Below are 72,089 nucleotides of genomic sequence, written 5' to 3' on the forward strand. Positions count from 1 at the left end.
CCTTATATAATGAGGGCTACCAGCATAGGTACATAAAAAATAAAACAAAATAAAAGACAAACAAAATCAAAACAAAAAATTAGTCAATGACATTAACTTGTCATATCTTATGTTCCATTTAAAAATCAGATCTCTCAAGGAGGAAAAGCTAGCATGGTGCCTATAAAGGGATCTTTCAAGGCAGCAGACTGCTGTTCCTGCCAACTTCTTCATATAAAATTAATGGTCCATATTGGCCTCCTGTATAAGTGAGCCCAGCCTGATTCTGTAGGAGTCCCAGGCTCTTTGAACCACACCCCAAACCAATCAAGCTCTTCTTGGTGTGTGTGTGTGTGTGTGTGTGTGTGTGTGTATACCTATGAATGTCACAGCACGTTTGGCACCCAGAAGACAATTCACAGGAGTGGGTTCTCAACTTCTATCATGTGGGTTCCAGGGACTGAAGTCAGGTTGTCAGGCTTAAAAGAACCTTTCTTCTGGCCCAAGTTATTTTTTTTTCTCAAAGAATAAAAAAATGGAGAAAAGGACAGCCAAGTTTAATTCTAGGACCTAAAAGCATGTTCTTTTAACATTGGTGATAACTGGATTCAGAGCCCTATGCATGCTAGGTCTACCACTGAGCCATGTCCCATGCCCTTCTAAAAGTGTATGAAAGAAACAACTTAAGTTACAGACTAGTAATTCTTGGCGTGAGAAGCAGCTTAGAAAACACCAAACATGTCAAACATTAAACATTAACTTATTTACCAAGTCAGGGGTTCGGGGACTGTAGATTGAATTTTATAAATATTAAAATTTTGGTGGTTTTTAAAATTAAATTTACTCTTAGAAAAATTCACACAGGTATACAGTGTATATTGACCACTCTCATATTTCACCCCCCCATCTCTTTACCACCCCTGTCCACCCCATTCTTTCCCACAAATCTCTCCAGAGTGTTCATGTCTGCTAGTTTTGTTTTGTGACACACTATGACTCACCATGACTGTTTGTGTGTCCACAGGTTTGAAGCCTGGTGGGTTCAGCAGTGGGTACACAATGGGAGACATTGGTCTCTCCCCTCCCAGCATGTGTTGATAGACAACATTTCAGCAGTAAAGGGTTGGACGTGGTTGGTGAGCCTCTCTACCTACTATGACTGACAGTTGACAGTGCTAGCCTCCAGGCAACTGAGGTGGCTTGCCCCCAGAGGCCTAGCAATGTCTTATGTCATCACCAGGTGCCACCAGGTGTATGCAGCCTGATATAAAGACTCACTCACAACCCCAGCTTCCTTAATCTCCCTGTTCTTTCTCTGTTCTCTGATTTTTCTCTGTCCTTCTCAGCCTTCGTGATTGTGCTCCCATCTATCTTCATGTCTACATGTCCAATCATCTGCCTCTATCCACTTCCAGGTCTTAACTCCTATCTCCCTTCCCCACGACAAAATCTCCTAATACCATCCCGTTGTGTGGTATAATTCCTCAGGGGGTTATGCCTTGGCATGGGCCCACCATGGTGCCATCCTAGGATGGCCACATCATCATATTGGTTCTGTGAAATTCTGGGAGGCAGCTCTCCTGGTGTATGGGCATATTGGGATCCCTTCTGCCGCTATACCCACAATGGATTTGCTTTCTGGTCCACTGATCCATAGGCTTTCTACTCGACACTGGCAATTGGTGAGTTAAATGCTTCACTGGGATGTGAAGTGAATAAATAAACTAATTAATTAAAAGAAAACTTCTCTGAGTCTGGCCATTTCCCTGGATGAGTCTTCATTCTACCAGCACATTTTCTCCCCCTCCTCATGCTCCTTAGCTCTAGCCCCTGTCTGAGTAAATGACCAAACCAGCCTGTGTCTTTTCAGTTCAGTCCCCCTTAGGTTCCTCAGGAGGACAGAACCCCAGGCTTGGGACTTATTGTACCTCATCCATTGAAACTATGTCCTGGGACACCTAGCTTCTAAATTTATGAAATATGGCCTCAAGATACTGCCCAAGGGATTGGGGGAACATGAAACAAACAAACAAACAAACAAACCTCTTCTTTCTTTTTTTTTTTTGAAGCTATTTTTAATTAATTTTTATTATAATTTATTCACTTTGTATCCCAGCTATAGCTCCCCCTTTACCCCTCCCAATCCTGCCCTCCTTCATTTCCTCCCATGCTCCTCTCCAAGTCCACTGATATGGGAGGTCCTCCTCCCCTTCCCTCTGACCCTAGCCTATCAGATCTTATCAGGATTGGCTGCATTGTCCTCCTCTGAGACCTGGCAAGGCTGTTTCCCCCTCAGGGGTTGGTGGTCAAAGAGCCAGCCACAGAATGCATGTCAGAGACAGTCCCTGTTCCCCTTACTAGGAAAATGCTCTTGGAGACTGAGCTGTCGTGGGCTACATTTGAGCAGGGGTTCTACGTTATCTCCACGTATGGTCCTGGGTTGGAGAATCAGTCTCAGAAAAAGCCCCTGGGACCAGATTTTTTTGATATGTTGCTCTCCTTGAGGAGCTCCTGTTCCCTCCAGGTCTTTCTATCCCCCCCTTCGGTCTTTCTTTCTCCCCTTTCTTTCATAAGATTACCTGCACTCTACCCAAAGTTTGGCTATGAATCTCAGCATCTGCTTTGATACCCTGCTTTGATACACTGCCTCCCAACTGTTGGATTAAAGGCATGGGACACCACGTTTAAATTTTGTAATGTCTGAAATTAGGTCCAAATGTTTTTCTCAAAAACTAAGTATCTAATTTTAATGTTTGGAAAGGCTTTAAATCAAAATCCAGTAAGTTCCATATTTTGTCATTTTTTTTGATGTAACTTACATCGAATTACCATGTCCCTTTACATAAATTATGTCTATGATGCAAGGTAAAGTTAGGTTAGTTTTTTGTTTTGTAAGTAAGGAATGTTTTGTGGTCTGTTATGTTAGGTTAAAGTTATGGTTAGAGTTCAGGTATTATGGTCAGGGTCTTAGGGCTAATGTTAGCATTAACATCAAAATCTGATAGGTTTTGTATTTTGTCCACATTTTTCTGTAATACACAATAACCATATTCCTGAATATAAATTATTTCTAAGATGTAAGGCAGGGTTGGATCTAGGCATTGTTATTTTTTTTTAAGATTTGTTTATGTATATAGTATACTGCCTGCATGTACACCTGCATGCCAGAAGAGGGCACCAGATACCATCTAGGTTGTGATCCACCTTGTGGTTGCTGGGAATTGAACTCAGGACTTTTGGAAGATCGGCCAGTGTTCTTAACCTCTGAGCCACGCTCCTGCCCCATGTATGAGTGTTATAATCTGTCATGTCACATTTAGATTTAGGGGATTATGGTCAGGGTTTTAGGGCTAACATTAGCATTAGAGAGCTGGTTCTCCAGTCCCCTAATCCATTTTGTTCGTTTGTTTGTTTTTGAGACAGGGTCTTACTATGTAGCTCTAGCTGTCTTGGAACTCTTTCTATAGAACAAGCTGGCCTAACCTGATGTCAGATCCAGTCCATAGCCTGGGTTTATAAATTCTTATAAACCCATTGGGAGATGTAAAAATTCCAGAGCACTTGCGGACCTAATACGGGCTCAGGTCTGGTGTACAACATGTGTCCATAGCTCCTGATAAAGCCTCTGGCATGGTAATTTTACCGTGGACTTATGAGCCTAATCTATACTCAGATCTGGGCTTGCCCTGGGTACACATCTTCTGCTGAAGGTTCTGCACAAATTTGTCATCTCCACCATTTTATTTATTGGTTGTGTTTATTTTGGATTTGCACTAAGCACCATAGAATCCCATTAAGTTCAGTTAGAGCAGACTCAATTATACTCCCAGTATCCCAGAAACTGAGGCAGGAAAATTGTAACTTCAAGACCAGTTTAGGCTTGCAGATGCTGCCTCAAGTAGAAAGGGGGAGAGTGAGTCGTGGACTGATGCACCTATTAAAGTTCATGTGCTGTTTCTCTGTAAGTCCAAGACTCGATTTCTAACCTCCACATGGCATTTTACAACCATCTGCAACTTCAGTTCCAGGGGGTCCTTATGGACTATGTGGGCACTAGGAATACATACACGAAAAGAAAACATTGATGCACAGAATACTTTTAAGAGAAAAAGATGTGATAAATATTGACAGAGATAAATAAACAGCATATAGCATACAAGATTCAACAAAAGAATTTATACAACTAAATGATAATTGTAATATTATCATTTAATATTATTAATATTCATTCATATTCATAGAGTCCTGGAGCTGACATTAAGGATACTTAGGGATATTTCTAGCAGCAAGGCCATTTTTTAAATTAAAGTTTTATTTTTTTGTACTAATTACAGTTTATTCACTTTGTATCCCACCTGTAGCCCCTTCCCTCATTCCCTCCCAATCCCACCCTCCCTGCCTTATCTCCTCTCATGTCCCTCTCCAAGTCCACTGATAAAGCAGGTCCTCCTCCTCTTCCATCTGACCCTAGCTTATCATGTCTCATCAGAACTGGCTGCAGTGTCCTCCTCTGTGGCCTGGCAAGGCTGCTCCTCCCTAAGGGGGAGGTGATCAAGGAGCCAGACACTGACTTCATGTCAGAGACAGTCCCTGTTCCCATTACAAAGGTACCCACTTGGAGACTGAGCTGCCATGGGCTACATCTGAGCAGGGTTTCTAGGTTATATCCATGAATGGAATGAGGTTGGAGTTTGTCTCAGAAAAGACCCCTGGGCCCAGATTTTTTGGTTCTGTTGCTCTCCTTGTGGAGCTCCTGCCCTCTCCAGTTCTTACTATGTCCCCCTTGTTTCCTGTTTCTGGATAATGCAGCCCTAACACTTGCTGGCTCACTGTTCCTACTAGGTTATATCCCTTCTTTCATAGGATTCCCTGCACTCTGCCCAAAGTTTGGTTATGAGTCTCAGCATCTGCTTTGATACACTGCTGGGTAGAGTCTTTCAGAATCCCTCTGTGGTAGGCTCCTGTCCTGTTTCCTGTTTTCTCCTTCTTCCAATGTCCATCCCGTTTGTCTTTCTGAGTATTGATCATCTTACCCCAGGTCCTCCTTCTTGCTTAGCTTCTTTAGGTGTACAGATTTTTAGTATATTTATCATATATTATAGGTCTAGTATCCATTTATAAGTGAATATATACTGTGTGTGTCTTTCTGCTTCTGGGATACCTCACTCAGGATGATCTTTTCTAGATCCCTCCATACCGAGGCCATTATAAACACTCTAAAATTTTGAGTAGCAATGGATACCTCTCCACATCTGGAGCAATGCCTTCTCCAAAGTGGAAGCAAAACTGTTGTTTGACATTGCCAAGGGTTCTTGCTGCAGACCTATGCCTATGCTGAGAACCTCTGTCACACAGTGAAAATCTGTGGGAGCTATCACAATCATGTCAGTTATAAGCATAAAATCTTTTGTGTATGTAGCATAGATTTTTTTAAAGATTTATTTATTTATTGGGTATACAATGTGTGTTTGCATGTACACATGCACGCCAGGAGAGGGCACCAGATTTCATTTTAGATGGTAGTGAGCCACCATGTGCTTGCTGGGAATTTGAAGTCATGACCTCTGGAAGAGCAACCAATGCTCTTAACCTCTGAGCCATCTCTCCAGCCCCTGTAGCATGGATTCTTACCCCCTCCTCCTAAGCCTACAAGGAGAGACCCATACTTTATCACATGCACCTGAGCTTGCTTCAAGAGCGCTTCCCTTGTCATCTTTCTGAGGTATGACAAGTTAATTTATTCCAAAGAACAATCAGCCTCAGTGTTCTTCCTGTACCACTTCTAGAGTTGTTCTTCTCATCTCACTCCTTACAGGGTTTCCAGCTGCTTATTTGTCCAATTTAATCAGTCACACATTTAGAGAAAGATAAGGGGCTACTGAAAAATTCTGAGGACTATTTAATATGTATGTGTTTTGTTTCCTTATAGAATTGATTAAAGGCAGGGCCTTGGGCTTGTAAAACAGTCAACTACCTCATTCTGAGTCATAATGATTCATTCAGGGCCTATATTAACATTTGTTTCTACTTTTGTAGGTGAACTCCAAATTAGAACCCCAGCATTTAGGGGATGGAGAAATAGCTCAGTGGTTAAGAGCACTGGTTGCTCTAGCAGAGGCACCCATTTCGACTCCCAGAACTCACACAGTAGCTCACAATCATCTTTAACTGCAGTAGCAAAGCAAGCTAATGTATTTTCTGAAATTAAAAAAAAAAAAAAAATTAAAGAATCCCACCATTTGGTACGAGGAAGCTTGCAGTGTGTCTGATGCTAACCTGAGCTTCACGCCACTCTTGGCTATGTAATAAGACAGTATTTATAAAAGGAACTATTGGCTAATGCCCTGGTGGTAGCTCCAACAGCCGTCAATGAGATGGTAGTAACAATGGTGGCTGTAGTTCCAAGATCCCTTTTCTGTCTGAAGAGAGTCATAGCGTGAGGGGCATCACACGGCTGTTGGAGCTACCACCAGGGCATTAGCCATGAGTCATACTGGGCAGACTGCTCAGACCCTGAATAATCATTTAGCCAATGTAGCTCATGCCTTAGTTGTACATAAAGGAATTAATGCTCAACTAAAAGGAAGCTTGATGGTGTTCAATCAGAGGATTGACCTCGTGCAGGAGCAAATTGATACCCTATGGCAAATCGCTCAACCTGGCTGTCAATGAAAGTATGCTGGACTTTGTGTCACTAGCATACAACATGAGAATTTTTCCTGTGCTGCAAATCTGTCTAAACAATTGTCGAGCTATATTTTAGGTAATTGGACTGGAGAATTCGATACTACGATGGAGCCGCTGAGAGTGGCCATTGTCACAGTAAATTCTACCAGAGTGGACGCAGGACTAGCCACAGGATTATCAATATGGATTGCTGCAGCCATGAATCATCTGAAGGAATGGGCGGGCATGGGAGCGTTAGCAGGCCTTCTGGTGTTGGTCTCCTTGGTTTGCCTGTGGTATATATGCAAGATTAGAGTCTCACAACAGTGTGATGCAGCCATGATCATTCAGGCCTTTACAGCCATTGAAGCAGGACATGCTCCCCAAGCATGGTTGGATACCATAAAAAGCTAAAATGATACGCTCAGGATGCGAGGCTAAGCACTGCACTCAGGGTCAGCTGCTTTGGACCCAGAGAAGAGCATGTCTGATTGCATGCGGGTTGATGCCCCAGGTCCCGCCTCTGAGAAAAAGGTATCGGACGGGTCTGATGCTCTTTGGGTGGATGACTCCTAAATGAACATCTGTACAAAGTCCCAATTTATTTCTAATATCAGAGATCAGACCTCTACTCTTGCCTGATGCGTCTAAAACAAAAAGGGGGAACTGGAGAGAGCTGCGGAATGCTATGCCTTAAAGATGGAGCTGGTTTCCGCCTTCCACCTTCCCGATGGTGAGTGCTCTCTGTCACGAACAACTCCACATTTGGCTAAGGCCGAGGATCTGGCTTGCTTCCATGTATGTGGACCTATCTGCATTGCCCCCGTGGCACGCCTGGGTTGGCTACCCAGAGGCTATTTAAGCTGTGGGCTGGCTTTCCCCGGGGTCCGAGGATTGTTCAATGTTCCTGAATAAACTGCATTGAAAAAAAAATAAATAAAAGGAACTATTTTAATAAAACTTTTTATAAGATACATGATTGTAACAGGACAGCTTGCTTTTCTGGGCATTTGATCTCCAGGAAGGGCCTGTGTCTCACCTGCCTGGGTGAATTTTCTAAGAATCCCATAAGGACAGAGATCAGAAATTGCATGAACCCTTGGCCTTGTCCCGGCCTGATCCCTGCCATCCAAGGGCTGAAGAAGTCTTAGTTCTTTACCCTTCTTTCAGGTCCCATTCCTTTCCTTCCCTACCTCCATCTAGGGTTGCTGCCCTGAGTCAGGCAAGCACATGAAAGCAGACAGCCGTTGGCAGCTTCTGCCTCAGGGATGCTCCAACCATCCTTGTTCTCATGTAGCAGCCCTGGTTTCCTGCCTTCCACCCCAGCCTGCCAAGGGCTCATTAGCTTAGTCCCACCCCAAAGTATATAAGCAGGTGATACTTCTATATTTATAGCAGTGCTGAAAATCCTTGAGTTTTACACAGAAAACCACCTTCTCCAATCCCCATCCCTTCCTCACTCCATCAAAAAATTTTCAGTCTTTTGTGGTTCCTGGGGCAGCAGTATTGGCTCATGGATTGTGTCTGTTGAAATAACGATTCCAACAAGCAGGTACTGGGGAAATACACTTAAAAAATAATTTCAAAAAGATTTATGAAATTATTTAGAATGTGTGTGGTTTGCTGATCTTGCTATAGATGCCATGTTACCAATGATTGCCTGTGGTGAGGGTTTGGCATTGTTTACTCTTTGTTTAGCAACTTCTGGCCTAGGCATGACAGTGGGCACTTTCCCCTAGCACTATGGGCTCAGCACCTGTGTTCTGTGTTAGACAGGTTTTCTAGCTGGGTGTAGTGGTGTACACCTTTGAACCTAGCACTTGGGAGACAGAGGCAGGCAGCTCTCTGTGAGTTTGAGTCTAGCCTGGTCTACAAATTGACTTCCAGGACAGCCAGGGTGTAACACAGAGAAACACTGTCTCAAAAGAAAAAAAAGAAAGAAAAAAAAATATATGATATATATTTATATGTATACCATAAAATAATGTACACATCTTACCTTTTTTCCATATACATATGTGGGAAAATGCTAACATGTAGAAAAAAAAAAGTTCTTAAAGCTTAAATGTATGTTTTCTCCATCCCATTAGACTCATATTGGTTTGTATCATCTACCATTAACTAGTATGCTGTATTATGTATGTGTATACTGACTGAAATCTGTTAGATTTGGACTTTTAAAAATGAAAGCTGCTAGTTTGGCTTGACCAAGTAGTGTAATCATTATTACTGATTTTAGAAGGATATTCACTAAAAGGTGTATGATACAAAAAAAAAAGGACAAAAAAAATCAAAGAATTTAGAGCCCCTCTAGGTGAGCAGTTTTGGGAGGCCTCCAACTGTGGTGCAGCTTGTTTGATGTTCTTTGAAACCGTGTCTTGCTGTGTAGTTTTTACTGGCTGCCAACATCCTCCAGTCTCAGCATGCCAGGTGCTATATGATTCCTGAGTGAGTCATCAAGCCAAGCTGAGGTTGGTTAGAATGAAGGGAGATTTCTGTGTGTGGATGGGAAACTTTATTGCTTTAATCGTAGAAGAACGAAGTACTGGCACCTTGGAGATGCTGAGTACAGTCCCCTCACCCCTGTTAACACTTATGTTTAGCCTCCTCCAGGCTTCTTCCCTCCCTAGGGAAAATCCTCCTATAACAGCAGCTGTTTTTGGATAATGCAGCCCTACCACTTGCTGGCTCACTGTTCCGACTAGGTTATATCCCCCTTACACCCACTTGATGCTGTCTGCAGTTTGTAAGACTTTCAAAATCCCGGGGGGCTAATATTTCTTGAATCAATCATTAGCCTGTTACAGGGGTACATATCCATTTCCTCAATCAAATCAACTTTATTTGAGCATCTACAATTCTGCCTCTGAAAAATGCTTACAAACTACTGCTGGCGACTGGATCAATGTGGTCATTAACCAAAGACAATGACTTGTATTTTATGGTGTTACCCTGGGTTACAGGAAAAGCCAAGGAAAGGCATGAAACAGATTTCTTAAAACATACAAACTTTTATTAAACAAACTTGGAGTCAATAGTATTATTTTATAAGTTAGACAGCAGAAAATTTTTTCCTGGGGCAAATGTATATGGAGATATAGATATATACACATATCACAGTGATTTTTTGTAATAATGCAACAGGATTAGAAAGTAAGAAAAAAACAGGCTTTTTCATTACACACGATTATTTCAGGTGAGCTGACAGGTGCTTGGCAGCAGGGGGTGCAACCTGCACAGTGCATGTGACACACTTGTTAGAGCAGGAGATCACGTGGTGTGTTCCCAAACTCTGAGAAGTACTGAAGGAGGTCGCCAAGGGGAGCTGAGTCTCACCTGTGAGGGTCAGGAGGGCTGAAGAGGCTCCTGCTCACTTCCCGTAAGTCAGACAAATAATGATGTCTATTACATAACCAACTGGAGCAAGCCCTCACCCCCCACCCCCGAGCCCTATGACAGTGTGCGGTTGGATGCAAGGCTGTGAGGTTTTCAAGGCAGATTTGATGGGAACATGTAATGGTTGCAGGAAGAACTGCCCACACAAACTGATGGGACACACACACACAACCTGACGGCGAGGGGGGGGACCCAGATACACACACTCTGATGGGGACCCCCCCTCACAAGCTGATGGGGGAACCCCACACACAAATAAACCTTGACTTTGCATCATCATTTTCAGGTGGTTTGCAGTGTGTGTGAGAAATAAGAAAGACAGGTGTCAGACGTTCATGAAGTGTTCCCTATGGAGTTTCATCAAAAATAACAATAATAACAAAAAGAAACAAATAATCCCAGGAAATCAACATGTTGCAAATCTATAGCCAGGAGTGACAGACCCTGTCTGCAGTTTTTCACCCTAACATCAATGCTGAATCTTGCCTATGGTTTACCAAACAACAGGGTGGTGACTGATATGTTTTGGTCCGATACTGAGATATTTGCAGAGCCTGAGGGTCCTGTGAACAGTATTTAGCCATGAAATCACACTTTACAGTTTAACATGTAACAGCTAAGTAGGTGAGGCAAGCACCATTCCACAGCACTTAGTACTTTATCTCTACTAAACATTAAAAAAAAATCAGAGCATGGATATTTGCTTTTAAATTAGTATTGGTTACTGATCACTTTATCTTTTGTGCTTGGTTTGAATCAAACCACCACCTGAGGAATTTGCAGTTTACCAACTGTCCCGTTGCTTCATGAGAAGGTCCTGGGTACACAGTTCTCACTAGATTCAGAGTCAGGAACAGGACACACTTCCCTCATCCCTTTTCCTGGTTGTTTCTGCCCCACTACCCCTTCCAAATTGAATATATTTTCTCATGTTAAATATGTGGACTGCAGAGGACTCAGATTGAATTCCCAGCATCCAAAGAGCAGCACAAACAACTAAAAAGTCCAGCTGCAGGATCTCTGGTGTGCTTGTTGGCCCTGGTGTGTACTGCAGCCACCTGGACACACATAATTACAAATAAAAATATTAAATAAAAAATACTACTCCTATGTGCTGCCTGATGTCATTCATTGACATCACATGGTATAATTTACAGCCCAATCAAGGGTTTTTAATTGGAGTTTTAGGATTGGAGTCAGCTTGCAAAGTGTTTTAGGAGCATGCAGTGAATACATGTGTGCATGTGATCTCCCCATGTGTGTTTAGAATTAAGGCAATGTTTCCTATGCTAATTTTACATTATTTCCTACTTAATAGCAAACATCTATGCACAGGACTTGATTATAATTCTGAATTCTATCTCCAGTGTGTGTTTGTTTGAGGTACATAACCCAGTTATTTTGCATATTGGAAAGGGCTAAGAAAGCTCACGAAAAACACAGCTCTATACAAACTTTCATAAACATTCCCAGCCTGAAACCTGAGTTTTCACGTATGAACATGGCTGGGAGAACAGAGCTGAGTTTGGTGGGAAGAAAAGGTCATTTACAACAGAGGAGGGGAGGAGGTTGAGGGATGGATCCTTAAAGTTTTCTTTTGGGGATGTGGATCATTTTGTATTATCATAAAAAGGCAATCTTTGCACCCAGGCTGCCATGCGGCTAATGCTGTATGCAGAGTTCTGGCTTTACTTTTAGAAAGGATTTTTAAAAATTTTTTATATTAATTATAGTTTATTCACCCAGCTGTAGCCCCCTCCCTCTTCCCCTCCCAATCCCACGCCCATCCTTTTTCTCCCCCTATGCCCCTCCCCTAGTCCACTGATAGGGGATGTCCTCCTCCCCTACCATCTGACCCTAGCCTATTAGTAGAAGGGATATTTTACTGAAAATGTCTAAACTGAAAGATTCGGGGAAAGCCACTCATTTGTGCCATATCTGAATGAGGGTCTGCTGGACATGTGGCTTTCTAAGTCTAAAGTGACCAGAGAGGAACTAAATATACAAACAACAACTAAATAAACAAATGACTGAAAAATGCATAGAAAGGCATTTTTAAAATGCATATACCACACCTGTTTTTTTTTTTTTTTGCCTGCAGGGAAACATTTTTCAGAAAGCCTTGAAAAATGAACATGTCACAGGCACATCAAAGTAGCAACATGTCCAGTTTGCACAGCTTCTGACACACTGACAGCTATAATCAAATGGGTCAAATTCAAACTTACAAAGTTCAGTAGAGAAACAATCAAACAAACAAAAACTAAATCCACAGCACAAACACAAGACTCACAAATAAAGAAAAAAAAATCTACAACTCAACAGTTTTTGCATACTTCCCACTGGGCATGTTTCCAGTTGTCTAAATGAGGTCCTAACAGCATCAATCCCGTTATCCTTGCAGGAACTATGGATACAAACACCACGTCCTTCTAGTTTCACAGCAAAAACAAAACAAAACAAATAACAAAATAGGTTCTGGTCCTCGGTGCTGCATGGAATTCTTCAAGCTCCTGCCAAAGGGCGGGGGGGGGGGCGGTGATGGGTGGTTAAGTGATTGGCAACACTTATTACCGACTTACCTGTCTGCCAACCATACATAGTAAGAAACCCTGCAGACTGGCTAACTCACCATCCTAGCTTGCACTGACTGTATTTTTCCTCAACCACATGGCAAACTCAAGGCTTTCCTTGGCTATCTAACACTCTACCTTGAAACTCAGAAGAAACACCACCACTACAACCACCAAAAAAAAAAAAAAAAAAAAAAAAAAAAAAAAAAAACAAACAAAAAAACTCACAAAAGTTTCACCTTGCAGATGTGGGTTCTTGTTCTCAGAAATTTTTGAATGTTTCTAGTTCTTTGTCGGATACCGAAGGAGCTTTGTCCCACTCACTCTCTGGGTAAGTCTCAAAGTTGGAGGTGTCGCCATCACCTGATAACTTAGGCACAATGGGTGGCTGAGGGTCACACAAAATAAATAATAAATAAGTAAGTAAATAAGTGAAACACAATTAGAAAAAACTGTGAAGAAGTTGGACACTTTTGTTGATTAACAATAATGTTTTCGTGGCTCACAGGGTATGAAGTGACACTAGGCAGCCGAGTGGGGACATGTAGTGCCCGTCACTTGGAATGTAAATTTTATGAGGGGCTGAAGGCACTCCAGTAAGGCAGTCAGTCACATGGTATATATAAACATAGATGTAGTACATGTACATAAAGCACTAAATAAATGAAAATAAATCTCTAGTAAATTAATGTGTAAGAATGAGACAAAGAAGTGGGAGCTTCCTAGGCGGTTAGGACCAGATATGAAGCTGTTCATTTAGTTCAAGGGTATATAATATTCCCACCTTCAGTTTCCTCTGTGGCACTGACTCCCAGTCTACACCCCGGAACCACCGATGCCGCTTGATGTCTTCTGCTCCATTCTTGAGAGGAAACAGAGACACTCAGTAAAAAGGCATTTGAAAAAATATGGTACTGTGTGTGCATGTACCATGTGTAAAATCTCTCTCCAACAGAACAGTTTAAAAATATAAATAAGTGGACAGGTGTGTTAGTGCATGTCTTTAATTATACAACTCTGGAGACAGAGGGAGGTGGATGTCTCTAAGTTTGAGGCCTGCCTAGTTTACATAGATATTTCCAGGATAGCCAGAGCTATATAATGAGACCCAGTCTCAAAAATAAGTAAATAAACAAATAAATGAGAGCAAATAAATAAAAACTCTAAAAGCTATCCTCAGTTACACAGTGACTTTTATTCCAGTCTGAGCTATTTGAAAACAGCACAACAGGCCATGGTAGTGCATGGCTGTAATCCCAGCACTCTGGGAGGCAGAGGCAGGCAGTCTGGTCTACAAAGTGAGTCCAGGACAGCCAAAGCTACAGAGAAACTTTGTCTCAAAGTAAAAAAAAAAAAAAAAAAAAAAAAAAAAGAAAGAAAGAAAAGAAAACAGCAAAATAAGGGTCAAAGAGATGGGTACTCTTTCAGAGGATCTGGGTTTGGTTCACAGCACCCATATGGTGGTAGACAACCTCACGTAACTTCATGGACCCAGGTGCCCTCTGGCTACCAAGACAGATAATGTACCGACATAGTATATACACAGAATTAATATAAATAAACCAAAAAAATAAACCAACATTGAGCACGGTCCAGGATCCTCTGGGTAGATGACATCATCATCAGTGTGCAAATTGGAACACTCTAGCATGACTCACCTTCATGTTGCCTAGGCGCCGTGTCCTGTCCACCACAAGCAGCTTCTTGATGAGGTCCCTGCATAAGCAGAGCAGATTCCACTTGGATCCGGAAAATACCAGAACCAATGTGGGTACAAGCCCCCTTTCCCCCCTCTTACAGTGTCCAATGTGGGAAAAGGATTTATCTGGATCTGTGGGGAGTAGGACAGGTAGGCAGCTTGCACCCTGGGCTCTAACTCCTAACAATGACCTTCATCCCTTGACCTCTGACCTCTGCCTCTTACATGCCAGGACTGCAGACTAGCATTCCATTTACACTGTGAGGGATGGGGCCCAGGCCTTAGGGCATGCTAGTGCCAACTGGGCCACCAGCACGCTACCCACTGAGCTAATTACTCTGCTGACTGAGTTACAAGCACTCTAAGCACCAAGTTACAAAATCTCTATCAACTGAGGTGTAAGTACTCTTCCCATAAAGCTACAAGCTCTCTGCCCACTATGCTATATGCACTCTATACATCAAGTTACAAATGCTCTACCAGTAGAAGTATAAAGCACTCTAGCTACTGAGTTGCAAGCACTCCACCCCACTGAGCTACAAACCCTCCATCCAATGAATTTCGACTGTAACCCTTTAGTATTTATCTATCCTAGTATCGTTCCCTCCTGTAAAAATCATGAGGCTGCTTTACAGGCTGCACATACTTGCTGAATGAGATCCCAAACGTCTGCTACTCTTCTGTGTTTTATCATGGATAAAACATGCATAAAACATGGATAAAAGAATGCAAAGGATGGTGAGATGTAGTAAATAAAAAACTTGGAGAAGTTAAGGCAGGATAGAGATGGAATTCCGTAGGGGTGTGTGTGTGTGTGTGTGTGTGTGTGTGTGTGTGTGTGTGTGTGTTTGCACTCAAATACCCTGCAATCCATAGCACCTATAATAACACCCAGCAGGGACAATAGCTCAGTGAATGGGTGATTGTAACTTGGTGGACAGAGTGCTTGAAACCAAGTTAAATGAGAGCTTGTAACTCAGTGGGCAGAGTGCTTATTGCTCAGTTCCTTGAGTGCTTATACTCAGTGAGTATGGTGCGCACCCAGCCATGGTTTCCATTGGCTGCATCGCATACCCTGGATACTGGTGACACAGGTCTGTCACCCTGCCTTTGGGAGGCTGAGTGAAGAGGACAGAAGTTCTGGGTTATGTGGGATCCTGATTCCTAACTTACTAAATGAAAAAAAAAAAAAAAAAAAAAAAAAACAAACAAACTGGAAATTCAACAGGCTCATTTGGGATAGAAAAGTTTCAAATCTGACTACATTCAAATCAAGGAAATATTAAAGGTATTTATATATTTTTTATCTTTTTTTTTTCACTAAGTTTGCCATAATCTTCATCAAATGCATGGTCAGCATAAATACTGAACAAATGTTTTTAAGCCATATGTTGACCTTTAAACATTTTGCATGCAAGAATTCTTCATAAGTGAAATTTCAGTAAGAAGAGAAAAAAGAAAAACATGAAAAAAAAGAAGAAAAATGAACAGTTCTGGAGTCATAGAGGTTTATTCACATGAGGTTTCCTAGTTCAATAAATAAACCAATGTTATCAAAATACACCATATGTCTATATAGAACTGTCTCAAAAATTATAAAAATATTTCATTTAGACATAGAAATGATCATGGAGAAAAACTTAGGGCCCTAGGGTCTCCTTCAAGTTCCTATTTCCAATATCTTAACTTAGCCCCTCTTCTTAGTGGTTTCAAGAAAAGTTTAAAAACTTTAAATAAGTTAAAAAGATAATCTAGAACCCCTGCACAAATGTAGCCCATGGCAGCTCAGTCTCCAAGTGGGTTCCCTAGTAATGGGAACAGGACTGTCTCTGGCATGAACTCAGTGGTCTGGCTCTTTAATCACCTCCCCCTGAGGGGGAGGAGCCTTACCAGGCCACAGAGGAAGACAATGCAGCCATTCCTGATGAAACCTGATAGGCTAGGATCAGAGGGAAGGGGAAGTCCTCCCCTATCAGTGGACTTGGAGAGGGGCGTGGGAGGAGATGAGGGATGGAAGGTGGGTTTAGAAGGGGATGAGGGAGGGGGTTTCAGCTGGAATACAAAATATATAAACTGTACTTAATAAAAAATATTAAAAGTTAATAAATAGGCTGGGTATGGTGGGTGCACACCTTTTATCTCAGTACTCAGGGGGCAGATCTCTATGAGTTCAAGGCTAGTCTGTCTACATAGCAAGTTCCAGGTCAGCTAGGGCTACAAAGTGAGACCCCATCTCAATAAATTAACAACTATAAATTAAATAAGTGGATAGATGCATGGACAAAGTGATCGCTTATACAGTTGGTTCCAAACGTGCATTAATTTCAACACCATCTATCTCAAAAGTAATGAGATATGTAACAGGCCTTTTGAATAGTAAGTTTCAGTAAAATGAGAAAAATTGAAATGTTTTCTCTTCCTGGAAGAAAAAAAAAGACTGACATATTTGTAATGACTCAGAACCAGGAGTGTGTGCTTGTTTCACAAAGCTTTGAAAACAGACATGAGGACTGGGCAGGAGACCATGACACCACTTACTTAGAGGTGAAATCCAAGTGTCTGGGAAAATCTATTTTGCATGCAAGAATTTTCTGGTAAATCCCAAATGGGTTGTCATCGAAAAATGGGGGAAACCTGTCACAGAAAGAAGCATGAATTTTTAGTAAGGCATTAATACAGAATTGTGTCTATTTTGTGCCTATCATTATTATTATTTTTGCCTCCATTAAGCAAAAATAATAATTCATGTCAAATGAGTCCACTGCTCTACAACTGGCAACCAGGCATCTGAAGACAGATGGGAAACAGCCTCAGAAGATAGTATAGCCATAGGAGGACAGGGAAGGGATAGAGAGTCCTGATGCTCCCCAAAGAACTTTGGTTTAGGGCTTCCTCTCAGCAGCGGGTAGAAATGACAGTTAAAAACCTTCAAGGTGTAGGCTTAGTGGGAGGAAGTTAGGTTACTGGAGATGGGCTCTTCAAAAAGACACTGGGACTGCAGGCTCTTCTTCACAATCACTTCAATGTGAAAAAATAATTTTCCATTGATTCTAAAGCATTTTCGTGTGTGTGTGTGTGTGTGTATATATATATATATATATATATATATATATGTACATATATATGTACATACATGCACATATATATGTGCGTGTATCTTAAAATTATGCTATGTGTATATAAACTATGTGTATATAAATTAATGTGGTTTTATATATTATAAATTTTAAGGAAAATACACCTCATGGATTATTCACACACACATACAAGATACATGCAAATTTTCCAGAACGCATGACTGGGACATTACTTGCCTATACTATAGGGCATCTGCCTAGAGAATGAGTGACAGATATTGACATGAGCTCACCCTGCATGAGGATAGCCCTAAATGCAACGACAGTGACCTCATGAGAAACAAAAAAGGAGATGCCGACCCAAACGAGGAAGCCATGTGGTGATGGGAGTGATGGCACCAAGCACACCTGGCACCTCCAGTAGCTGGAAGACTGGATAGATGGATGGATGGATGGGTGATGGATCAATGGGTAGAAAGGTGAATGGATGAATGGATGAGTAAATGGATGGGTGTATGTGTGGGTGGTTAGATGGATATATGGATGGATGAATGAATAGGTGGATGGATGGATGGATGGATAGAAGAATGGATAGATAGGTGAATGGGTGAATACATGGATGGGTGACTGAATAGATGGATGGATTGGTGGGTTGGTAGAGAGATGCTCCCTCTTGACAGATCTTACACTATTTTAGTAAAATCCTCCTTCAAGCTTTTTTTTCCCTACTTAGTTTGATCCAGTAAGGATGAACTTTCTTTTATCTAGCCACCAGAGAAAAGCCCGTGTGTTTGGGAAAACTGTCACCTCCCCAGAGGAGCCAGTGACTCTCTAGGTCTACACAGGTGAACATTGCCATGGTACTGATATCTAATTCCCACAGCTACATCTAGATCTGCAAGCATATTGCTTTCAATGTTTACACAATTTTCTCAGATGTATACTAGACTCAGTAACCCTCAGGAACAACCAACCTTCCTGTCAACTCGGAGACAAAGAGAGAGCCCTTCACTCCATCTGGTGCATTCCCTTGCCAAGAAAGGAAATTTAGGGTGGAAAAACACAACACAGTCTTGCCTTCCTCAGATGCTCGACCATAACTACTTACTAAGTTGTTTCTGGTTAGTGTCATTTGTTTACCTTGGGTACTGCTAAGCATCAGTGTGTCATCCTAAGAATAAGATGGATGTTACACATAAGGAACTATGGATGTCAATAAAAATGTAAAGTCTTGTTTGAGCAAACTAAATACCCAGTCACCCTCTAAATCCTGACAGTAGGGTATGTGAGTGTATCCACATGCCAACTGTTTGCAGACTAAGGAGAAAGGAGATGCCAAGGTACTGTATGGAAAGTGAAGAAGACACCATGTGCATGCAACTGCATCTGTCGGGAGGATCACTCACCCAGACAGCATCTCGAATATAAGGATGCCCAGTGCCCACCAGTCCACGGCTCTCCCATGACCTTTGCTCTGAATGACTTCTGGAGCGAGGTATTCTGGGGTCCCACAGAGGGTCCATGTCCTGTGGGGGTGACAGAAGCATCAATCTGTGAAACTTGAAAGGTGCCATAACATACAGTGATGAAGACCACATTGCAAGTATGGCCTCTGTAAAAAAAAATATTAACCTTTAGCCATATAGGTTGAACATTTATAATGTGAGAAGCCAAAAATACTCTTAAATCTAAAACTTTCTGAGTATCAACTGATATGACAAGTACAATATTTCATAACATGAAAGTATTTGAGGCACAAGTCATATTTACTGTGGGAGGATCCATTCCCTAGACATGGGGAAGTTGTGCTGTGAGCTTTAACTGTCAACTGACTCCACCCAGAATTCCTTAGGAAGGGTCTCAGTGAAAAATTTACCACAGCAGACTGGCTTCTAGGCCTAAGTACACGAACCTGTTCCATAAAACTAAAGAAACACAAACTTGGAGTGTTTAATATGACTTGGCTGCTATAGTGTCACTCAAGCCTAAGATCAACCCATAGAAAAGGTAGAAGGAGCCAGACAGTTGTGGTGCATGCCTTTAACACCAGCACCCAGAAGGCAAGAGGCAGAGGCAAGTGGATCTCTGAATTGGAGGCCAGAGTAGTCTACAGAGTGAGTTTCAGGACACCTAGAGCTACACAGAGAAACCCTGTCTGGGGTTGGGGGGAGAAATGTATCAAGACAGATAACTGTCCAAACACTCTGTATAGACACAACAATACTACTCCTGACTCTAGACTCTTTGCTTTGGTTTTAGCCCTGGCTAGCCTCAAACTTGCTCACCTCTTACATCACAAGTATGGACCACCATACCCAGCTTTCCCATCTATGTTGATAACATAAACTGACCCTGTAATGACACGCTCTTTGCTGACTTACAAGCATTAACTTACATATAATTTAGTTAACGGACCCATGGTAATTTTTTTGGGGGGCCTCTGCTAGTACTACACATGCACCCACATACAGATACACATAATTACATAAAAAGTAAGCAAAACTAAAAATAGTGGAAAGAATACTAGGGAAGGAGAGAGTGAGAGGTGGATAAATCAATATGCAGTATTAATCATTTTTAACATTAGTGACAGGGTTAGGAATGTGTCTCAGTTGGTAGAGCACATGCCTGGTGTTCATTAGGCTCTGGGTTCAATTTGCACCATGGCATGGAGGTGGAGGATGTAGGATCAGGACCTCAGTTTTTGTGTATTTTGAGACAGTGTCTCAACTCAGTGATGCCCCTGCCTCTGCTTCCCATGTGCTAAGATCATGAAGCCAGTGTCAAAAATCAAAACAAACCAAAAATCAAAACAAACCAAGACCTAAAGGGGACAGGAGCTCCACAAGGAGAGCAACAGAACCAGAAAATTGGAACACAGGGGTCTTTCCAGAGACTCATACTCCAACCAAGTACCATGCATGGAGATAACCTAGAACCCCTGCACAGATGTAGCCCATGGCTAAGTGGGTGCCCTAGTAAGGGAAACAGGGACTGTCTCTGACATGAACTCAGTGGCTGGCCCTTTCCTGAGAGAAGAGCAGCCTTGCCAGGCCACAGAGGAAGACAGTGCAGCCAGTCCTGATGAGACCTGATAGGCTAGGGTCAGAGGGAAGGGGAGGAGGACCTCCCCTATCAGTGGACTTGGAGAGGGGCATGGGAGGGGATGAGGTAGGGAGAGTGGGATTGGGACGGGGTGAGGGAGGGGCTATCTCTGGGATACAAAGTGCATAAACTATAATTCATATAAAAAATTAAAATTAAAAAGAATAATAAAAAATTAGAACTGAGGGCAGGGGTTGGTGGGGGTGTGAGCGGTATAGATGGGTTTGGCTTTTGGTGCCACCTAGAGTCAAGAAAGTTGCATGACAGTGAAAAAGTTCCAAAAATCTGGGGGGGGGTTGCTTATTTATTTATTTATTATTATTTTTATTTTTATTTTTACATTATCTCCCTATCCCTCTCTTCTGGGATGAGGACTCCATCCTGCCCTTCCACCAGCTCCTGTGGTGCTAGGAATAGAACCCAGGCCCTCATGTATGCTAGTTAACTGGTATACCTTGAAGCTCTATCCTCAGCTAACTGATCTACTATGAATCTACAGCCCCAGACTTTTTATTGTGTCCTCATAGGAGAAAAAAAATTAAAACCCCATTTGAAAGAACAAAGAACTCTCCTTCCTTCCTTCCTTCCTTCCTTCCTTCCTTCCTTCCTTCCTTCCTTCCTTCCTTCCTTCCTTCCTTCCTTCCTTCCTTCCTTTCTTGAAACAGGGTTTCTCTGAGTAGTTCTGGTTGTCCTGTAAACCTGGCTGTCCTCACACTCAGAGATCCACCTTCTTCTGACCCATGAGTGCTCGGATCAAAGGCATGTGCTAACATGCCCAGCTTTCAATTATACTTAAAACGTCAACTGTGGCAAACAGGTGCTGACATCTCCAAGTCGCAGAGTGTATAAACTAAGAAAAATTGATTGTTTTTAAAAAGAAAGATAAAACAGGAAAAATGTTTCTTCAAAAGATTCAACTAAAAATAAACTAAGCTATAGAAAGTTTAATAAACATCATGTGGCTCTACTGTAAAGAGAAATATTATTCAGCCATATAAAGGACATTAAGTCTGACAGGTGGTATCATGTAGATATACACAGCGGTAACTGCATAAATTGGACACAAAAAGAAAAAAAAAATCGTAATGATGCTGCCTGTGTGAAGTGTACAGGCAGGGAAGTCCCAGACAGGCACACCAGGAGGTTGTAAGGGAAAAATGAGGAGAGTTTACATATGACCAAAATGTCCTGGAGCATAAACCATGGTAAAGTTGACAGAGCGCTGGCCTAGCTAGCGTGCTTGAAATGGAGATACTCAGAGGGTCAAGTCACTTGTATCAAGCTTGAAAACCCGAGTCCAGCTCTTAGAACCCACGTGGAGGGAGCACTCCTGCAAGCTGTCCTCTAAACTGTACATTCCCTCATCCAAAGTAAATAAATGTAATTATATTTTTTAAAAAAAGTGGGCTCAAGAGATGGCTCAGTGAATAAGAGCACTTGTTTTTGTGGGAACCCCAGTTCAATTCCTAGCATTTACATGGTGGTGATACAACCACACATAACTTCAGTTTCAGGAGAACCTGCTGGCCTCTTCTTACTTCTGGGGCACCAGTAATGCATGTGTTATGCAGACATACATGCAGACAACAATTGCACACATAAAATAATAAAGTAAATTTTTTTAAACAAAAGTTCTGTGCTGGACCTGGGACTCCCACTAGACATCCAACTAAACAGAAACCTGGGCAAAAGGATAATGGCAAGGCTATATCTGCAATTAAAAAGAAAAAGGGCAGGAATTTGAATAGGAACAGAAGGAGTAAGAAAAAGAAGGAATAACTGGTCTTATTAAGACATCTTCAAGCCTGTATATTTCCTTGGATTTAGTCATGGTTCAGTTCTACCCATTTTGCTCTAATCCTGAAGATATCAAGAAGAAATTTGAAAGTCACAGCACAAGGACTTTCTAAGAAGGACTCTCGTGGGTCAGGAATAAATTGACAGAAGGGAGGGCACAAAGCCTAAAGCTTCTGCACAGCCAATCAGATAGTGCATGGAACAGATGTGGAGAAACATTCTGCAAGTGAAACTCACAAAATGGGATAAAGTTCAGAATCTGTAAAGGACTGATCTAACCCTGGTACAAGGGATGGCACTGTTCAACTCAGACACTTCTGCCCGGATGGAACTATAGGTCTGTGAGTAGAGTGCCTATAGTTTTGTAGGTAGAGTACTTATAGCTCAATGGGTAGAGTGCTTCCCTTGCAGGCACAGAGCCCAGATTCTACCCCTAGCATAAACAGAATGTAGAAATTCTCACCTGTGGTCAAATCCAGGCAGGAGGATAAGGAGTTCAAGGTCATCCTTGGCTGCCTAGTGAGTGCCAGGACAAACTGGGCTGCCTCCTGCCCCTCCCCAATAGAATCAAGTAGAAGTCAGTCAGTCAAAGGCTCCCAACACTCTGTGTGCTTCTGGGTCCATTAACTCTTACTTTGATCCTTGTAGCCTGACTCGGTTAGAACAAGATCAGAGTAGATAGAACATCATAGCTGAAGAGGCCACAGGTAATTGTACCTAGAGGGCTCCGCTTACTGCACTGAAAGCTGAGAATTTCTGTGTCTGCCCCAGGCTGTAGGCTTGCGTGCCTCAGGCTGTGGAACTTTCTAGTTCTGACTTGTTTCTTACAGTCTTGAACCTCTCCACACATATCATTTTTACAAAATGCTCCAATGGATGCCTGGCTGATCAAGGGTACTGCACACCCCAGCAGTCCTGGGACCATGGAGAACCTGTCCCCAGCACAGACACCCTGCTAAGGCTGGAAAGTACCCAATTCCCTCTATACTGGGCCTTCTTTCTCCCTCCCCCCTACCTCCCTGGCTATGGTTTAATAGGAACATGACACCATCTTCTTATCTGTAAGGAGCTCCCATACCCATGAGTGGAAAAAGGAGCCATGGGCAAGGGACCCTAAGGACAGAGTTCTATAAATAGAAAACAATAAGGTCAAAGCTGGAGAGGCAGCTCAGCCTAAAACCCCTGGCTACTCTTGTAGAGAACTGGGTTCAGTATCCAGCACCAGTATAGCCGCGCACATCTACCTGTAACCACAGTTCTATAGTATCCAATGCCCTCTTATGGCCTCTGAGGGCTTCTCTCTCTCTCTCTCTCTCTCTCTCTCTCTCTCTCTCTCTCTCACTCACACACACACACACACACACACACACACACAGACACACACACATACACACAAGGGAGATATAAGATAAATACACCTTGAGGCAAAAAAATACAACACTAAAATTTGAACTTTATGATCCAGCTATACTATCCCTGGACATATGGTTGTATGTACAAAATATACATGTATATATGTGTGTAGATATATAAATTGTATGAGTACTCAAGTAATACCTCTATATTACTTGTATATCTAAATACATACATATATTTGCATATATAAAAGTATGAAGTCGTTCACAGACAGTATTAGTATTTTCCAGAGCAAAATCCAACAACTTTGAGGACAGAATAATTTTCTTCTCTGCTTAGAGTCTAGAGGGGGCCTTTCCCACTCCCATATTTGTGCACTAGGGGTGGACTATCCCCAACAAGTTCAGGTATTTCTTGGTGTCCAGCAGGTGATGACGTTTGGGAAGATCCTGGACAAGCTTTAGGGAAGGCAGTAAGGAAGACCTTATTGGAGAAAGTAGGTCACCAGGGACAGGGCTGAAGGTTTGATAACCCTGTCCTACTTCCCCACTGATCTTCCTGTATGTGGCTACACATGCTCCTGTTGGCAAGTGAGCTCATGACAGAACTGGAGATCCCAAAATAAACCTTTTCTTCCTTAAGTTGCTTTTTTAAAAGTGTTTTATGACATCAACAGGAAAATAAATAGGAGATCCATCTAAACAGATGGAGGGAGGGGTATATCACACCAAAGCCCACCATGCATCTTCTGGCCCTGTTTGTCTATCCATCCAAATTAAACCTTCAATTTTCAATTAACCTGTAATAACTCCGTGACCGTCCCCACTTACCGATCCACCAGTTTCTTGGCAAAGCCAAAGTCAGTGAGTTTGATATGTCCTTCCCGATCTAGAAGGATGTTTTCAGGCTTCAAGTCCCTGTACACGATCTCCTTGGAGTGCAGGTATTCAATGGCACACACGATCTCTGTGGAGTAGAAGATTCCAGCAACCGAGGAGAAGCGACCACGGTTCCGCAGGTAGGTGAATAGTTCACCGCCAGGCACAAACTCCATCAGCATGTAAAGAAAACGGTTGTCATGGCCTGTCCAGAACCTGTGAGACACAACAGAGTGTATGAGGCTTGTTGAGTTGGGTGCTAAAATGTGGACGCAGATGGATGTTGATTAACAAACACTGATGGCAAGATGTGTGCACAGAACGCAAGTATATATAGAGGCAGATGTTCCTTTTAATATACTGGCATACATTGACACTAACGGGTGCATATGCACACATATCAAAATACAAATACAGATATCCAGATAAACACACAAACAAATGCAAACATGTGCATGTACCCTGGTTAGCTTTAACTGTCACCTTTACAACCCAGACTCACTTGGGAACGACTCACTGAAGAATTTCCTATATCAGCCTGCCCTGTGAGCATGTCTGCACGGAGGGTCATCATTCAGAAGACCATGTCCACTGTTGGTGGCAACATTCCCTCCCAGGGAGAAGATGTGCTGTCAGCTTTAACACAGCCTGAAGTCACCTAGGTAGGGTCTCAGTGAGGCATTTCCCTCATCAGATTGGCCTGTGGGTATCTGTGGGGAGTGTCTTGTTTGATGATTGACATAGGAGGGTCCCAACCACTGTGGATTGGGTTTCTTGGGCTGGATGACAGTTTTCTGCTTCTAGTTCCTGTTCTGAGTTCCTCCCAGATGGCCTGTGACAGGGAAGTGAAAGCCAAGTTAACCCTTTCCTACCCTCAGTCCCTTTGGGTCACTGTTTTATCACAGCAACAGAGTAAAAGCTGACCAGCAAGTGATGACGATGTTTGATAGATGTCCAATATCAGTTTACACAGAATGTAAGGTTGTGCTTAGATGGACTGTGGATGAAGGTTGATGTTAGGACATCACAGGGTGCTAAGACTGTGAGGACAACCTGAGGGTGAAATTCACAGGGAGAGTACATGCTACAAGGTGTCACCCTAGGTGGGACTTCAAAAACACCATGCCCTTAACCAAGACTATGTATGTTTTTTTTTGTTGTTTGTTTGTATGTATGTATGCATGTATGTATGTACCTGTGTATGTATGTATGAATGACAAATCCATAATCATCTATTATCTAGCTATTCAACCTATCCAAATTATTCATCATGTTTTTACCATATATTGTTCATCTATCCATTATCTATCTTTATCATCTATCTATCTATCTATCTATCTATCTATCCTAAGTAACTCCCACTCAACTACTACAAGGTTTCCATCCACAAACATCATTGCTTCCCAAGGGCACACAGCAATGTCAACAGAGCACTCTCTGACTATAAGGCTCTAGGATGGGAGGCTCTTCCCAGCACTTGCAGTATGGCACCTAGAGTACACACCATAAGCTTCTCAAGAGACTCACTCCACCCCAGATTTCACTGCTGCTTAAATCTCTGTGTGCATGTCCCTTTGACATAAAAGAATGAGTTTACAAGGTGAGAGATCATGGTCTCCATCAACAGCACAAGCTTTCTGTGTCAACTTGACAGTGCACCCTCATCCTGCCTAGGGAAAAGTGCCACCGATGGTGGGTGCAGTCCTATGTCAATCAATTAGAACCCTCTAGTAGATATGTCTGCAGTCTGGTCTGATGTGGGAAATCAGTCAGTGAGACCCTTTCCAGGGGATTCTGGGTTGTGCCTATTGACAGTTGAAGCTTACTGAATATTTTCCCCCTGCCCTGGGAATGGTGCCACCCACAGTGGGCTGAGTTTAATATTGTCTCTTGGTAAAGCCATTTGCAAATAAGCCCAGATACCTGCAGCAACATAAGCTAAAATTTCCATTAGCTGTTTGAAGCCATTCCCACTACGCTGGACACCTCATGTCTCTTCAAGAAAAACAGACTATTCCATGTTCGTAGGCAACATGCACAAGTTGGATGGATGACCTCTCAAGAGTTCACATTTAAAGCACAGACTATAAGAATATAAGGATCTTTAATAGCATGTATATCAACTGTTGAAGTTCAATGACCCACTAAGTTGTGTTCCCACAGCTGGACAGATACACAGCATGCTCTGCCATGCTGTGAGTGCAGCATGCATGTCAAATTCAAGTCCCTACAGCACTAAGTCAACTCTGACTTAGTACTTAACTCACCTGTTGAATCCTGTGAATGCAAAATAAATAAAACAAAGCAAGAAAAGAAAAGATTCCTATAAGGAATGTGTAGTCACACAGGAGTAGGTGGAATTGTCAAGCTTGACTTAGCTAAGCACTCAGGATTAATTCATGAGTTAAAAGTCTGCACACTCAGGACCTTCGGACAGTGTTGGGTAAAGATGGGTCTTTAAATCAAGAAACTGGGGTAGAGTGAAGTCTCTGGGATAAACCTAATGATACTGGATTCTCATAAGGAGAGAAGACTGGTACACAAAACACTCACAGAGGGATGAGCTTCAGTTGGTGCTGTGGCTGAGAGAAACCCATTTTGGCTAATATTTAAGTCTATATGGAATTTACAGACACCATGTTTCGAATTTAAAAACAGTATTTGTATTTTTATCTATCTATCTATCTATCTATCTATCTATCTATCTATCTATCTATCTATCTATCTATTGTGTGTGTTTGTGTGTGTGTGTGTGTGAGAGAGAGAGAGAGAGAGAGACAGTTCAGCACATTCTGAAGACAGCAGAGGGCATCAGATCTCCTGGAACTAGAATTACAGATGATAGTGTGCTGAGAGGTGAGTGCTGAGAACCAAACCCAGGTTTTCCGCAAGAAAAGCAAATGCTCTTAACCACTGAGCCCTCTTTCCAGGCCCTGACTCTCTAATTTCTATACTATGCTAATGAATTTTAACTGTAGCTACCTCTATCGTGTTCTGACAGCATAGAATATCTAGAATAGTATGGCTATTCTGTGGTGATGTTTCAATGACACCAGGCTGAGTAATTTACCCTCCCTGGGGCTCTCTGGGTGGATAGACAATGGCAGTTTCTGAGTCCCAGGCCAGCAGGAGACCTTGTTTCAAAGACTTAGTGTAAATTAAGAAAACAGCAGATGTTCTCTGATCTCCACACACATGTACACATATATATTTCTAAAATGTGAAAAGGGATTTAATATTGAAAAAACCACCAGCTGAGTTTTATATGAAAATCATAAGTGAATAATTAGCTTACTCTGTCATCTTGCTTAAAGGCTGCAACAAAAGGCCCAGGTCTTGGACTTTTATAGGATCATCAATATTTAAGAGACTAATGTTAGCATCATGGGTCCTGGTCAGGTCACACAAAAAGGAGTTGTTATACAAAAACATGGGTTGAGTTTGGAGGAATGGTTTAGAGGTTAAGAGCACTTTTTGTTCTTGAGAGTGGAAGTTTGAATCCCAGCACCTAGTTGGACAGTAAACAACCACCTGTAATTACAGTTCCAAGGAAATAAATATAACACCCTCTTTTGGCTTCTATGGGTACTGTGCCCATTGCACATCCACACACAAGACAAAACCTATGTAGCAGAGGGCTAATATCCAGACTGTATAAAGAACTCAAGAAAGTAAACAGCAACAAATCAAGTAATGCAATTTAATAAAATGGGGTACAGAGCTAAACAGAATTCTGGATAGAGGAATATGGAATAGCAGAGAAACACTTACAGAAATGCCCAACTCCCTTAGTCATCAGGGAAATGCAAATCAAAACGACCCTGAGATTTCACCTTACACCCGTCAGAATAGCTAAAATCAAAACCTCAAGTAACAACACATGCTGGAGAGGATATGGAGAAAGGGGAACCCTCCTCCATTGCTGGTGGGAATGTAAACTCATACAATCTGGTGCTTTCTCAGACAATTAGGAATAGTACTACCTTAAAATCCAGCTATACTACTACTAGGCATATATCCAAACGATACTCAAGTATACAACAAGGACATCTGCTCAACCGTGTTTGTAGCAGCTTTATTCATAATAGTCAGAACCTGGAAACAACCCAGATGTCCCTCAACTGAGGAATAGCTACAAAAATTGTGGTACATTTACACAACGGAATACTACTCAGCAATTAAAAACAAGGAATCATGAAATTTGCAGACAAATGGTAGGAACTAGAAAAGATCATCCTGAGTGAGGTATTCCAGAAGCAGAAAGACACACATGGTATATGCTCACTTATAAGTGGATATTAGACATATATAGGATAAACATAATAAAATCTGTACACTAAAGAAGCTAAGCAAGTAGGACCCTGGGTAAGATGCTCAGTCCTCATTCAGAAAGGCAAACTGGATAGACATTGGAAGAGGGAAAAACAGGGGACAGGACAGTAGTCTGTCACAGAGGGCCTCTAAAAGAGTACTCAGCAGGGTAATGAAGTAGATGCTGAGACTCACAGTCAAACTTTGGGCAGAGTGCAGGGAATCTTATGAAAGAATGGGAAGATAGAAAGACCTTGAGGGGCCTGGAGCTCTACAAGGAGAGCAACAGAACCAAAAAATCTGGGCACAGGGGTCTTTCTGAGACTGATACTCCAACCAAGCACCATTCATGGAGATATCCTAAAACCCCTGCACAGATGTATCCCATGACACCTCAGTCTCCAAACCTAGTAAGGGGAACAGGGACTGTCTCTGACATGAATTCAGTGGCTGACTCTTTGATCTCTGCCCCCTGAAGCATGGAGAGGGGCAGCCTTACCAGTCCACAGAGGAGGACAATGCAGCTAGTCCTGATGAGATCTGATAGGCTAGGGTCAGATGGACGGGGAGGGGGACCTCCCATATCAGTGGACTGGGAGGAGAGGACGGAGGGAGGGAGGGCAGGATTGGGAGAGGACAAGGGACGGGACTACAGCTGGGATACAAAGTGAATAAATTATAATAAATAAAAAAACAATTAAAAAGCACCTATGTAGTATCTCCTCCCTCCCACCACTGAGCTACAAGCATTCTATCCACTGAGCTATAGACTACCCGAGCAAGCACTCTTCCCACTGAGTTGGTAGCTCTCTAGCACTAAGCCACAAGCTTTCTACCAGCTGAGCCCCAAGCTGTCTACCCACTGAGCCACAAGCACTCTTTCCACTGAGCCATAAGCACTCGTCCCACTGAGCTACAACCATTGTATGAGCTGCAAGCACTCTATACAGTGAGCTACAAGCTGTCTCTCAGCTGAACTATGAGCACTCAATCAACTGAGCTATACAAGCGCTCTACCTACTGAGCTACAAACACTGTGTTAGTTGAGTTCTAAGTATTCTAATACTGAACTACAAGCATTCCATCCACTGAGCTACAAGCCAGGACTGTAGTCACAGAGCTACAAACACTATTAGCTGAGCTAAAAGCACTCTAGCCACTGAGCTACTGCTCCCACACTTCCCCCACAATGCACTCAGGAGGGAATAACCTTCCAGAGTTGGGATGGTGAAGAGGAAAGAGCCAGGGACTCACAGCTTAATGAGGAAGGGATGGTTGATTTCCTTCAGGACTGCTTTCTCATTCTGCACATGCTGTTCCTGTTTCAGGCGAATGACATCTGGGATGCTCATAATCTTCAAGGCATAGTATCGCCTACCTGTCTTCTCCTTCACCAGGTTCACACGACCAAAGGTCCCAGTGCCTGAGGAAGACAATGCAGGCAATCAAGGATGAGAAAAATTAAACATACCTGAGGAATGGACACCATGTCACCCTGGGGCCTTAAAGCTGAACGTAGAGAATGAAAGTTAGTTGAGCACTGAGGACCTTATGGATATACTTTCATACACAAATGTTAATCAAGGGGCTAGGAAGATGGCTCTGCGGGTAAAAAGCTTACCTTGGGGAATGGACAGATAGACACTCACTCCAAAAAGTTTCCTGTGATGTTCACAAGTATGCTATTGCATACAACCACACATACATTTAGTAATAATAATGAATAAGACTTAAAATAATAATTGCCTGCTATGTGCAATGGAGATTTGATTTAAAATAAAGCCATGGGAAGAGATCACATACTAGACTCAGTGATTCCTGGTAGAGTACTAGCTCTTTCTATTTGCCCCGTCCCCTCCTCTTCCTCTAGTTCCTCCTGTACTTTCTGCTTCTTCTCTTCTTGAATCTCTCTGCTCCTCCTGTCTTTTCTTCCTACATCAAGCTCAAAGTCCTCTGCTCTTTCATCTCCTCACTTTCTCGTCTTCCCTTTTTTCCATCCTACTTCTTCATCTTCCTCCATACTCATCTCTACGTATGGCTCTTGGTTCCTTTTCTTTCTCAGCTTCATACCCATCTCTTCCTCCTCCTTTTACTGTCCTTTCCATTTCAATCTATATGCTAACTCATCTTTCTGTCAACCCCCATCAATCCCCCTGCTCATCTATCCACTGAACCCCTGTCCACCCATCCACACACCTACCCTCCCCATCCTGGCTTTTAAACACAGCTGCTTTCTGCTTTGTGACAATTAAATGTACAATATTCTCCTTTATGATATAGGAAAGCTATATACTCGGAAAAAGCAAACCTCATACAATTTCATTCTTCTCCCACCATTACAAACATGCAGGATGTTCTCTCTCCCACCCCCAGCAAGCTAGAGCCAGGCACTGGATCAAAAAGGACACATCCACAGCTAGACATCAGGCTGAGCAGCCCAATGACCACAAAAACCATATTCAGTACTTTAGTTGTGTAAAAGGGACAACAGTCATGCTCTATCACACCCAGCTTCAAAAACATTTTTTTTTTTACTTCTGCCATTTTAGCCTACAATGAATTAACTTGGATATAAGGGACTGGAAAGAGGAGACTTAAGAGAGTGAAGGAAGGTATTTTCTTCCTGTGAGTGAGGCTCTATATTCAATGCCCAGCACTTCAAAATAAAACAAAATGAAAATGTGAGTGAATACAAAGATTATTTGGCTTTGTTATTTAGAAAAGGGGATGTCAATCAACCAGGAGATACCTGCCACAGAACACACATGACTGGAAGAGGCAGTGTCACAACTGGCCCTGAGTGGAAGCCAGGGATGGCCTACAGTAGATCAGATGGGTAGAAAGTATGGGTGGGAGTGTTTATAGACATTTCAATGAAGAATGAGGTAATCAAGCCGAAAATGCTTAGAATAACTTCACTCTCCTCCAGACTACCCCTGAATGTGTGGTTTATGGAGGTGGGAAATCCTACTATGAATGTGGGGGTCACCATCCCTTTGCTGGGGTCCTGGACTAACTAAAAAGGAGAAAGTGTGCTGAGCCCTGTGTGTTCCCTCTCTTTGCTCCTGACTGTGTGTCAACTGCAGCACACTACTGCCTCCATGATGGATCAGCGGCAGTCTGAGCCAGAATAATCCCCTCTTCCTTTAAATTCCTGTTATCAGGCATTTTGTCACAGTAAAAGGAAAAAAAGAAGTGCCGTGATACCAGAACCCTTGCCTGTGCTTCTGGTTGGTGGATTGCACATCACTTTTGTGCTCAACGTACACCACATGAGCAGAGCCTGTGACAGCTGTACTGTGATACGAAGTCCACAGGATGGCTTCTGCCATCAGATGGCTACTGACTTGTTTCCTTCACACTTGTGTCTGCGGCTTATGGGTGCCGAGGCAGCTGGTGGTTTTGATTACACAGAGCAGAAGAGCTGTGGAGCCAAAGCACAGGAGAGAGAAACCTAACACCGTGGAAAAGCACAGTGCAGCAGAGCACCAACTGCCAGAAGCTGTCAGAACAAAGCCAACCAGAAAGTACCAGAACTCCCAGGGCAAGGTGCAATTTACTGCTCAGTGGAAGAAACTTAGCTTAATGGGGTTGTGTCATTGAAGCGGACCCTGGGAGCCCAGTCTTCTCTTCCCTTTCTGTGCTTCCTGGCTAATATGTAGCGAGGAGCTCTGTTCTACCACAAGCTCCCATGATGCTCTGCATCACCACAGGTCCAAAGCCACAGATCCATGGACAGACGTCTCTGATACCAGGAACCAACACAAATCACTCTTCTTTATAATTTATAATGTCAGGGATTTTGTCACAGCAGTAGAAAGCTGGTTAATACACATTCCATACCAATTTTCAAAGTCTGTAGAATGACCTGTGTTGTCACTGGGCCCAAACATAAGTTGTCTGTCCCTACCTTACCTCCATCCCCAAACCCTCAGTTGTAAGCCACCAACGCCCCCACAGTCACTCAAATGCAAGTTATATCTACCCTTTCCAGGATGTCCCAGCATACCTATTTGATGCAAAATTACTCCATCTTCGATGCTTAAGCCCTAGCCATTCACACAAGTCATTCCAGCACAGTCCTTTGACCTGTAAAGCTACTCCTGGGTCATAGGTCAGCAAGGTAACAAACAACGCCACCCAAATTAATTGCAAATGATTTTATAGCACTCACAGATTCTGAGGTTGCCTTCCACGGCACATGGCTGAGTGGCCTTACTAATTAAAAAGAAACAATCGCTATTTCACACAGGCTCTACAAATGATAGTCAAATGATACGCCATCCATGGATACCTGGAACCTTTCAGAAGTAATGCATGTCTGACATGGTAAGGGGGAAATATAGTTTTACATGAGTAGCAAGGCTCCTAGGACAGCTTGGAAAGATGCTACATAGAAGTGACCCAGATGTCCAGAACTGTGTTTCAAGAGCCAATGGGGCACAAGCAGGGACAGTCCCCGCAGGTTAGTGAGATGCAGGTTCTTTCCTTTTCTCCATCATACTGGAAAATGGTGATTTTTGCCCGAGGTTAATACTGCATTGATATAGAAACAGGAGGGATGAGCTGGGGGTGTAACTCAGTGCTGGAGCTCATGCTTGGTACAAATGAGTCCCTTGGGTGCATTCTCAATACTTCATACAACAACCAGAGCAGTAATAATAATAGCAGTGATAATAATACTACCAATAGTTCTCTCTTGGTCTGGGTGTGTAGCTCAGTGGAGTACTTGCTTCACATGCACAAGGCCCTGGGTTCCATTCCACCTCCCCTCCCAAATTTCCCCACATTCCATCCTTGAGCTCATAAAGAAAAATATAAACAGAAGAGTGGAATAGAAGCACAAGCCAGAATATTCCTGAAGGAGCAAAGTATCAAACGTGCCAATGTGTCATTAGCACAGATGGCCTCCTTCAAGAAAGCGCCAATCGACTAAGTCATGAGCACTATATCCACAGAGCTCCAAGCACTGGATCAAGTAAGTTACACCCTCAACCCCAGGGGGAAATCTTTTTAAAATAAAGGAAGTGTGATAGCATGGCAGTTATTTCAGATAGGAAATAAAACTAAAAGTAAAGTATTTAGTATAGTATGTGTGAAGTCCTGGGCACAATCCCCAATTTTGCACAAACTGGGTGAGGTAGGCTTTAATCCTAGTACTCCCTAAGTAGAGGCAGAAGGATTAACAGTCTTTTGAAAGCAGCCTGGAGTACACAGTGAGTTCCAGGAAAGTCTGAACTAGAGGGGAAGACTCCCCCAAAAAAGGGACTGGAGAGAGGAGACTTAAGAGGGTGAAGGAAGTTATTTTCTTCCTGTGAGTGAGGTTCTATATTCAATGCCCAGCACTTCAAAAATAAAATAAAATAAAATAAAAATGTGAGTGAATACAAAGTTTAAAGATAGATACACGAGTCCTCAAGAGAATGAAGTTTCTGTCCTCAGTGTGTGGTTACATTCAGTCTAGAGCACCCAGGCTTTAGGGGAGATTGAAACAAGAAGCATTGGCCTGCATGACTAACACTGGCTGCAACTTCCTGCTGTCCTTTTGGGTGATGTCCCCAATCTGGCTCCTCCTCTGGAGGAAAATCATCCTGAAACTCACTCTAAGACCACCACCAAAGTGACTCAGAAAAAGTGCCTCAGAGAGGGGAGAATAGCATATTACCCTTGGTTATTTAGGAATAGGATATCAGGGGTTGAACATGAGATGGACAGGTACACAACCAGGGGCTGAGGAGAAGAGAACAAACCAGGGGTTGAGGAGGAAGATAGGACACACAGCCAAGCCTGAGGAGGGTGAGATAAACACTTTATGTCCTAAGAGAGCATTCAGGAGAAAACAGTTAGGAGAAGAGAAGAAACCTGAAAGAATAAATCAAGGCAGTGAGCAATTCAAGATAGCTTTCTTGGGTGGGATTCTAGATGGTGCACATAGGTTTAGTTAAGATGGTGCAGGATGGGTGGCACTCAAGATGGTACAGATTGGGTGCTATTCAAGATGGCACACATAGGTTCAAGGCAAACTGGCAGGCACAGGTTAGATGGGATTTAAGATGGCACAGGGTGGGTGGGGTTCAAGATAACACACATACGTTTAAGGCAGAATGGTGCAGGTTGAGTGGGATTCAAGAGGGTGCAGGATGGGTGGGGGTTCAAGATGGCCCAGGTAGGTTCAGTCAGGACATCACAGAATGGGAGAGATCCTAGATAGCATGGAGTGGGTAGGCTCACCTGTTGTCCTCCTTCCCAGGGTGGGAATGGGAGTTGTAGGAGCCATCAGTCCTCCATTCCCCATCCCCTACAGGCATCACGGAGGACCCTCTCCACCCCTTCCAGCTCCTGGGAGCTCCAGGCTTCCCATGGTCATATCCCTCCAAACCACAATCCTTCCATCAGGGCAAATGCTTGATTTGATTGACAGTGAAGACCCATCTCATAAACCACAAGGAATTAGGAGGTGGTACTCAGGGAGGTGATGATGTGGTGTGGGGTACTGTGCACAGGATTCCACCTTTAGGGACTCTGCAAAGAGAATAGCCCGGTGCACCGTGGGTGAACATAGTCTCTCCTATGTACAATGAGACTGCTCTAGAAAGAAGCAGAGGCTTGTCACTGTACAAAGTGGGTAAATGTGTACTTGCATATTCATGAATGTTATGCAAATTTCACATCCTATTCCATTAGTGCTGACTAGGCTGTGTGGTAGTGAGAAGTGGGCCTTGTTGAGGTGATGATGTCATGGGGACAGGAGCATGATGCAGCTGCTCTCATTGCATCAGTAGGCATGAATGCTGGTGATTGGCAGTATTGACTGATTAGTGATTGATTTTTTTCCCCCTTTTAGGCACTCTGTGTCCCCACTCATGCACAGTCAACGTCCTTCAAGGATCCTGACTGCAAGTGTCCCCTAAATGGTTTTAGATTTGGATTAATGTCACTATGGACTACCAGATGGTGACAAAGTCTCTCAGAGCCCCAAGCCCCCCTCCCCTGCAGGAGGTTCAGCAATTACTTTCTAGTGTGTAAAGCACTAGCTTGTGGTGATCTGTCAGAGCATCTGATGGCTACTCACATGACCCTCCATCTAAGGAGGAGGTTCCCATCCAGACAGACTTTAGATCTCCTACCCATGCAGGACCAAGGATTTAGCACCAGCTTTCCATAAGGCAGCAGGCCATGGAGGCACTGAATAGTAAACTGCGACACAGGACACAAGAGATCACAGCTATGTCCAGGGAAACAAGAGTACAGGAGAAGACCCACTGGAAAGAGGGGTCCTGATCATAAATTTCGATCTGAGATCTATTATGCTCTACTAAGGTCTACTCTACTCGCTGAGTTAGAAGCACTCTGCCCACTGAGGGTCATAAGCACTCTATCCACTTAGCTATAAATACTCTACCCGCTGAAGGCAAGCACTGTACCAACTGAATCACAAGCACTCTATCCAGCGAGCTATAAATACTCTGTCCACTGAGTATATATACATGCACTGTACCCAGAGAATCACAAGCACTTTTCCCATCAAGTTGTAAGCACTATTCCAACAAAACTGTAAGCATTGTACCCACTGAATCAGATCCCTAGCCTGGAATGTTCACTACTTGAATCTCCTAATGAATGGAGAAATAAGCTTCAGGTCAGGGGCAATTGCATCAGTCCTTATTTTCGGGAGAATGCAGAGTTGGGTGTGTGCTGGGAACTGACTGGGAATGCAGAGATTGTCTGCATGAGGGTGTGAGGGTGTGTGTGGTTCTACATGGATTTATTTGGGTGGTATATACTTGTAGGCACCAGCAGTTCCAGGACAGCCTGATCTACACAAGTACCAGGACAGCCAGGGATACAAACGGAGGCCCTGTCTCAAATACCCCCCAAACTCCATATTTGTCATAGGTATGGTCTAAATTGACATGAGGACTCAGTGAAAAGAGTACTGTAACTCAGTTCCGTGTGTTTTAAAAAAAATAATAAAAGATGAATGGGGGAGAAGAGAGGCCAATGTGTTCACCCAAATACTTCTAGAGTTCAGGGGAAAAAGGCAAAGCAAGAAAAGGTGAAGAGGATGAAGGATTCAGGCCATGACAAGTCCCAGGGAGGCTCCCAAGAAGCCCCATGGGGTTTCACGCTGGTGACATATGGCCAATATGAGGGCTTAGTAGGTGAACAAGCTTGCTGCCAAATCCCAGGACTTGAGTTCAATACCTCGGACCTAAGTGGTGTAAAGCAAAATAACACACTCCTGAAAGTTGATTCTTTACTCCCACACTTGTGCTGCCCCCATCCCTGTCAGCACCACAAATAAGTGAATTTAAAAATTAGCAAAAGAGCTAGGTGTGGTGGCACAGGCATTTAATCCTAACACTTGAGAGGCAGAGGCAGGAGTTAAGAGGCCAGCCTGGTATACATAGTGAGATTCAAGACAGCCAGAGCTATGAAGAACCATTATTTTCAAAAAAGAAAGAAAATGAAGGAAACAAGGAAATAAGAAAGGAAGGGAGTAAGGGAAGGAGGGGGAGTTCCAGCACTTGGAAAGCTAAGACAGAAGTCTGCAGCTGCCTTGGACTTAGTGACTTTCAGGTCAGTCAGTGTCCCAAAAACAAGGGCGGGGGCTAGGTTCCCAGTACCTCATAACCAATCTGTCCTGGAGTAGGGTTGCAGTCCCAGGACTTAGGAAAGGATGGCAGGAAATTTGCAACTTAAGGTCATCCTGGGCTCTAAAGTGACTGAAAGGCCAGCCTGGAATACAACATCATAAATAAATAAATAAATAAATAAATAAATAAATAAACGAATGAATAAGTGAATAAATGCATCCAAGCATTTCTGTTTCCCTCAGACGTCAATCTAAAACCTGGACGTGAAAGAGTGTCAGTCCAAGCGGGAACTGGGATTGTACTCTGGTTGCAAGCCCCTTTACCCACCGAGCCATCTCACTGGCCTGGCTGAGAAAGTGTTAATTCTACCTCAGTCCTGGCCCTGAACCCCGACTTGACTTCCTCACTTCCAACACCGGGTGCCAGAGAAGGCTCTGGAATCTCTGACCCCAGCTAAGCGGAGTATGCCAGTTCCTCCTGGACCCCTGTCCATCCTTCCGAACACTTTCCTATAAGTTCACACCCACACCGGAGGCAACTGTCCTAGCGGCCGAGGTCACAGAGAAGCCTGGGTCTCCTGTGCATCAGACTTGAGAAGTAGACGCTCATGATCCTAGGCTCCTCGCAGCACCCGGGCCATTTGAGGATTCACTGGTTTCTCCAGAAACCTGCCTGGTCACAGGACACGAAGTTTGGAGCCACTAAAGAAAAACCGAGACCCGGGCTCACAGGGGATGGAAAACGTCTATCCTATCCCCTGAACCCCGCCAAGGGTCCACAGTGGGGAGGATGGATCCGAACCTGAGAAATCTGGGCCCAAGCAGGTGCGCAAGCGCTAGGAAAGCTGGGCGTGGGGCCCTAGGGTGACTGGCACCCCAGCAGGGAGCCACTGAGTCCCAAAGATGAAGTCACCCTCCTGAAAGCTCTGTGATGTGGGGCTGCCGGGTTTCTGGAAGCCGAATACTGAGTGTGTGGGAGATAAAAGCCTGAGGGTCGCAGGGGGCCCTGGCCCTGGGCTGCGTCCTCACGAACAAGTTCTCACTCACCCACGGTGGCTACAGTGTCCCAATCTTGTAGCGCAGGCCCCACTTTCTGCGGGGACGAAGTCCTGGACCGGTGGTCCGCGGCGGGCGCTGAGTCATTGGGGCTGCCGGGGTCTTCGTCTCTGTCCTCTGGATCCTTTTTGATGGCAGTGGCCCCGGCGGGCGGCTCCATGGGGTGGGGGACGCACCGTGTGACAGGGGCGCAACAGCAGCCTCGGCATCAGCAGAGGGCTCGCACGCGCTTCTGGGCGCCCACGGCCTCGAGGACAATGGAAGAGCAGGCAGCCAAGCTGAGAGCGGCGGGAGGGGCTCTTGGAAGAAGACAGGGGGCTCCACGGACGCGCGTGAGGTCCACAGGACCGGAGCCAACCCCAACGCTCTTCATCCCCGGCGGAAGCAGGCTGGGCGGGGACCGGTCTACGCCGGCTAGGGGGTGGTGTCAGGACGACGTGATGGAGGAGGCGCCTTTGGGGTGTCCAGACGCGCGATAGGGGAGGTGCCTTCACCTCGCTCCGCCCTCTTGCCCACCCTGACCAAGGAGGAGCCAGTCCGCGGCCCCACCCTGCCTGTTACTCACCTGCGAGGCCTACGGGGTGTCCCTGCAACAAAGTAAAAGCAATTCACAGGGCTGCATAGAGGACGTGGAGATTTTATCCCCCACGCCCTCACCCATGTTCCACCTCCTTGGCAGGAAGCCATAAGGAAGAGGCGCAGGAATTTCCGCCTGTCGCCCCCGTAGATGTTCCCAGTAGAGCCGGAGCAGTGGAGAGGAGGAGGCACTCAAGGGTGGAGTTCGGGTAGAGTATGGCTTCTCCTTAGTCTCCCCTGATTGATCTCACGGCCCCTAGCACCACACAAGCCTAGCCGTCCCCAAGCACCGCCCTCCTGAAAGCCAGGGCTCACAGTGGCCCCATGGCACCTACTGTTCCCGAGCCCAGGGACTCCTGGTGTAGACAGTTTCCAGAGATTTGTTATGCTATATCATACAGTCTTGTTCTCGCAGGAAGAGCCGAGAACTGGATACTTTTCAGGCCACAGCTGCCACCTGCAAGGTGTGGGCTCTGTTTCCCTGAACCTAGAATGCAAAAGGATGCAGTCCCAGGGCTGCTTAGAGTGTGTGCAGGGCACTCAATGCCCGGTTCTTAGCTAGGAGTCACAGGACCAACAGGGGTGGAGTAAAGAGCATTCCCTCTGAACCGGGTGCGCTAATGGTGCCAGTGGGTGGCAGGTACATCTTACCTTGAAAACAAGAAAGTCTGCTGGCTTATTTATTTGTTATTGTTTCACATTGAGAACAATACTTTTTCTTTCAATAAAGGCTGAATGCCTGCTTGCTAAGACCTGATATCCATCAGTGAGAATGCACAGAACCTACTATATTATTTTCGGCTTGTTTTCAAGATGACAAAAGTTTAGCAGGAGCCCAGGCCTTAGTAGACTCCCAGACTTTAGTATGTTGTGGGGTCTGCTTAAATTCAACAAAACTCAAACACCAGGCAATGCAGATGATATATATATATATATATATATATTGCAATCAAGCTGCTACTGATTGATCAGGGCTGCAGAGCTGATTGGGGAGCTGAACTGTGATCCTGAAGGGATGTTGTACAGCATATTTAAAGGATGAAACCATAAAGCAAGATAGTTTGGGGTGGATTGTAGCATAGTCTAATCATATTTTGACATGAGGTGTTGAACAAAGGAGTTTCCATCAGTCAGGATAGGATTTGGTTCCTGGGCCTGGGAACGTGAACTTAGTTTGACCCTGCCAGCAAGATGGAGAAGTTGTCCTTGAGATGTCTGCCCTCAGAGAACTCTTTTCTTACAAGTTGTCCCTGAGATGTCTGGACTCAGAGATCTGTGTCCTTAAAACAGAAGCTGTTCAGCTATTGGGAAGTCCCTAGCTCGCCTAGGGCTTGTGACTGTGAACTTAGTTTCTCTCTATAATTAAACGAACTCAGAATGTGGAATGGTAATACATTTCTTTTGCTTGTTTCCAACAAGCACAGTTGACTCCATGATGAAAGAACCCAAGAACCCTTTCTCAAAGGGAATTTGCTTTCTGCCTTGGCTAGCAACGTCTGGCTTTGAGAAGCTTCCTTGTTAAACCACCACTTTTTTCTCTACCTAAAAAACAACAACAACAACAACAACAAAAAACAAAAACAACAACAAAACCCTGCTACTCTGGGGTTTGTATGTATCGTTTTTTGTTTTTCTGCAGCCTGCTGGAGGCCTTGCTGCTGTTGCTGTGTGTGTGTGTGGGGGGAAGTCTGTCTGATCAATAATCTGTGAGCTCCTAGTTTAGGAACTTCCTTTGCTTTGCTTTTAAGGCTAGAACTAGAAAACTGCTCTACAGTTTTACTCTCTACGTAAATTCTTGCAAGGTTGCTGTAAATCTGGCTAGATTACTATAAATTCTTCCCCATGTTGGTACAACATTTGTTGCTGATTACTACTATTTATTATTGATTTATCTTTTAGTTAAACAGCAGTTATTCCTAAACCAGCTGTATACCCAAATCACCACACAGAGACTAGGATTTATTTAATTAACCTAGAGCACAATGCTGGGCAGTAATTACTTCATCCTAAACCTCCAAGCCTGCAAAGCTTCCTCCCATTCAGATTTACCACATTATACTTGCTTGTAGACATATGTTGGGTCCGGCTCATCTCTCCTCGTGTTTCCAGGTCCTCTCCTCTCATATCTCTTTTTTCTGACCCCCTCCCACTCTCTTCTTTCTCCTCCCCTCCAGACTAGGATGTCCCACCCTATTATCTCCATTGCTCACCACAGGCTGGTTGTTTTACTGGCAATACAGAGAACAAATGGTGGCATGTTTACACAAACTTGAGACAAGTGCATCACAGTTCAACATCCTGATTGAAACCAGATAGTGGGGTAGAGAAATCAGCATGTGAAAGAACAAGGGTAAATTGTATACATTTCACAAGAACATTACCAATAGTTTGTGACTGTGAGTGCGTCTGTGTGTGAAATCCTTGTCACAGGTATTTGTGTGAAATTACTCCCACAAGTGCTTGTGTGCATTGGTGTGTGTGTGCTCAATCTCTGCCACAGGTGTGTGTGTGTGTGTGTGTGTGTGTGTGTAAAATCCTTGTAATAGGTTTGTGTGTGAAATCCCTATTACAGGTATGTGTGAAACTCTTGTCATATGTGTGTGTGGATGTGTATGTGTTTGTGTCTGGAATTCCTTTCACACTTTTGCATGTGAAAATTCTTGTCATAGATGTGTGTGTGTGTGTGTGAGAGAGAGAGAGAGAGAGAGAGAGAGAGAGAGAGAGAGAGAGAAATTCTTGTCACAGGTTTGTGTGTGAAAAACCTTGTCACAGGTGTGTGTGTGAGATTCCTGTCTTACAAGTATGTGTGCAAAACCTTGTCACAGTGTTTGTGTATGTGTGTGCGTGAAATTTCTGTCACAGGTGTGTGTGTGTATGTATGTGAATACTGTCATAAGTATATGTGTGTGAAATTCTTATCATAGGTGTGTGTGGGTGTGTTTGTGTGTATGTGTCTGAAATTCCTATCACAGTGTGAAATCCCTGTCACTGGTGTGTGTAGGAAAGGGAACTTTTTTGGAAATTAGGCCTGAGCAGACTGAGGAGCCACCATTTTGTTCTTGTTTATTTTCTTCCAATAAAGCATGTATATACATATGTGTGTATGTATGTTTATTTATTTAAGTATAGTGCTCCATGCCTGTGAACAGCAGCACCTGGAGGCAGGAAGGTTTGAGAGTTGCAGCTGTCTTGAACTGCAGTGAGTCCATGCTTTAAAATGCAACCAAAATGCAAAAATGAATGTATATCTGGAACTGCTCTATCTCCATGAGTATTTTTCTTAGCAAGTCTAATATTTTCATGTGGAATTTTATGGGAAGCCTTCATGTATTCATAAATCACAAGTTTGGGTTTTAATGAATAAATTAATTTCCATGGGCAGAAGAATTTACACAAAAAATACTCACAGATTTTGCTTTTGCCTTTAATTCTAATGCCGTCTTGACAAAAGTACATTGGAAAATGGGAAGTTTACAGTAATAAGATGACTCATTTAGACAGTTTGATGACTTCAAGCCACAGAACTTTCTGTTTGCAGGTTCGAGCTTCCCAGGGGAATGTATCTAAAGAGCAGAAGCCACTGGCAGGAAAAGCCATTATCAGAAAGATGAGAGAGGCTGCAGGGCTGGTACAATCTGGCATATTGTGCAGAGGAGAAGGAGGGCTCAGGGGAAGGAGGGTAAGTGGCTGTGTGTGTCTTTTCTTCATAGTGGAGGTCCACAGGGCTGAAGTGTGCAAGGTGACAACAGAGGCCCACACTCTGATGAGAGCTCATTTTTGCCCTGTGCATAGGTGTATGTGTGCACACATGGAAAGGCAGAGGAGGGCATAAAATACCCCTGTCTATCACTGTCCACCTGAACCTGGAACTCACATATTTTTCTGCCAAAGCTGGCATTCAGGTGTTGACCCCACCCCTACCTTCTCCCTGCAGCCTCTTTACCACTAGAATCTTCTAGTTCTTCAGAACCAAATTCTCTCCTGTCACTGCTACTTAGAGTTTATGACAGGGACTGAAATCCATTATGTAGATCAGGCTGATTAGGAACTCAAAGAGATTCTCCTGCCTGTTTCCCAAGTTCTGGGTAGGATGGAAGGTGTGTACCGCTGAGCCCTGCTGAAAGCATGTTCTCATCAAGTGTATTTCTATTGATTTAAGATGCCCAGTCCAAAGGTATTAATTACTTTACATATTGCTGTGATAAAATACTCCAGTAAAGCAATTGAAAGGAAATAAGAGTTTGTTTTAACTCAGTTTGAGGGCTCTATGCATCAGCTTGGGGAAGGCATCGTAAAACTGCATCCAAAATTCAATGTTGTGAACAGGATCCAAGATGGCAATGATCATCCCTCACCATATCTGAGGATCCAAAACTCTGAAATTAGTAAGTGGAGGGGCAACTAAAGCCAAAACATAGAAATTGAGGTTTCCTGGGTGAGAGGGGACAACCAGTGTGCTGGGACAGTTTGGATCCAGGTGACCTGTGGACCTCGCTGGGGTCTGAAAATGGCAAATATTTAACCCCTCTGCACTTTCCCTTACCCCAAGCACTGGCCTCTCTGCTTGGTGGAAGCAGCAGGCAGTGGCCTCTGCCCCAAGCAGGAGCTTCTGTGCTCTGTGACTGAGACAGCAGAGGCAGCTGCCCCATGTACCAGTCTCCCTGCCCAGCATCCAAACAGTGGACACCACTGATCTGAAGGATTTCCTACATGTTCATTTGCTCATGCAGACACAAATCTGAGAGTAGAGAAGCGGGAATACCTGTGCATTCCCCATAGGCCTGTGAGAAAATGAGTGTGCCTTCAAGTGAGTACACGCAGAGCTCTAGATCCAGGGTCCCTCTACACTAGCAGCCAGACATCAGATCCCTCCCACCCACACCCCCACTGCTGGCAACATAGGGTTCCTTGGGACAGCATCCTCAACAGTGGAGTCCAGGCAAGCAATACCTGGAATCAAGATGGTACAACCCAGACAGATCTGAACACCTGGAAGACAGTACTACAGGCCTGAGTGCCATTGAGGTATTCAGGGCATCTGCACATGTGCATTGCCCTGAACCACCCACCTGCGTTAAACTCCTCACTTCTGGCCATCTATATGTTCTAGCACCCTGTCCTTCAAGGCACACTTTCACGAACCCCCCAAGCTTGCACACATGTGCTTGCAACCCTCCTCCATTAGCGACAGCTGAAACACCAACATCCACTCTGAAACTGTTGGACCTCTTTCATCTTCCTGAAGAATAATGCAGACCCCAGAGAAAGACAGACCCAGTCGAAGTACAGACTCCGGGAACAAACAGTGACGGTTACTGATAAACAGATGGCTAGAGGTCGGCACAAGAACACATCCAACAAAATTCAGGACATCATGGCTTCACCAGCAACCCCCCCAAATCAATAGATATTTTAATTCATTGGAAACACAGGAAAATGAGCTGAAATCTATGCTTATCTGGTTATTAGAAGCATGTAAAGAGGAAACAAACAAAGCTCTCAAAGAAATACATGCAAATAGAACAAAAAAATAGAGGCACAAGTAGAGGCATACAGAGAGGAAATGAACAAAAAATAGAGACCATGATGGAAAGACAGGAATCGACATTGAAACAGATGAAGGAAATGGTGCAAGACATGAAAACAGAGTTAGAATCAATAAAGAAAACATAAACAGAGAAAACCCTGGAGCTGGAGAACTTGAACCGCAAAGGTAAGCATCAAGAACAGAATACAAGAGATGAAAGAAGCAATCTCAGGTACTGAAGATACAATTGCAGAAATTGATACACCTCTCAAAGAAAAAAATAAAATCAGAAAAGTTCTAAACACAAAACATCCAGAAAATCATGTACACCATGAAAAGATGATATCTATATAATAGGAATAGACAAAAAAGAAGAGTCCAGGCTCCAAGGTCCAGAAAATATTTTCAAGAAAATCATACAAGAAATTTTTCTCAACTTAAAGAGAGAGATGTCCATAAACATAAAAGAGGCCTACAGAACACCAAATAGACTAGATAACAAAAGAAACTCCTCACGTCACATAATAGTCAAGAAACTAAATATACAGAACAAAGAAAAACTATTAAAAGCAGCAAGGGAAAAAATGTAAGTAAGACTTCTCAATAGAAACTATAAGAGCCAGAAGGGCCTGGGCAGATGTCATGCAGACTCTAAGAGACCACAGATGCCAACCCAGCAAAGCTATACCCAGCAAAGCTTAGATGGAGAAAACAAAATATTCCATGAAAAACTATACTTAATATCTACACATCAACCCAACCCTACAGAAGATATTAGAAGGAAACTTCCAATATAACGAAATCAACTACAACCAAGAAAACACAGGATATAGATAACTTCACAACAAAAATTAAAAGAAAACAAACATAGAAACACAGCAACGCCACCAACTCCACAATAAAAGGAACTAACATTCATTGGTCACTATTGTCTATCAACATCAATGGACTCAACTCTCCAATAAAAAGAAACACATTAACAAAATGGTTGTGGAAACAGGATCCAACATTCTGCTGCATCCAAGAAACACATCTCTGCAACAAAGATAAATACTACTTCAGAGTAAAGGGCTGGAAAAAGATTTTTCAATCAAATGGACCCAGAAAACAAGTTGGGGTACCTATCCTAACATCTAATAAAATACTCTTTCAAGCAAAATTAATACTAATACTACTACTACTACTACTACTAAAAAGACAAGGAGGGGCACTTCTTTCTCATCAAAAGGAAAATCCACAGGAGGACATCACAATCCTGAATATCTATGCCCCAAATAAAAGAGCACCTGCATTTATTAATGAAACATTATTAAAGCTTAAATCACACATCGATCCCAACACCTTAATAGTGGGAAACTTCTACATTCCATTTTCACGAAGGGAGAGAGCATCTAGACAGAAGTTAAACAGGGAAATAATAACACTTACAGAGGTCTTAAATCAAATGGATCTAATAGATGTCTACAGAACTTTTCCTACAAACTCAAAAGAATATACTTTCTTTTCAGCACCTCAGGGAACCTTCTCAAAATTTACCATATAGTCAGGTACAAAGCAAGCCTCAACGGATACAGGAAGACAGAAATAATCCCTTGTATCCTATCAGACCACCATGGCCTAAAACTAGACCTCAACAACAACAGAAATAACAAAAAGCCTACATACACATGGAAACAAAACAATTCTCTACTCAAAGACAGCTGGGACAGGGAAAATGAAAAAAAGAAATTAGAGACTTCCTAATATTCAATGAAAATGAAGGCACAATAATGGAACACAATGTAAACAGTGTTAAGAGGAAAGTTCATAGCACTAAATGCCTCTAGAAAAAAGTTTGAGACATCTCATACAAACAACCTAATGCCACACCTAGAAGTCCTAGGAAAAAAGAAGCAGACACAACCAAGAAGTGTTGACAATTGGAAATAATCAAACTTAGAGACGATATCAATGAATTAGAAATGAAAGAACAGTTCAAAGAATCAATGAGACCAAGAGCTGGTTCTTTGAGAAAATCAACAAGATGGGCAAACCCTTAGCCAAACTAACAAAAAGATATGGGAAAATTATTTAAATCAGAAAAGAAATGACAGACACTGAGGAAATCCAAACAATCATTAAGTCTTATTACAAAAGGCTATATGACACAAAATTGGAAAAATCTAAATGAAATGGACAATTTTCTCGATAGGTTCTACTTACCACAGTTAAATCAACATCAGGTAAATAGAATGAATAGTCCTATATCCCCCAAGGAAATATAAGCAGTCATCAAAATCTCCTTTCCAAAAAATGTCCAGGGCCAGATGGTTTCAGTGCAGAATTCTACCAAACCTTCAAAGAAGAGCTAACTCCAGTTCTCTTCAAACTATTCCACAAAATAAAAAACAGAAGGAACATTACCAAACTCATTCTGTGAAGCCACAGTCACCTTGATACCTAAACCTCACAAAGACCCAACAAAGAAAGAAAACTTCAGACCTATCTCTCTTATGAACATTGATGCAAAAATAGTCAATAAAATACTTGCAAACAAAATCCGAGAACACATCATGACCACATAGGCTTCATCCCAGGCATGCAAGGGTGGTACAATATACGAAAATCCATCAATGTATCCACCATATAAAGAAACTGAAGGAGAAAAACCACATATCATCTCCTTAGATGCTGAAAAGCATTTGACAAAATCCAGCACCCATTCATGTATAAAGTCTTGGAGAGATCAGGGATACACGGCACATACCTAAACATATTAAAGACAATATACATCAAGCCTATAACCAACATAAAACTAAATGGAGAGAAACTTAAATCAATCCCACTGAAATCAAGGATAAGGCATGGCTGCCCACTCTCTATCTCTTCAACATAGTACCTGAAGTCCTAGCTAGAGCAATAAAACAACTAATGGAGATCAAGGGGAAACAAATCAGAGAGGAAGAAGTCCAAGTATCACTATTTGCAGATGATATGATAGTATACATGAGCGACCCCCAAAATTCAACCAAAGAATTCATATGGAAAGAAACAAAACCCCCAGAACTGCTAAAACAACCCTGCACAACAACAGATAATCTGGAGGTATCTCTATCCCTGATCTCAAGCTGTACTATACAGCAATAGTAATAAAAACTGCATGGTACTGGTATAAAAACAGAATGGTGGATCAATCAAATCAAACAGAATACCGAGAAATATACCCACACACCTACAGGTACTTGATTTTTCACACACACACACACACACAAAGCTAAAATCGTACAATGGAAAAAAGAGAGTATCTTCAACAAATGGTGCTGATCTAACTGGATGTCTACATGTAGAAAAATTCAAATAGATCCATATTTATCACCCTGCAGAAAACTAAAGTCCAAGTGGATCAAAGACCTGAACATAAAACCAGACACACTAAATCAGTTAAAAAAAAAAAAAAAACTGGGGAAGAGCCTTGAGCTCATTGGCACAGGAGACAATGTCCTGATCAGAAAGAACACCAACAGCACAGGCTCTAAGTTCAACAATCAATAAATGGGATCTCATGAAGCTGAAAAGCTTCTGTAAAGCAAAGGACATTGCCGTCAGAACAAAAAACAGCCTATGGACTGGGAAATGATCTTCACCAACCCTATATCTGACAAAGGGCTAATATCCAGAATCTATAGAGAATTCAAGAAGTAAAAAAGCAACAAATCAAGTAATCCAATTAAAAATTGGGTACAGAGCTAAACAGAGAATTCTCTGTAGAGGAATATAGAATTGCAGAGAAAGACTTAATGAAATGTTGAATGTCCTTAGTCATCAGGGATATGCAAATCAAAACGACCCTGAGATTTCACCTTACACCCATCAGAATGGCTAAGATCAAAAACTCAAGTGACAATGCATGCTGGAGAAGATGTGGAGAAAGGGGAACCCTCCTCCATTGCTGGTGGGAATGTAAACTGGTACAACCACTTTGGAAATCAATCTGGTGTTTTCTCAGACAATTAGGAATAGCGCTTCCTCAAGATCCAGCTATACCACTCCTAGGCATATATCCAAAAGATGCTCAAGTACACAACGAGGACATTTATTCAACCATGTTCATAGCAGCTTTATTTGTAATAGCCAGAACCTGGAAACAACCCAGGTGTCCCTCAACAGAGAAATGGATACAGAAATTGTGGTACACAAACACAGCATTTAAAAATAAGGAAATCATGAAATTTGTAGGCAAATGGTGGGGACTCAAAAAGATCATCCTGAGTGAGTTATCCCAGAAGCAGAAAGAGACACATGACATATACTCACTTATAAGTGGATATTAGACATATAATATAGGATAAACATACTAAAATCTGTAAACTTAAAGAAGATAAACAAGAAGGAGGACCTTGGTAAGATGATCTATCCTCACTCAGAAAGGCAAACCGTATGGACATTGGATGTTGGGAAAAAAAACAAAAACAAAAACAGGTAACAGGACAAGAGCCTACCACAGAGGGCCTCTGAAAGATTCTACCCAGTTTTTTTTTTTTTTAATGGAAGCAGATGCTGAGACTCATAGCTGAATTTTGTGCAGAGTGCAGGTAGTCTTATGAAAGAGTAGAGAATTGAACGACCTGGAGGAGACAGGAGCTCCACAGGGAGAGCAACAGAACCAAAATATCTGGGCTCAGGGGTCTTTTCTGAGAGTGATGTTAAAGCCAAGGACCATGCATGGAGATAATCTAGAACTTCTGCACAGATGTGGCCCATGGTAACTCATTCTCCAGGTGGGTTCCCTAGAAAGGGGAACAGGGACTGTCTGTGACATGAACTCAGTGGCTAGATCTCTGATCACCTCTCCCTGAGAAAGGAGCAGCCTTGCCAGGCCACAGAGGAAGACATTCACCTGATCCTGATGAGACTTAATAGGCTGGGGCCAGAGGGAAGGGGAGGAGGACCTCCCCTAATGGTGGACTTCCAGAGGGGCATGGGAGGAGAATAGGGAGGCAGGCTAGGATTGGAAGGGATGAGGGAAGAGGTTGCAACTGGGATGCAAAGAGAATAAACTGTAATTGATTAAAAATAAATATATGAAAAAATAAATATAACACACTAAAAAACAAAACAAAACAAAAAAAATGAGAACAAAATTACATGTTGTAATCTGGACAAGGTTTCATGAAGTTTTTATAGAAACAAAGTCATCAATCAAGGTTGTTCTCAAAATACATCTGTGGGAATATTAAACACGATAAAGCAGAGCAGGATGAAGTGCTTGCTATTACCAGGTGTCTTAGCTTCTTGCTGTGAGAAAAAAGGACAATTTGGTCAATTTATACAGATTAAAAAAAAAAGAGGTTTTTATCTTTCAGTCACAGGGTGTCAGTTTTGACACAAAGGTGGTTTAGGAACTGCTATTTAGAGGAAGAAAAATGGTTCAAAAGAATTAGTAATTAGGCTCTGGACCTGCAACATTTCAACTCTGCACAGCTACAGACATTCTAATCCAGAAGGATAGCTTCTCCCTGGCACTGGTGGCCCAGGTCCCCAGGGCCGGACTACTATGGGGAGGTCATATTCTCCTTGGTGGCTGGTGGGGCTGAAAGTAGTGGGAAGAGGCACTGGACAGTGGACTGCGTTTTGGGAACTGTGATTCTAGCTACAGTAACAGCACCACCTGCTGGGGACAAATAGTCCACACCTCAGAGTACATGGAAAACCACAAGGAATGTGTTTTGGGAGGACTGTTCCAAAAAGCTTGAAAATCCGAGTGAAGGACCATGACAGTTTTGTGGTGTGGTAGGGGCTGGAAGACAGGGTGGACCAAAAAACAAAAAGGCAGAAAGAAGTGGATAGAAGGAGGAAAGAATATCAGACATCAGTGGGTTTCCCCACCATCTTCTGCCCATACTTCACTGCTCTTGCTTCTGACACTTTGTGGGCTCCTGACACTGAAATTCATTCCTTTCCTTATTCTCCAAACACACTGTGGCTCAATAGGTCCTCAGAGAGTCTACAATAAACACAACCAGAATTCAGATTTTTAATCTTACCTTGTGCATTTTATTTGCCTACTGACTTTTCTTTTCCAAGAGTGTAGAAGAAAGCGAAAAGAAAGCCCAAGGCTGCTCTTATCTCCCCAGAGCCTTTATAAAAGGCCTGGGGCTTGTTTTATGCTGCCAGGGACTAGAAAATAAAGGTTAATTTGAGGCTGGAGATAGAGCTCAGAGGAAAGAGGACCTGGGCTCTCTGGCTCAGCAAGCACTCAACCCACTGATGTTTGCTGTTGCTGTTTTTAATTTAATTTCTTGGTTTCTCTGCATATCCCCAGCTGTCCTGGAACTTGCTCTGTAGACAAGGCTGGCCTTGAACTCAGAGATTCAGCTGCTTCTTTAGTCTTCTGGGATTAAAGACATGCACCACTGTTTCCTAGTTGATTTCCTTTTATTTATTTTTTTATTTTATTTATTTCATTTGCTTTTTAGCTTTTTAAAAAGCTTTTTATTTATTTTTATACATGTGTAAAAAACGTTGCTTCATTTCTACTTTCACATTGACCCTCCTGGGAGCCCTGAGTCTCTTCTAATGACTTGTGCTCCTGTCTTCAGCTTGTCAGGATTTCGGAAGAAATGGACACAAGAAATTAGAAAATTTCCGGGGACAAAGTATGAAAGCCTCCAGGCCAACTACAGGGAGATGCCGCAGGAAGACACTGCACGCTGAATGAAATGAAAACAGGACTACTCCAAGGTATGGTTGAGAAGGTTTTTATTGTAGATATGAGGGAAAGAGGCTTCTGGAAGGGTCCAGAGCAGGAAGAAAAAACAAGTGGACTAAACATAGATTAGTAGACTGAACCAGACCATGAGAGGACTGGGGTGGGGAGGCTGAGGAGTGGAGGAGAAGAGGAGAAGAGGCGAACAGAAGAAGAAAAGAGAGAGGGAGCAAAGGAGACTGATCTAGGAAAGAGAAGCTGGGAAAGCTGGGACTGATCTAGGAAAGAGAAGTAAAGTTCCTGGACTGAAATGGTTTAAGGTTTGGGGCGGGATAAGAGTAGACAGTAGTCACAGGTACTGAGTGAGTCTAGGGAGCCAGCATGTTCTTTAGTATGCTAATAGGCACCTCAACCATTTGTCTTGGGTTTTTAGAAGTGGCATACACACACTTCCCCTAACTTCTCAGGCCTCCCTTCAGCACAGACAATGTAGCCTTGCCAAGTCCGGGTTTCCGGTGTGCACAATTTCTATTAAACCCAACAACAGCTCATTGGTCCCAAAAGCCTAAAATTCTACGCCAGGGAATCTCTGTTTTATTTATTTGTACATCTCAGTGTGGCATATAATTTGTTGCCCATCCCTGCAGTACCGATAGCGACCAGAAGTGGGAGTCTGACACTACCCTTCCCAACTGGACTCCCGCCCTGCTCCTGTGGAGTGAAACCGTAACAGACAGGACTCATAACGGAGCAGTAAGGAAGGTGGAAAGAGGATAAGGATGAGCAGGATTGGGTGCAGACACGTCCTGGTGATGATCTAATATTACCTAACAACTGATAGTTTGCAGCTAAATAGCTACAATTCCCAGCGTCCCTTGCGCCGAGACAGGCACTTAAGGCTATGGGGAGGCAAGTCAGTCTGCCCTGTAAGGGCCGCATCCGGTCTTTTTCTGAAGGCATCTTGGCCAGACCTACATACGTGTGACAAACCGCCCCTCATACGAATACGGTTCCTTGTGAGGCCATATAATGCTCCCTTTCCTTATACAAAGACCCATTCGCCTCCCTACTCCGGAAGTGCTTGTCCTGGCCGCAAGGGATTTTGGGAAGTGTAGTCCTTTAGCGGGAAACTACCAGCTCGGCGTTCTCTCTAGTTTATGCCTTGGGACTATTTAGGACTATTTAATTGCTAATTAATAATATTACTCTATTATTAATGGCTACAACTTAATAACTCATACAGGGAAGCAACGTGCATCTATGAAATGAAGAGATTAAGATTTCTAGCACTATGAAAATGTATTATATTTACGTTCTGCTTTTCTTTTTTTATGTCACATTACTAAATACTAAAATTAATTTTAAAAATGTTAGATTTATTTAACTATTATGTGTACAGTATTTTGTCTGCATGTACACCTACATGCCAGAAGATGGCATCAGGTCTCATTGTAGTGGTTGTGAGCTCCCATGTGATTGCTGGGAATTGAATTCATGACCTCTGGAGGAGCAGCCAGTGCGCTTAACCTCTGAGCCATCTCTCCAGTCAATAAAACTATTTTTTAATCAAACTTTCATTTAATCTTTAGGAGCAAGTTATAACTGTAATTAACCATTTAACAGATGCATCATTTCTAAATATTGGCACACATTTAAAATTCTTTAATTTTTTTATTATTATTATAATTTATTACGATTTATTCAGTTTGTATCCTGGCTGTGGTACCTTCCCTTCTCCTCTCCTAATGTCACCTTCCCTGCCTCTTCTCTCCCTATGCTCCTCCCCTAGTTCACTGATAGGGGAGGTCCTCCTTACCTTCTATCTGACCCTAGCCTATCAAGCTCATCAAGACTCATAGTCTTCCTCTCTGGCCTGGCAAGGCTGCATCCCTCATGGGGGAAGTGATCAGAAAGCCTGCCACTGAATTCATGTCATAGACAGCCCCTGCTCCCATTACTAGGTATCTCACTTGGAGACTGAGCTGCCTATGATCTACATCTGAGCAGGAGGTCTAGGCAATCTCCGTGCATGGTCCTTGGTTGTGGTATCTGTCTCTGCAGGCCCCCTGGGCCCTGATATAGTTTTGGCTCTGTTGATCTCCTTGTGGAGCTCCTATCCCCTCCAGGTCTTTCTATCTCCCTCTTCTTTCATAAAATTCCATGAATTCTGCCCAAAGTTTGGCTATGAGTCTCAGCCTGTGCTTCGATACCTTGATCAGTAGAGTCTTCCAGAGGCCCTCTGTGGTAGGCTCCTGTCCCATTACCTGTCTTCTCCTGCTTCCAATGTCTATCACGTTTGCCCTTCTGAATGAGGATTGAGCATTTTTCCTAGGGTTTTCCTTGTTGTTTATCTTCTTTAGGAGTATAGATTTTAGTATGTTTATCTTTTATTATATGTCTGAGCATATATGTGTGCTTCTGGGTTATCTCACTCAAGATGATCTTTTCTAGTTCCCACCATTTGCCTGCGAATTTCACTATTTCCTTGTTTTTAATTGCTGTGTAGTATTTAATTGTGTATTTACAACAATTCTGTGTATGTACCACAATTCTGTATCTATTCATCCACTGAGGAACATCTAGGTTTTTAAAACTAATTTTTAAAAAATTTATTTTATGTGTGTGTGGACATGGGATTGCTCACATGAAGTCACATGGAGGTGCACGACTTTTGCAAATTTTCAGTATTCCCTCACTTAATTCAGTGTTCCTTTAAAAAATATTTTCAGTGTGACTCTAACCAAGCAAGTGAAAGACCTGTTCAAAAAAAAAAAAACTTCAAGTCTCTGAAGAAAGATATTGAAGACGATATCAGAAGATGGAAAGACCTTCCGTGCTCCTGGATCGGTAGGATTAACATAGTGAAAATGGCCAACTTGCCAAAAGCAATCTACAAATTCAATTAAATTCCCATCGAAATACAAACACAATTCTTTACAGACCTTGAAAGAACAATTCTCAACATCATATGGAAAAACAAACAAACAAACAAACAAACAGAATTGCTAAAACAATCCTGCACAACAACAGATAGTCTGGAGATATCTCTATCCCTGATCTCAAGCTGTACTATACAGCAATAGTAATAAAAACTGCATGGTACTGGTATAAAAACAGAATGGTGGATTAATCAAATCAAACAGAATACCGAGAAATATACCCACACACCTACAGATACTTGATTTTTCACACACACACACACACACAAAGCTAAAATCGTACAATGGAAAAAAGAGAGTATCTTCAACAAATGGTGCTGATCTAACTGGATGTCTACATGTAGAAAAATTCAAATAGATCCATATTTATCACCCTGCAGAAAACTAAAGTCCAAGTGGATCAAAGACCTGAACATAAAACCAGACACACTAAATCAGTTAAAAAAAAAAAAACTGGGGAAGAGCCTTGAGCTCATTGGCACAGGAGACAATGTCCTGATCAGAAAGAACACCAACAGCACAGGCTCTAAGTTCAACAATCAATAAATGGGATCTCATGAAGCTGAAAAGCTTCTGTAAAGCAAAGGAAATTGTCGTCAGAACAAAACGACAGCCTATGGACTGGGAAAGGATCTTCACCAACCCTATATCTGACAGAGAGCTAATATCCAGAATCTATAAAGAATTCAAGAAGTAAAAAAGCAACAAATCAAGTAATCCAATTAAAAATTGGGTACAGAGCTAAACAGAAAATTCTCTGTAGAGGAATATAGAATGGCAGAGAAACACTTAATGAAATGTTAAATGTCCTTAGTCATCAGGGATATGCAAATCAAAACGACCCTGAGATTTCACCTTACACCCATCAGAATGGCTAAGATCAAAAACTCAAGTGACAATGCATGCTGGAGAAGATGTGGAGAAAGGGGAATCCTCCTCCATTGCTGGTGGGAATGTAAACTTGTACAATCACTGTGGAAATCAATCTGGTGTTTTCTCAGACAATTAGGAATAGCGCTTCCTCAAGATCCAGCTATACCACTCCTAGGCATATATCCAAAAGATGCTCAAGTACACAATGAGGACATTTGTTCAACCATGTTCATAACAGCTTTATTTGTAATAGCCAGAACCTGGAAACAACCCAGGTGTCCCTCAACAGAGGAATGGATACAGAAATTGTGGTACATAAACACAATGGAATACTAGTGAGGAATTAAAATCAAGGAAATCATGAATTTTGCAAGCATGTGGGGACTCGAAAAGATCATCCTGAGTGAGGTATCCCAGAAACAGAAAGACGCACACTCACTTATAAGTGGATATTATATTTATAACTTAGGATGACCCTACAAAAATCTGTACACCAAAAGAAGCTGAGCTAGGAGGACCGTGGGTAACATGATCAATCCTCACTCAGAAAGGCAAATGGGATGGACATTGGAAGAAGGAGAAAAACAGGAAGCAGGACAGTAGCCTACCACAGACGGCCTCTGAAAGACTCTACTGAGCATTGTATCAAAGGAGATACTGAGACTCATAAACAAACTTTTGGCAGAGTGCAGGGAATCCTATGAAAGAAGAGGAAGATAGCAAGACCTGGAGAGGACAGGAGATCCACAAGGATAGCAACAGAACCAAAATATCTGGACACAGGTGTCTTTTCTGAGACTGATACTCCAACCAAGGTCCATGCATGGGGATAACCTACAATCCCTCCTCAGATGTAACCCATGGCAGCTCAGTATCTAAGTTGGGTTCACTAGTAAGGGGAACAGGGACTGTCTCTGGCATGAACTCTGTGGCTGTCTCTTTGATCACCTCCCCCTGATGTGGGAGCAGCCTTGCCAGGCCACAGAGGAAGATAATGCAGCCAGTCCTGATGAGACCGGAGAAGCTAGGGTCGATGGAATTGGCGGAGGACCTTCCCTATCAGTGGACTTGGAGAGGGGCATTGGAGGGCATAGGTGGAAATGAGGGAGGGAGGGTGGTATTGGGAGTGAAGGAGGGAGGGGAATATAGCTGGGATACAAAGTGAGTAAACTAAAATTAATATAAAAATAAAAATTTAAGTAAAAATTTTCAAAAAATAAATCTGAAACACATATCCATTTAACTTCAAATGTGCAGACACCTCTTAAGTACATTCCAACCATGCTCACCTGAATAAAGAAGGGCTAGCATACAGTGAAACTATACAGATTAAATCTTAGTTAATTAAATATTTTGGTGTTTTTTGTTGTTGTTGATGTTTTGTTTTTTGGATGCTCCCTGTTGGGAATATATAGCACAATAATGCCCTCCAGACCATGGGATTAAATGCACAAAGCTTTGAATTCCATGCATCCCTTAGCATTACATGAAAGTGGACAATCTTACAGCCAATAAATGTTTTAATATTTTTTAAATTTCATTTTCATTAATTACAGTATATTCACTTTGTATCCCAGCTGTAGCTCCCTCCCCCATCTCCTCCCATTCACACCCTCCCTCACTATTCTTCTCCCATGCCCCTCTCCAAGTCCACTGATAGGGGAGGTCTTCCTCCCCTGCCATCTGACCTTAGTCTATCAGGTCTCATCAGGATTGGCTGCAATGTCCTCCTCTGTGGACTGGTAAGGCTGCTCCCCCCTCAGGGGAAGGTGAGCAAAGACAATTTCTAGACATTTAAATCTAGATATTTAATCTGGATATCTAATCGTCATTTAATGGTGCTTTTCCTAAAACAAACAAACAAACAAACAAACAAACAAATAAACAATAAACCAAACTAAATCGAACCAAAAATAGTCCTGGTAGTGGTTGCACTTGCCTTTAAACCCAGCATTTGGTAGGCTGAGGCAGGCAAAGCTCTCTGAGTTCGAAGCCAGCCTTATCTCCAAGTTTGAAGCCAGCCTGATCTACAGAGTTCTAGGACAGCTAAGGTTGTTACAAAGAAAAACTGTATCGAAAAACCAACAAAAGGAAACAAAACCCCAAACCCCACACCCCAAACCAACCAACCAACCAACCAAAAACTTGTGCCAAGCCAGCTGCAGTTGTGAGGCTTGAACAGTAAGTGGCGCCGCTTGACTGTTTTGGTGCTACGGAGGGCTTCTGGAAACTAGGATTTTTGCCAAATTCTTCTTTATGACCTGGCATATATGCTAACACATATGAAAGGCTTTTGCCTGCCAGCTTTCTGCAGTCTCAATCAAGGATAATAATTGTTCTTAGGTGAGGTGGGAAACCTGCAACATTATCCCGGGATTTTCTTCTAAATCCAAATTATAGAAATTCTTGCGTCATTTGCATACATTCTCTGTTCAATTAAAACACTGACTGCTTGCAGGTCAGATTTTTTTTTTAATCATCCAGGCAAAAACTGTTTAATGGATAGATGTTGGTTGTAGAAAAGATAAAATAAAAAAAAGTTAACTTGCATGGTGCAGTGGTGCCGTGCTTTTAATAACAGCTGTCAGGAGGAAGAGGCAAGCAGGATCTCTCAGAGTTCAAGGCCAGTCTGGTCTATATAGTGAGTTCCAGATTACCCAGAGCTGCCCCCAAACCAAAGAAAACCACCAGCAACAAAAACAAACCCCCAAATACCAGATGCATGACATGGGCAACTCTTCCTGTGTTTTCCTGCTGTGATGCTGGGTTGTGGCCACCTTTGATGCCACTGGCTTCCTCCTGCTGTCTGAATATTTGATCAAACCCCAAAGAAATTCATGTCTTAAAGGAGGGATACCCTGTGAAACTGATGCTACTCATCAATATTGTTATTTACTGACATGAAAAGGCAGGAATTGAAACATTACATCTGGAAGGTGGACACATGCCCTCCTGTAAGTCAGTCCAGAAAGACTAGAGTGGAAACTTTCCTTTCCTGTCATTGGTGTGCCTCATCTGTCAATATACATTTGTACCTGTCTATCCAGGAAACTTCATGCAACAAAAAAATCTCTTGGCAGACAGAAAGAAGGCGTGTCTGTGTTCTGCTTGACCTGCTCAGATAATCACAACCTGAGTCTCCACAGACTTCTTGGACAACCTTCCCAGCCTCCAGGGCTAAGATATACCACATGACTTAACCAACCTGTGGTGTGTCCTCCTGTGGATTTTGAAAGATATCAGTCTTTAAACAGAGTCCTGACTTCCTTGTTACTTGACCTGCTGAAGCCCTGGCTGGTATCCAGGGACCTCAGGATTTAGCTTATCCATTTATTTCGTGTGTGTGCGTGTGTGTGTGTGTACATACACACGTATGCTACCTGCTCACAAGCATGCACATAGCACATTCCTTAGCATAGCCTTTATAGCAGATTTAGTATTAAAAATGAATTGCAGGTATTTTGAACTGCTGTCCAACTCAATAACTTCTCTGCAAATATGTGACCATGTGAAAGTGTTTACTCAGGCAGTCTCTGAAGAATCAATTGTTCCCTGAAGGAACAGTGTTGTTTTTTTTTTTTTTTTTTTCCTGATTCCTAGCGATCATATCAAGCAATCATTGGTGGATCAGGTTTGTGGAAAATTTCACTTCAGGATTATTTTTGTCACAGAGTATCCACCTATAAGTAGCATTATTAAGGAAAAGGCATCTTTTCCATGAAAATTAAATGATTTAAGTAATGACATCATCTTTATATGTTACAGCTTTATTAGTTTAATTACCTATTTGTTATTTTATTTACATGAAACAAATAAAGGCTTACATTGTGAGAGTAGATAACAAAGGGAAAGAATTTGTTCTAATAATTGAGCATATCAACATGCATTTATTTCTGTATGCATAAATACAATAAAATATAAAATAAAGCAGATATATTATTATGCTTGGTTTTTTAAACATGCTGATACCAGAAATTTATTCAAATATAGGAAGAAGAAGATGGGGAAGATAAATGGGATTTCAAAAGCAAGACTGTGGACAGCATGAATGAAATAGTAGCATAGAGAAGTATTCCATTTAGGAACTTTCTGGGCTGGAGAGGTAGCTCAGTGTTAAGAAGTTAAGCAAGAAGGAGGACAATGGGTAAGATGCTCAATTTTCATTCAGAAAGGCAAATGGGATAGACGTCAGAAGAAGGTGAAAACAAAGAACAAGACAGGAGCCTCCCACAGAGGGCTTCTGAAAGACTGTACCCAGAACGGTATTAAAGCAGATGCTGACACTCATAACCAAACTTTGGGCAGAGTGCAGGAATCTTATGAAAGAAGAAGGCGATATTAAGACCTGGAGAGGACAGGAGCTCCACAAGGCGAGAAACAGATCTGTACACAGAGCAAAAAATCTGTATACAGGAGTGTTTTCTGAGACTGATATTCCAACCAAGGACCATTCATGGATATAACCTAGAAGCCCTGATCAGATATAGTGCATGGCAGCTCACTCTCCAAATGGGCTCCCTAGTAATGGGAACAGGGACTGTCTCTGACAGGAACTCAGTGGCTGGCTCTTTGAAAACCTTCCCCTGAGTGGGTGGGGGGTTGGGGGTAGACTTACCAGGCCACAGAGGAAGATAATGAAGCCAGTCCTGATGAGACCTGATAGGCTAGGATCAGATAAATAAGAAGGGGAGGAGGACCTCCCTTATCAGTGGACTGGGGAAGGGGCATGGGAGGAGATGAGGGGGGGCAGGAGGGACAGATTTTGAGAGGATGATCGAGGGGGCTAGAGCTGGGATACAAAGTGAATAAATTATAATAAATAAAAATTATATTAAAAGAGTGCATATTGGTTTTATGCTGCTGTGACAAGATATCACAAACAAAAGCAACGTATGTAAGAAAAAGTTATTTTGACTTACGCATATAAATTCAAGAGGGAAAAGATTCCACCAAGACAGGGAAGTATAGTGATGAGAGGTGGGTATGGAAGTGAGGGGCCTGCACATAATGGACAGGCACAGTGGGAAGGGCTGGCAAGGTGGCACCAACATGAAACTGTGAGCTTTCCTCTCCAACCAAACAGACAGAAGGTGCTGGATGCTTTAGAATTTCAAATCATCCACTCAGACTGATGTATTTCCTTCAGCAAAATGCAGCATGAACATCCTAAGCAAGGTCAACAACCAAGGACCAAGTTCGGCTTCCAGCACTCACACTGCAGCTCACACACATCTGTTACTCTAGCTCCCAGGTACTTGATACCCTCTGCTGTCTGTCCTCTCATGGCATACACTCACGTGTATATACCCTGCCCATCTTACATATATATGTAATTAAATTAAAATGAAAACAAATCTTTTCAAATAAAAATTGTAATGCATATACATTTGTAATGCAAAATGTAATGCATATATACCTATACACAATTAAAATAAAAATAAAAATTTAAAAATAAAGCTCATAGCACACATATATGTATGAGTATAATACAGCATGTAATACATATAAACATAAATAAAATTAAAATTAATCTTTTCATTCAGAAAGGCAAATGGGATAGACGTCAGAAGAAGGTGAAAACAAAGAACAAGACAGGAGCCTCCCACAGAGGGCTTCTGAAAGACTGTACCCAGAACGGTATTAAAGCAGATGCTGACACTCATAACCAAACTTTGGGCAGAGTGCAGGAATCTTATGAAAGAAGAAGGCGATATTAAGACCTGGAGAGGACAGGAGCTCCACAAGGCGAGAAACAGATCTGTACACAGAGCAGTGTGATAGCCAAGTGTGATAGCCAAGTGACTTGAGAATACAATTAAATATTATTCAGATATCAGCAATTTTGAAAGTACAAAATTTTATTGTGACTGTTGATTTCCCTTAGGAAATTAATTGACATCAAAGAGGTGATTCTACCAAAAGGTATTTTTCAGTTATGTGCTGTTATGGAAAACTCCAAACAGAAAGCAACCCAGAAAGGCCTGGGAGACACGAGGAATTCTCTGCTGATGCTTTGGAAAGTTCCTGCACAACCCATAATTTCTTACAGCTTTTATAGTCACATGGCAGGTAGTATTTGCCTTCCGGCAGGCATATTGACAGGATCTGCAGTTACAGGAGGATGAGTTTACGGGTACCAATAAAAAGTACAAATATTTGCTATGAATTGCTTCCAGGATTGGGCGGGCAGGGAACAATAAAGGAACAATTCCTATCTGAGCAAACAGAATCTTTTCAGGTAGGTGTGCCCATTGCTCCTTCTAGAAGTTTCTGCCAGATGTTTGCTTTGCTGAGATAAGGGTGAGGCAGAAATTCACATTTGAAGGTCAGACTTTAACCCATTCCACTTTTCTTTCTAAAGTCCCAATTCCTATGCCAAAATCTCCACCACATAGGATAATCATTTAATTTTTGTTAGGTGCATGTGTATAAGTGCACAAAAGAAATATTCCTATCATTTGCTGTTTCGTATTAGTTTTCAAGTAATTGAGTTAATGATGGAGAATTGGAATCATTAAATTCTTATCTAATTAGTGAAGGAGAAATCACATAAGCTGCACAAGGGTCAGACTTTGTAATGATGATGATGATGATGATGAATGTCAAAGTGAGTGTGTGTGTGTGTGTGTGTGTGATCCATCATTCCAGTATCTGAGACAGGGCAGGGGCGTTGTCAGGAATTCACAGTCATGTTCAGCTACATAGTGGAGGCCACAGGGAACAGGAGGCTCTAGCAATAAAGAAATAAATAAGACTGTGTGTGTGTAGACAGAGACAAAGAGGGAGGGGGAAGAGAAAAGGAGGGAGGGAGAGAGAAAGAGAGAGAGAGGAGAGAGAGAGAGAGAGAGAGAGAGAGAGAGAGAGAGAGAGAGAGAGAGAGATAGGATACTGGGGTCCCAGTATTCCCTTTAAGGACTCACGCTTAGTGAACTGGCTTATTCTGACTGTTGATCTCTTGCAGCTAGATTGATGCAAAAAGCAAAGGATTGTGGTAACCTTCAGTTTTGTTTTGCAAACCAGTGGGATGGATGTAGCTAGGCCCAATGCCAACTTACTCATTTTCATTTATCTCTGATGACCTCTTTTTGTCTCCATGGACCTCTGATATGGCACTTGCAACTTTTCCCCGTAAACTTCTCTTTTGATCTTTTATTTTACTTCCTAGAGATATGAGCATCAAAGCATTTACTCATTTTATGACTTTAATAAATATAGTAACAAAATAAAAAATTAATAATAAAGTTAATAAATTTATTAAATAATAAATTGTATTAATGAAACGATAACATTTTATTATTTGTATTTATTTTTCTTTGTTATTATTTTCTAATTAAAATAATTTAATAACGTATTCACTTTGTATCCTGGTTGTAACCCCATTCCTCATCTCATCTGGTTCCATCCTCTTTCCCACTTCCCCCCCTATGACCCTCCCTTAGTCCACTTATAGGGGAGGTCCTCCTACCCTACTATTTGACCCTAGCCTATCAGGTCTCATCAGGACTGTCTGGATCCTCTTTCTCTGAGGCTTAGTTATGTCACCTCGCCAGGGGAAGGTGATCAAAGAGTTGGCCACTGAACCCATGTCAAAGACAGCCCCTGCTCCCCTACCAGTGAACCCACATGGAGACTGAGCTGCCTATAGGCTACATCTGAACAGGGGATCTAGGTTCTCCTCATGCATGGTCCTTGACCTTGATTTATCAGTCTCTGCAGGACCCTTTGAGCCCAGGATTTTGGCTCTGTTGGTCTCCTTGTGGAGCTCCTATCCTCTCCAGGTCTTTTTATCTCCCACTTCATCCATAAGATTTCTTGCACTCTGCTCTAAGTTTGGCTATGATTCTCAGTATCACCTTCAATACCCTGATGTGTAGAGTCTTTCAGAGGCCCCCTGTGGAAGGCTCCTGTCCTGTTCCCTGTCTTCTCCTACTTTCAACATCTATCCCGATTGCCCTTCTGAGTGAGGATTAAGCCTCTTCCCTAGGGTCCTCCTTGTTTAGCTTCTTTAGGACTATAAATTTTAGTATGTTTATCCTATATTACATGGCTACTATCCACTCAGAAGTGAGAATATATCATGTGTGTCCTTTTACTTCAGGGATACCTCACTCAGGATGATCTTTTCTAGTTCTATCCATTTGTCTGCATATTTCATGATTTTCTTGTTTTTTTATAGCTGACTAGTATTACATTGTGTAAATATATCACAATTTCTGTATCCATTCTTTGGTTGAGGGACATCTAGGTTGTTTCCAGATTCTGGCTATTATGAATAAAGTTGATATGAACATAGTTGAGCAAGTGTCTTTGTTGTATGGTTGACCATTTTTCAGCTATATTCCCAGGAGTGGTGTAGTTGTATCTTCAGGTAGCACTATTTATAATTGTCTGAGAAAGCGCCAGATTGATTTCTAAAGTGTTTTAAATACATTTACATTCCCACTGGCAATGGAGGAGGGTTCCCCTTTCTCCACCATCCTCTCCAGCATGTGTCGTCCCTTGAGCATCAAGGCACTTATTCATTTTATGACACTAATAAATATATTAATAAAACAAATAAAATTATTAATAAATTAATAAAAATAATAAAACCTATTAATAAAATAAACAAAGCACAAATAAACACACACACCTACGGATAGTTGATTTTTGACAAAGATGCCAAAACCATACAACAGAAAAAAGCATCGTCAACAAATGGTCCTGGTCTAACTTGATGTCTACATGTAGAAAAATGCAAATAAACCCATATCTATAACCCTGAACAAAATTAAAGTCCAAGTAGATTAAACAACTCAACAGAAAACCAGACACACTACATCTGTTGGAAGAAAAAGTGGAGAAGAGCCTTAAAATCATTGGCACAGGAGACAACTTCATGAACAGAACACAAACAGCTCAGGTGCTAATATCAACAATTAATAAATGGAACCTCATGAAATTGAAATGTTTCTGTAAAGCAAAGGACACTCAACAGAACAAAACTACAGCCTATAGACTGGGAAAACATCTCCCACAAACCTACATCTGACAGAGAACTAATATCCAGGATATAAAAAGAACTAAAGATGTTAAACAGCAAGAAACCAAACAATCCAGTTAAAAATGGGGTACAGCGCTAAGCAGAGAATTCTCAACAGAGGACTACTGAATTGTAGAGAAACTCTTAAAGAAATGCTCAACATCCTTACTCATCATGGAAATGCAAATAAAAACGATTCTGAGATTTTATCTTACACCAATCAGAATGGCTAAGATAAAAAATTCAAGGGACAACACATGCTGGAGAGGATGTGGAGAAAGGGGACCCCTCCTCCACTGCTGGTGGGAATGCAAATTTGTGCAACCATTATGGAAATCAATCTGGCACTTTCTCAGAAAATTGAGAATAGCACTACCTCAAGATCTATACCATTCCTGGTACAGATGCACCACCATTCAACAAAGACGGTTGCTCAACTATGATCATAGAAGCTTTATTTGTAATAGCTAGAATCTGGAAACAACCTAGATATCTCTCTAGGAATGTATCCAGAAACTGTGGTACATTTACACAATAGAATACTACTCAGCGATTAAAAACAAGGAAACCATGAAATTTGCAGACAATTGGATGGAACTAGATGAGATCATCCTGAGTGAGCCTACCCAGAAGCAGAAAGACACTCATGGTATATACCCACTGATAAGTGGAAATTAGCCAAATAATATAGAATAACCATACTAAAATCTACAGACCTAAGGAAGCTAAACAACAAGGAGGTCCCTAGGGCAGATGCTTAAATCTCATTCAAAATGGCAAACTGAAGAGAAACCAAAAGTGGTGGAAGTGAGGGAACAAGATGGGTACCTACTATAGAGGGTCCTCTGAAAGGCTCCACCCAACAGGGGATAGAAGCAGATACTGAGACTCACAGCCAAAGTTTGGGCAGAGCACAGGGAGTTTTATGGAAGGGGGAAGCTATAGAGGGACACAGAGGGGACAGAAACCCCACAAAGTGACCAACAGAGTAAAAATAATCTGGGCTCAGGGTGTCCTGCACAGACTGATGCACCAACCAAGTACCATTCATGGAGAGGACCTAGACCCCCTGCACAGATGTAGCCCATAGGCAGCTCAGTCTCCATTTGGGTTCCCAAGTAAGGGGAGCAGGGGCTGTCACTGTTATGAACTCAGCTACCTGCTCTTTGATCACTTGCCTCTGCTGATGCAGCCTTACCAGGACACAGGGGAGGAGGATCCAGGCAGTCCTGATGAGACTTGATAAGCTAGGGGCAGATGGCAGAGAAGGAGAACTCTCCCTTTCAGTGGACTAGTGGAAGGAAATAAGGGAGAAGAGGGAGGGAGGGAGTAACTGGGAGGAGTTGAGGAAACGGACTACAATTGGGATATACAATGAATAAACTGTAAAATAGAAATTAATAAAATTAATAAAAACTAATAAAATTAATACAATTATTAATGTCATAAAATAAGTAAATTCCTTGATGTAGTACACTTATGAAAGAAAGTTCCTCAGTGAAATCAGATAAAAAGCATAGTGATGCCAAGAATATTATGTGTTTAAATTTTTTTGTAATATGGGACTACTTTTTTTGTGGGGGGACTACTTTTTAAAAGATGTGTTTTTAAAATATGTGGGTCATGTGCTTGCAGGTATGTGCAGAGTCCAAAATAATGTGTAAGAGTCATAAGTGCTGGATTTACAGGTGGCTGTATGCTGCCCAGCAGGGTGATAGGGATCAAGCACGAGTCTTCAATTTACTTCCATCATCTTTTGAGGTACTGAAATAAAGTATATATATGTATAGTGCTGAATTAAAAAATAAGAAAGAAAAAAGGAAGACACGATGGCCCCTAGGTAGAGGAGGTTTATTGTAGAGATGAGGAAAAGCATAGCCAGAGGTAGAGACATCCAGAGTTAGCAATAGTCCAGAGTCATCAAGACAGTGAGCCAAGACATGTGAGGAAAAGTGAAAAGTGGGAGGGAAAGGGGGAGAATCAGGACATCAAGGGGGACACCAGGAGGTTTTATCTACTAAAAGGAACTAGGTGACCAGATGGATTTTATAGAGAAAATTAGTCCAGTCCCTGGCCTGGAGAAGTTTAGAGTGGGGAGCTGGGCATGCTAGCCATACCCTGTAACAAGTAAGGACTGAGAGATGCTAGGAGAACATGGCAGCTAGGTCAGTTTTGATATCTTAAATAGGCATTTCTGTTAGCCATTTGTCCTGGTTTTGAGGCCTAAAACATATGATAAATTTTAAGGTAGTATTTGAGCTACATAACTACTGCTTTATATTTAAAAGAATAATGAAAAAAAGTGTTTAAATGGAAAGCATTCAAGGGTAGACAAACATTGTTTCTTGCTGTGAGTTTCTGCACAGAGTTAAGCCTTCCATGATGGGTTTCTACAGAATGATGCTTTAACCAGCTTTGGGAAGGGGTAAGTACTTTTTGCAGTTTCTAGACTATCCAAACAATGGACCTCAAGAGTCAGAAATTTCCCCAGAATTTTAATCCTAATAGAAGAGAAGTTCTAAAACCTAGGCCAGCTAGAACACAAACTTTTCTGAGGGAGGGAGGGAGAGAGAGAGAGAGAGAGAGAGAGAGAGAGAGAGAGAGAGAGAGAGAGTGATTGACAGCTTTCAAGCCCAAACTTCATGATAATAGACTCAATAGACTCTCGGATGGGTCATCTATGGGTTGCTGAGGTTACAGACTTTGGGCCTTCTATTTCAACCTTAACCTTATATCAGGTCTGAGATGATGCATTTGTTACCAGGGCTGAGGATGGGGGTGATTGTGGTGTAGGCTTGTTGTGGTAGCAGTGGTATAAACATAGGGGTGGGAGTGGTGTTAGGATAGGGGTGAGGGTAGCTAAAGGGGCGAGTGTGGGTAGGTTGCTGGATTTCTTTGTCCATCTTCCAATGCAGACACATCAAATAAATCTTTCTCTGTTTTGCAGTATGAATTTGGCCTTGTTAAGTGGCAGAGAAATGATTAAAATGAGATAGACAAAAGTCTGCATCCTGCATATTCATTCACAGTTCAACAGTTTAGCACATGAAGTGTCTCAAATCCACCAGTGTATCTTCTGAGAATTTACAGCCAAAAATTTAATATGAATAAACCTGGAGGAAGGATTGAAAGGTTTACCACTGGAAAGCTTTTCAAACTCTCACATAAAATATTAGAATAGGGAGAATATTCCTGATGGTCAGGAGTAGGTCATTCCATTTTTGTTTGTAAACAGGAGACTAGTTTTGCTTTCTCAAGTGTTTGTTTTTCCAGTAAGTAAAGGTCAGTGTGGGCAACACACCAAGTCAGAAACTGGCACTGTCAGAATATTACTTGTCTTCCATGCCAGGCATGGCGGGTTGGTATGCTAAAGTAATAGAGGGATGATGTTCTGTTCATCCTCTTGTACCTGAAATTGGAAATCAGCCTGAGTCTTCATCCCTTCTCATTCATTAGCATGAATCACCTCAGAAATACCATAAATCCTGTAAAAATCCCCCAGATCATACCTTTATCACCTGAAGTTGTGGCCCTGTCCAGCCCTGCTATGCCTCTTACTCTCTCTCAAGTGCCCACCCATGAATTCAAGATAAACAATAGAACCTCTGGAGTTATTATATATTATTCAAATTCCTGAGAGAAGAACCTAAAAAAACATTGATTAGGGAGAGTTTTGTGGATGAAAAGTTCTGTGGGACCCAAGTGGGGAAAGTTTCCATTATAATCAAAGACATTCCTCCTTCCCCATGACATTTACTTCTTTGTTTTTCTCCTAATCCCCTTGATATAAGGAGGAAAGGATATAAAAAAATGTCGGTACTCACATTCAGGATTTCCCACCTTAGAGAACCCCACATTCAGGGAGGGATTTCCCATTTTAGTTATACCAATCAAGAAGCTTTCTCACAAGTATGTCCAGGAGTTTATGTCAGAGGTGATGCTAGATCCTGTCCAGTTGACACTCAACAGTAATTACAACAGTTTCCTGGAAGTTATTTATTGCTTGTTAACTGTAGAGACTTTATCTATCTATCTATCTATCTATCTATCTATCTATCTATCTATCTATCTATCTATCTATCTATCAAATTTATTAATTTAATCACTTTAAAGCCTGATATCAGCCTCCTCTCTTCTCTTTTCCCAGTTCTCTCTTATGCCCCCTTCGATCATTTCCCTCCTCTTTTTCTCAGAGAAAGGGAGGCCTCCAAGGGGTATCAACCTCAAGTCAAAGCAGGTCTAAGCACATCCTCTTCAACTGGGCCTAACAAGGCAGCCCAACTAGGGAAAAGGAATCTAGTTGCAGGCAACAGAGTCAGAGATAGCTCCTACTCCCATTGTTAGGGGACCCACATGTTGACCACGCTGTACATATGCTGTGGAGACTTTTAATCCAGAGTTATTTTGCTTTCTTACTACAAATGATATTTTAGACAGTTGTTCATTTCTTGGGTTGTCAGTAGTAAAGAAGAAATTTAGAGACTTATAAACATCTTTTTGGTACTTTCGCTACTTTCAGCCAATACCTGAAAGTAGCCAATTAAGGGAAGGCCTTATTTTAATCCATCATTTGAAGGTATGGCTTGTCATGGTGCAGTAGATAGTGTAGAAGGTGTAGTAGATGAAAAGAGTCTCCAAATATTTTTAGTGAATTTTAATGGTCAGTCTGACACAGCCTGGACTCATCCGGGAAGGAAGTCTCAACTGAGGGATTGCCCAGCTCAGGTTGATCTGTGGGAGTGTCTGTTTGGGAGTGTCTTGATTGATGACTGATGTGGAAGGCTTTTCATTGATGTGGGCCACATTGTTCCTTACACAGGCAGGTTTTGTGGGCTGTATTAGAAAGCTGGTTAGGCATGAATGAATAAGAACAAGCCAGCACATAGCATCCATGGTTTTTTGATTCACTTTTCTGTCTTAATTTCCCTCAGTGATGGATGCTTACTGGTGCAAGATCACTTAACCTTTTCCTCTCCTAAGTTAAGTTTTAGTCAGAGGGTTTTGGCATAGCAATAGAAAGCAAACTATTTCTGTGTGGGAAGAGATTGCAACATTTTATTCCTGATGTCTTGTTGAATCAGGAGGCAAAGAGTTCGGGACAGATATGGGACACAATTACAACTCAGGGTTCATTTGTCTTACACTTCCAGGTCACAGTTCATCACTGAGGGAAATCAGGGCAGGCACTCAAGATAGGATCCTCAAGGCAGGAACTGCTGCAGAGGCCATGGAGGGGAGCATCTTATTGGCTTGTTTCACATACATTGCTCAGGCTGCTTTCTTACAGATCCCAGGACCACCAGTCCAGGGACAGCACCACCTACAATTATCTGGGTCCTCTTACATCAACCATCAATCAAGAAATTGTTCTGCAGGCTTTCCGATGGGCATATCTGATAAAGGCATTTTTTTTTTCAATTGAGATTCCACCTTTGTAAGTATGCACATATATGTCAAGAAAACAAACACCAGCATAGAAACTAAATTAGAAGCCAGAAAAAAGGGAAATTTGGAAATTTTCAAATATGTCTAAATTAAACAGCATATACAGACGCAATCCACTGTCAAAGGAGAAAAGAATAACATTTGGTGTCAATGTTTCCAAGAATACATGACATTTCCAAATTTGTAGAATTTTGCATAATTTATATAGAACTCATGGTAGCCAATTGGCAATGTACAGTTGTCAATGTCTTCATGTCAGGACTGGAATATTGCATGGTTAACAATCCAAACACTCATTTCAGTATGGTTTATTGTTAGTACCAAACTAAGACACATATTAGAGGAAGCTAAGTAGGTCATAGTGCAGTAAAATTTAGCAAAAATAAAGAAGTAGGAAGAAAATGAGCAAAGTCAAAGGCTGGTTTTATGTAGAGATCAACATAAAGGAAAACCAAGCCATATTAACAAACCAGCAAATGAGAAAATAAAATGAGAAATTGAAGTTTCATTAGTTTTGACTTTGCTGAAATCTAAACTATAAGAGAGGCAATGACTAATCATATGGTGGTATTTGGGCAGCATAGCTAAAGAGAACACACAATCTTACAAGGCAGATAGTATTAAAGATGGAGCAATAGATAAGATAGATAGATAGATAGGTAGATAGATAGATAGATAGATAGATAGATAGATAGATAGATAGATGGATCACCAAATAAATCTGTAATAAATTGAGTCAGAAAAATATTTTCCTCAAAGCAGAGTCATGAATCACATATTTAGTTGCCATTAATACCTTGATTTCATGACTTTAATTTAATTTAATTAAAAAATATTTACCTTGTGTATATGTATGTCTATGCCATACAGACCAGGAGACAACTTTTGGGTTCTGGTCCTCTCCTTCTGCTATGTGTGTCTTGGTGATGTAACTTGAGTCATCAAGATTGGTGACAAGATTCATTGCCCCCTGAGCAATCTTATCATCCCTGCTTCATAAAATCTTTCAAAGGTTAGAGGAGAAAAGAAACTTCAAATTTTCCTACTAGAGCAGCACTGCCCTGACAAAAAAAAGTTAATAAAGACATCCTTAGAAAATTATGATAAATATTATTATTATTATAAAATTTCCATGAAAATTATGCTTAAAAACTCTCAATCACATGCTAACAAGCTTCAACCAGCATAATATAAAATAAGACTGTGTATCTTGGCTTAATTTGATGAAATCCATTGATTACTGTGCTATAATCAAATCATAGGAGGTTATTTTGATACAAATTTATTGACTGAGACCACGTTTTTGTGTAGAAGTTGCTAGAAAGCAAAGAACATTCTCTAGATAGGAAAATAAAGCATATTCAGATGGGATTTTAAAAAATTTATCTGTTCCACACAAATGCAAAAGTTTTTGAGGAGCCAGAATGGGGAAATTTCTGTTCAGAAATCAAAATAGTCCAAGCACAGAAAATCCTGATTCCACGCTTACCAGGATGTAGTGTGAACAGACATATTGAGCTATGAAGTGGACAATGGAGAAGACTGGGCAGTATCTAGTAGTGTAAGGGAATAAAAATAGCACACATACACTCCAAAGTATTTGAATCTGTTAGGTGTGCAATGTATTCAGCAAAAATTGCTTTTTGGTCTGTGAGTTCACATCTTGGTATTTTCAGAGTGAAAACAGTACAAAAGATTTATTTTGTGTAATATATTATTCATAGGGATTTTTTCCAAGGTAATGAGCCCTCCTCCAAAAGTGAAAGTGTGACACTTAACTAGGGAGCCTTTACATATTCATATAAAAAGTGGTTTGAAGGCAGATACATTTCTGAAAATTTATGGTGAAGACGCACATACATAAGCACACTCAGTTTAATGTCTTTGGTTTCAGAAACAAAAATAGATGATGCATGTTTGGTCATGATTCCTGTAAAACTATGCATTATTTATTCAGAAGCTTAGCAACACCACCGGGAACACTCAGTTTATAGTATATGCTTGTAAACACGCTCAAATTTCATTATAATTTTTTAGCTGAAAAAAATTAATATTTGGAATTAAGGTTCACAGAGGAGTTTGTCCTTGAAGGTTCTAGAATCACACAGCAGCCAATGTTTCCCCACAAAAAGGGCCTGAGAATCCATACTAAATTATTCACATGGAAGCAGAATTCTCAGATGAGTAGGCCTAAGAGTGTTTTTCATTGAATGTATTTTGTGTCACAGCACATGTGCCAGTTGTACATGCTACCACACATTTAAAATCACTGTATCTAATTCTGGTTGAGCTGTGGAGCGAAACTGTCATTATTAGGAAAATCTTGTAAAATGGTCACAGTTAATATTGTCATTTTATAAATTAATTTACTTTTATGGCAGATGGATGAGTTTTATATTTATTTAAAAATAGCTAATTTTTCACAAAATATATTCTGATGCTGGTCACCTTCCCAATTCCTCTGAGATCCTCCCTCCTCCTCTTCCAGATGGATGAATTTTAGATTTCAGAATTAAAATATTTGCTCAACACA

General features: G+C 42.0%; 1 protein-coding gene across 2 annotated transcripts; it reads right to left on the reverse strand.

Moving 5' to 3' along the window:
• Positions 1-9,636: 9,636 nt before the first annotated feature.
• Prkx (protein kinase cAMP-dependent X-linked catalytic subunit) lies at positions 9,637-38,912 on the reverse strand. Of its 2 annotated transcripts, none has more exons than XM_021628816.2 (9): positions 38,481-38,912; positions 30,092-30,260; positions 24,479-24,742; positions 18,797-18,916; positions 16,852-16,947; positions 14,273-14,330; positions 13,399-13,476; positions 12,854-13,002; positions 9,637-12,554 (listed from the first exon to the last, which is right to left on the reverse strand). In XM_021628816.2, exons 1-8 carry the CDS (start codon positions 38,647-38,649, stop codon positions 12,877-12,879), a joined length of 1,080 nt encoding a protein of 359 aa, XP_021484491.1. In that variant the 5' UTR covers positions 38,650-38,912; the 3' UTR covers positions 9,637-12,554; positions 12,854-12,876. The 2 variants fall into 2 exon arrangements, with proteins under 2 accessions (XP_021484491.1, XP_021484492.1); XM_021628817.2 differs by having other exon boundaries at positions 12,843-13,002.
• Between the last annotated feature and the right edge of the window lie 33,177 nt (positions 38,913-72,089).

Source organism: Meriones unguiculatus, chromosome X (assembly GCF_030254825.1).
Source record: "Meriones unguiculatus strain TT.TT164.6M chromosome X, Bangor_MerUng_6.1, whole genome shotgun sequence".
In the NCBI taxonomy this organism is placed as follows: Eukaryota; Metazoa; Chordata; class Mammalia; order Rodentia; family Muridae; genus Meriones; species Meriones unguiculatus.

Bases quoted from the DNA above. Each gene is read 5' to 3' on its own strand.
- Prkx (XM_021628816.2), bottom strand. From the start codon at position 38,649: ATGGAGCCGCCCGCCGGGGCCACTGCCATCAAAAAGGATCCAGAGGAC. The intron at 16,948-18,796 runs GTGAGTGATCCT...TTTCTGTGACAG, and splicing joins ATATTCGAGATGCTGTCTGG to GTTTCCCCCATTTTTCGATG. The intron at 13,477-14,272 runs GTGAGTCATGCT...TTTCCTCTCAAG, and splicing joins GGCGCCTAGGCAACATGAAG to AATGGAGCAGAAGACATCAA.